The sequence below is a fragment of the Peromyscus californicus genome, unplaced genomic scaffold (genome assembly GCF_007827085.1).
Source record: "Peromyscus californicus insignis strain IS unplaced genomic scaffold, ASM782708v3 Scaffold_4__1_contigs__length_199733344, whole genome shotgun sequence".
NCBI classification, from domain to species: Eukaryota; Metazoa; Chordata; class Mammalia; order Rodentia; family Cricetidae; genus Peromyscus; species Peromyscus californicus.
Window position 1 is genome coordinate 192,199,006 of NW_026294562.1, and position 72,089 is coordinate 192,271,094.

Consider the following 72,089-nt stretch of genomic DNA (forward strand, 5'->3'; position numbering starts at 1 on the left):
ATGATTCTTTGTGCTGCCTTAGTTTTCTCCTGATGATTCTTGTGAATCATATTCAGTATCTTGCTTTACACAGCTAACCTCCTTATTGTGTTGCTTGCATACTTTGTCCCCTCTTCTGTTATATTCCCTGGGAATTGAACCAGGTCTATGGATTTCTTCTTCATGGCTGTGAAGTCATCTGTCACTCAATCTCTGTATGTGACTAGGTATGAATCCCTGAAATATCTGTTGCATATTGCATACAAAGTTACTTGGACAGAGGCTGAAATCAGGACCAGATTATGGTGTGAAAATAGGTAAAGACAATTTGTGAGTTTATTCCAGCAGCATGATATTATGAGTGTATTCTCCCCTATTGCCTGTCAGCCTCCCAGTCACAGGCTCTTGGCCAGGTTTCCAATATATTGCAAATATGTCCTTCTCTGCACCCGGCCAAAAATTCAAACAGAAAGAATTTCATTACACAGAAAACTGTCTTCCCACTATGACACCGCTTTAGGAAACCAAGGTAAGCAACTACCAAGCTGTGACTCATTAAACAGCTTTAGTGTTTAGTGGGGACCCTCACAGAGTCACCTGATGGACATCTATATTCTCAGCTCTGAGTTCAGTTAAACAGAGTGTTCTATATCCATCTATTTCTCTGTGTGCCTCCAAACCTTCCACAGAGAGACACAGGTTCTGACTGGCTCTTTTAAGTTTGTTCAATAGAGTTTGTGAATTTTCTCATATGCAGAAACTTTTCAGTAAAGAACAACAGAAAACAGAAGTCATTTATACTTCTGAGGGTCAATGAGAGGATACTGGATAAAGAGAAGACATAGTTGGACACCACAAGGCTGCTGACCACCCTGTTGCTGGTCTTTCCTGGCAGCTTTCAAGGTCCTGTGGTCAATCAGTGTCAGGACATACTGTGCCTGTCAGGTTGGTAGTGTGGCAGAGAGGGTCCACATTTGGGTGAGGTCATTGATAACTCTTCTCTCCCACAAATATACACAGTACCTTTTGGTACTTTGAATGCTCTCATCAGGGCATCTAAGACATTTCTTAGACACTATGCAGTTCTGGTGGTCTGCTGTCTTCTCACCATTATCTTTTTGATATGTAAATCACCACCTGATGGAGAGCATGGGTTTTATGGCTTATTTCAAAGATAATCAGATCTGAGCTTTCTCATAGAATATAATTATTGATGCTCAGTTTTATGTTACTTACAATTTGGAATAAGTTCCTGTCTTACCTCCATTAATGCCTTTAAATGGAGATTTTTCTCTTTTCTGAGTAACAGTTGACACTATGTTGAGTTATTTTTGAAAAGGATACCCATATCTCTGTTCTGAGGTGTCTGGACTCCTTCCATTTTTTCACGTTTAGTAAAATGTTAGATTTAGGATTGCAGCTTCTATAGCCCATTATGCTAAGATATGTTCTTCCTATTCCCTGAATTTTCAAATCTTTGATAATCAGCAAATATGTAAATTCCCTTCATGGCTTTTATGAATGTATTAACATAATAATTTTACTTTTCTCAAAACATAAAATTTGCTGTCTTACGTGGATATATCTGTACATGTTGAAACAGTCTTGTATACCTCATCTTTGGGGGTAAATATATATGATCATTCACACTTGTGTTTTCTGCAACCTCCAATTTAATTTCTCTTATTTGCACTAGTTCACATTCCCTTCAGGAGTTAGAATAACGCCTCCTCGTGCCCTTTCTTCAAAAGCATTTGTGGCCATTTCATTTTTGTTTGATTTTTTTTTTTTTTTTGTTTCTTTGTTTCTCATTTTTGAAATGGTGGGCTCATTATATAGCTGATGCGCATCAGAAATTTCCTAGGCAGACCAGATTAGAGGCAAGTAACAGAGTTAAACATTCCTCCGCAGGCGAAGGGGTGAGATTAAAGTGGTGCCAGCGACCATGCCCCACTAGGTTTTGGGGTTTGGTTTAATTTGATTTGATGTGTGTGGGTGCTCCAGCTGCATGTATGTCTGTGCCTGATGAAGGTAATCATGAAAAAAAGGGACAGTGGTAGGCGGGTTGGAGGAAGTACATAACCGGAAGCGGGTCATTGGGCGGGGCCGGGAGCACCCGCTCCGAGGATCCAGGCTGAAGGGACAGGGTTTGCCACCCGTTCCCCGTTAGACTCCCCGAGCTGCGTGGTCCGCACCTGGGTGCGGAGGACCCGGCGAATATTCGCCGGGTATTCGGGGACCTGAAACCTTCCCGGAGCCGCAGTCGCCGTGGGGGTGGGAGAGGGAAGGGCGGCCTGGGAAAGTCACCAGTCAGCAGCGCAGTGGCGGGAACCGCAGCCCGGCGGCCCTGGAACCTCCCAGGTCAGAGGAGCTGCGGGGCTGGGACACGGGAGGGGAGGGACCGGGGTGTGCCCGCGGAGGCTGCTCAGAAGGACACTGTCAGCTCCCGCTGGCTTGCCCTTGGTGGTGGCGGCGCCTCGGCCGGCCGCTTACGTCATCCCCTGCGGCCTGCTGCGGCCGTTTCCACGCACTATAATCTCGGTGCTTCCCTGTGGACCGAGAGCCACTTTCAAGTGTTTGTCCGTCTCAGTTCTCTCCCTTGCTCCTCGCTTGCTCTCTTAAGTGTTGTCTGTCTGTCTGCTTCTCTCATGTCCTCAGGCGGAGACCGACTTTCGCTCTCCCCTCTGGCACTAGGCCTGTTGCATGTGGCGTGTTCTCTTAGCAGCCCACCCTGGCCTGCCGCCAGAGGTACAGGGTTTTCAGCCGCTTTATCCTTACAGTCACAGACTTCAGTATTGTGTTGTTGATTTTTTCCCATTGTCGGGAAGTTTGAGATTAGGTGAGTCTTACCATAATGTTTTTCACTTATATTAGGGTTGCCAGACTATTCTGTCATAAAATAATTCTTAAAATAACCTAGTAGAGCATTTGCATTGTCTTGTTTGCAAACATGGTTCTCTTTACTACTATGGTAATGCCAAGGCTTATAGACTTTAAATTCATCCATGCTTTCTAACTCCCCTGTTTTACCACTTGCCTATTCAAGACATAAGGCCTTTGCCCCTGAGTCTAGGCATCCTCAAAGAGCTTTGTATATAATAATGACATGAGGAACCTGTGCAGATATGATTAAACAGAAAATATATTTAATCGAGTGCCACAGATATGGTTGTAAACATTTAGCAAACCTTTTACTTCCTATTCATTTTTCTTCTAAGATATGTGCAGTCTAGGATTTAAATACAGCATTCAGCAATGTGTCTTCATATGCCGTGTTTTCATGTTACATCTTCTGTCCAGGGAAGCTCAGTATGAGTGCTGTGAGATTATATCAGGACACAGTAATTTATAATTAGCACACTCATTATAGATTGTATCAAAATTTTAGAACGAATCATTTGAATAATTGTGAGTACTCACCTGTATCAGGAAAATGTCTCATTGGTTGAAGAAAAGCACTCTACCCATGCACACATAGCCAAACTGTCCTTTTTTATTCCCGAATTTTTGACATTCAGTGCTGTGACTGTGTACTTCTTGTGGGAGGAATGGGAATGCCTAGACCCTGCTCACAGGGACTTTGGTAGAGATCTTTTGGAGAAGTACAGCACTCTGGATTCTGAGGGTGAGAATAGTTTTCTTACAGTCGCTCTTGATATCCTCAGGTTCCTGAGAAAACTACTCTGCATGAATGTGAGCTGTGTGTGAATTAGTCTCACATCTCAGAGAGGAAAGTGAAATCCTCAGAGAAAGAGAGACACTTTTCCTGATATGTTCTTTCTCTGTCATGTTTATCTTATTGACAGGTGTTAGCATCTTTTATTTTTGTTCCATGAAAAGTTTTAGGTGACTTCTGAAGAATCTCTTTCTCTTGTGCAGGGCCCACATTGCTCAGTGAGTCCTGCTCACCTGTGAATCAGAACAAAGAACCCTGGATGGTGAAGAGAGAGGAGACAGTAGCAAAGGATCCAGGTATGCTAGAGGGTCTGAGGAAGGGGTGAAGGGATGAGGAAGGGTTCAAGTGACAGTAGAAACATGACAAGAAGTTGGTTTTGCCACATTCTATTTCATTATACGTGATTCTAGAGAATTCTGCTGAGAAAAAAAAAATCTCAGGATTATCCTATTGTAAGTGTTTGAATTATTAATAATTATTAATACTCAGAGGCAAATATAATTTTTTTGACTTTGCATGGGAGTGATGCTGCCTGTCTTTCATTCACATCGCTGGTTGTGGTTTTAAACCAATATTACGTGGTTTCATTACTATAATTTTAATATAGTATTCAGTTAGAATCATAGAATCCTCTTGGTTTGTCCTGTACACAGAGTTTTTGGAGCATCCTGTAGTTTCTTCAAGTTCTGTGTTTTTTAGGGTTACTTTCTCTATTTCCTAAAATAATACCTATAGGATTTTGATAAGATTTGCTTAAAATCTCTGTTAAGTATTACACTCCATCTACATTGTCTTCTCTTTCTTTACCCCTGTTGTCTTGTCTTCAACACTCCAAAGCTTGCATCACTACAATTTTTATATATTTTGAAATTGCCTCTGTGTTTGATCTTTCTCTCATAATTCTTTTTTTTTTTAATTGGTTTTTCGAGACGGTTTCTCTGTGTAACTTTGGTACCTGTCCTGGATCTCGCTCTGTAGACCAACCTGACCTCAAACTCTCAGAGATCTGCCTCCGGAGTGCTAGGATTAAAGGCGTGCACCACCACCACTCGGCTCTCTCATAATTTTTGAAGTCAGTGATTTTTCAGTTTTATAGATTTTAGGAAGATTTTATACATATATATGAATCCCTGTATTATCTTGGTACAAATTACTTAGAATCTTTCTAGAACATAAACATCCTCTGCAGTAAGTAGTTGTTCTTAGTATTTGATGAGTTATGAATTTCTGAAATAACTGTTGTCCATGGAAAACAAAGTTTCTTAGACCCAGGCTGAAAGTAACACCTGCCTATGATGTGATTAGAAACAATAAAAGGCAGTTTGAATATTTGTGCATGTAGGAGAATGTTAGTAGTCGATTCCCTCCTAGAGTCTGTGATCTTCACTGTCACCGGATTTTGACCAGGTTACCTGTGCCATGCATTTATTTCCTTCTGTGGAACTGGCTTCAGATGAAACCAGAAGGCCTCTGTTACCCACAGAATGGGCATTTTTTTAACCTGGCTGATTGGGATTATAGCACACAGGATCTAAATCTTGGTATGGCCATTGGTATCTCTGACACACACACACACACACACACACACACACACACACACACACACACACACACACACACACACACACACACCCCAGCCTGCATATCAGTTTTTGACACTATGAGTGTCAAAGATATTTGACATAGAGTCCAAGATATTTTTAGACACTCTGCATAGACTGCTGACTTCTTAATATTTTCTTGTTGATATGTTAAAAAAAAAAAAGTATTGTAGGTGGATTATGCAGCTTATGAAGAGGTCTTAACTTTCTCATGAGTATTTCCACTTTTAAATTTCACAATTCTGTTTCTTATGCAAGAGGTCCTCTTTCTTATCTACTGTCCTATATTATCACCTTTAAAATTTTCTGTGTCCGTGAACTGTGTACCCACTGATGTAATGTTTTGAGTGTGGTAAATATCCTTCTCTGTTCTGATTAGGGCAAAGTGATTCCCCTGTCCTTTTGTACATTTAAGATTGTATCTCATTGTCTTAAATATGCTGAAGTATATTCCTATTGTTCTTACATCCTTCAGACCTTTTATACTGAGCAAATGTGATGTTTTGTCACAGTACTTCCTTGGATATGTTGACATGATCATCTGTCTTTTCTCATTGAGTCTACATATTTGATGATTTACATTGATCAATTCATAGGTGTTGAAACATTCGTGCATTCTTGGCATTAAATCAGCCTGCATTCCATTTCCATATAATTTAGAGACAATTTGTGTGTCTATGTTGATTCTGTGATTTTTTTTTTGTGTGTGTGTGTATATTTGTTTTGGCTCATCTGCTTTGGGTATATGGTATCACCTACTTTGAGTGTTGAGGTAAAGCTGGCTTTGTATGATGACTTTCTAGCATTCCTTTCCTTTGTGTTTTATGCAAAGTTCTTCTTGTGGTATTATTATAAGGTTTTTCTAAAGGAAAAGAGAGCTATGTGCTGTATCCATCTAGTTCCCAGAAACTTAGTGGAAATTCTGACTGCTTCAGTCTCAAGACTGCTTAATGCCTTTTCTAGTTTTAGAACTGAGAAGGTTGAATTGTTCACTTGTTTTTAGGAAGTCATGCTTTTCTTCTTCAATTCCAATTTCTTGGTATGTGACCATCCACAGTCTTCTATAAGTAACTCTGATGTCATTGGGATACACTAGAAAATCCTTTTATTGTTTCTAGTTCTATTACTTGGGAATTCATTCTTTTAGTTTGATTTAGGTGAAAAATGCTTCATCAGTGCATTTGTCAATTCACAGAAACAAGTCTCTTTCCTCGACTCATATTATTGTCTGGTCTCTATGAATTTCTATACAACCTTTCTAATATATTTCTATATACTGTTTTAGATTGACTTGTTCTTATGCCTGTAAGTTCTCAGCCACATAATTTTGGGAAAATGTCTTTTACAACCAGCACCTATTGCTGCCAAAACTTTTTAATGTATCTTTGTTATCCCACTTCTCTGTCACTGTTTTTCATGAACTGACACTCACCCTGATACTCTTAAGAAAGTGTCGTTAGTTGTCCATTAATTCTGTCTCACTGTTCATTGATTTAAGTCTCCACAGTAACTAATTAAGGAACCATAAACTAAGTGCTAGAGGTGGCTCAGCAGTTAAGAGCACTTGTTGCTCTTGTAGTTTCCAGATTCAGTACCATGTGTGTGCATGTTGACTTAAATCAGTTTCCAAATGATCTATTGGCCTCTTACGGCCACTGCAGGCACTTCATGCACGAGGTGAACAGACCCACCCCCAGAAAAATACTCATGTACATAAAATTAAAATAAATCTTAAAGAGAAACAATAGATGATCTAGATTTATTACAAAAAGATTCAAGATAACAGGATGGGAAAGAACATGGAGGTGACATTGCTAATGTGAGAGTAAGTATATAGCCTGGATATGTGATTTCAGATGGTCAGACTGAAGAAATGATGTCAAGTCAGTAATACATGTTGTTTTAAATGTTTTGGAAGTTTCATTGATCAAATTAACTCCCTATCGCTCAGCTCTAATTGCCAGTTCCCATAATGTTTCCTCACATCTCCATATTCATATTTTTTAAAAAAGTACTGAGTCCTGGCAGTCTTGGCTGTATGAGCATGAGCCACATCTCTGAAGACAACTGACTCTACCTCTTCCAAGGCCAAGTGTTGCCTGTAATATCTCAGGTACTGATGTGATGATCCCTTTCACCCCTGCTGGGATTTGAGCTTTGTTAATCTTATGCAGGTTTTTTGCATCCAGGCACAACTTCCATGGAATCAGTTCTGCAATGACATTCATGTGACAGATATGGGAACCAGATCAACTGTGTCTGTGTTGTAATTTCCTTATAACCCTGAAAGCCATGATGACGTGAACAAACAGTTCATATCACAGCAGCAGGGAATCCGTGGGTGGCCTGGGGAAAGTCACCATTTAGCTAGGCAGTGGTGGCAACCACAGCAGACCTCCAGGCAACTTTGGACCTTCCCAGGTCAGAGGGGCTCCAATGCTTGGAAATAGGTAGAAACAGGACCAATGTTGTGATCAGATCTCTGCTGCTGGTCATTAAACCATGTAGTATGATTTTGGCTATGGTTATCGTAATCCTGTCAGTAAATTTTAGATCATGTGAACTTATCCTGATGTTTTCATTAACCTGATGATTGCTAGGATATTTATAAAAGCATGATCGGGTAGTGAATTTGCATTATATGCTGTCGGAAAACATGTTTCTCTTTGTTATTGTGGTAGTTACAAAACTGTAATTTAAATTTATTCATTCTTTCTAACTCTCCTGTTTTACCATTTGCCTGTTCAAGAGAGTGGCTTTTCCCCATGACATCCAGGCATTCCCAGAGAGGTTTTCAGATATTAGTCACATAAGGTGGCACGGCAGATTTTATTGAATCACGAAGTATATTTTAGAAAGCTTTATTGCTATGGTTGTAAACATTAACATTTACTGAACAAATTTTTCTCCAGTTAATTTTCCATCTGAGACTTAATGCAGGCTAGGATGTAAATACATCATTCAGAAACGTGTTTTCACATATGTGGTGCTCAATATTCCAGCTTAGAGTGTGGAAAAGTACAGTATGCATGCAAACCGTGAGAGGATATCAGGCTACACTGTTTTTACAGTTATAAGATTCAGTATAGGTTAGGAAAGACTTAGAAAGCATCTGTTAAATAATTCTTGTCACTCAATTGTGTGAGAAAAATTGACTCCAATTGTGTTTTGTTTCATTGTTTCAGGAAAGCACTCTTCCTATAACAAATGACCAAATTGGCTTGGTGTTGCTTGGGTTTAGCTTTATTTTCTTGAATAACGATATCACTCTGTTGCTATGTTGGGCTCAGATCTTACCATGTACACCAGTGTCTTCCCTCAAGGGAATCTGCCTACCTCTGAGTGCTGGGATTAACACAGTGCAGGAACACAGATGCCTCAAGCACTTACTTCTTTTGTTTTACATTTCCTTATTTGTTTGCTGTAAGTAGAGTTTTCCTGTCCCACCTGCCAGCTCCCAAACAACCACTCAGAGAGTCTAACTATTAATTATAAATTCTTGGCCAATAGCTCAGGCTTACCACCAAGTAGCTCTTACATTATAAATTAACCCATATTTCATATTTTTGCTCTGCCATGTGGCAATACCTTTATTAGCATGGAATGTTCATCTCCTATTCTCTCTGTGTCTGGTTCAAGACTCCTCTTCTTCTGTCCTTCTTTCCAGTATTCCTCTGCCCTGAAAACCCTGCCGAGCTATCGGCCAATCAGCTCTTTATTGACAATGAGAACAACACATTTTTTTTTAAAGATTATTTATTATGTATACAGTGTTTCGACTACATGCATGCCTGCAGGCCAGAAGAGGGTGCCAGATCTCATTAAGGATGGTTGTGAGCCACCATGTGGTTTCTGGGAACTGAACTCAGGACCTCTGGAAGAGCAGCCAGTGCTCTTAACTGCTGAGCCATCCCTCCAGCCCCAAGAACAAAACATCTTAACAGTGTACAGAGGGATTAATCCATAGCATTTCCCCCTTATTGTCTAATTAAAAGAGCAGGTTTTAACTTTAACATAGTAAAATCATATACAACAAAATAGTCACCAAGTAAGAATTATAATTATAACATCCAGTCCATTTGTATTTGGCAAAATTAGAGAAAATACTCTATTATCTATCTCATCTTTGTGAGTTTAAAGTTTTATGCCTACTTTACCTTTTATCACACCTAAGGAAAACTTTGTCTAATTTAGTCTTTAACTCCAGCAAAGACCCCAGAAGTGTGAAATGTTACCTAATGAAAGGGACATCTGGCTGCCTGGACAGTCATCCAGAGTTCTGTAACATTGGGACATCCATCTTTGGCCTATGGGCCTACTATGTCTGACAAATATTTTTGTAAAGCAGGGAATTTTCAAGGACTGTCCTACTTTGTTATCGAGGAGTATGGGGGTCCAGCCCCTGGATAGTTCCCTCCCAGGGTCTGGGAAGAATCTTCAACCAGCTGATAATTAATCTTTGAAGAAAAGAAATGAATCTATGTACACGAAACTCCTTGGTCCATACACTTTATTATTCTGTGATAGTTCTCTCTCTATAAGCTTATACTCTCATTTTTATCTCCTTTCTTGCCCAATTTCTCTTTACATTTATCTGTTGTCCCCTCTAGGTTCTATCTTAATTCCTTCATCTAGTTCTGCCCCTTCTAGGTTCTCATCCATCTAGTTTTTTCCCATATTAGCTCCTCTCCCATCTCCTTCTCTCTCATCTTGTTCTTCCTCATTTCATTCTTCCCCATCTGACTCTTCCTCATCTTCCATCTCATCCCTCTAGTACTCTCTTCTAGCCCTTCAAACTAGTTCTTCCCCATCTCAGTTTGTTCCTCGCAAGTTCTTACCCATCTAGTTCTTCCATTCTCTTTTCTCTTCTTGTGCCCTGGAAGTCCTGGTATATATACACGTACAAGCAGTAAATTCTTCGGCTGTGCAAATCCGGGCCTCCAGGGTCAAACGGAGGGGTGATAAGAATCACATAGAGGGGCAATAACCATTAACTATTTTTTGCAACCCCATGACCAATGGGAAAATGAATTTAACTAAAAGCTAAATTCAGAAGAGAGAGATCTTATGTGCTCAACTATAAGTCTTAAATGTGATTGGTAGAAAATGTTAAGAATCTATAAGTTTCTAGGTCAATGGGAGAATATAAAACTGACTTCTTTTTTCCTGTGGCTCCTATCTGTATAAGCTATCTGTCGTTTTTTCTGCAGGGTGGGGGAAAGTGTGCTCGGTCATTAGGCAACCTGTGTACAGCTGGATGCCTCTGGTGATAGTTAAAGGGAGATCTGGAATTGGAGTTAAGGTTTGGGAAAGGAGGAAGTAAAGCTTAATTGGCACATCCACCAGTCCTTCTCAAATGGGTAGCCTGGATGCTTAAGTCTGTTCTTAGAGAGAGTACAGAGGTATCTCTAATAAGATACTTTCCTCCATCTGGGGATGGACCTGGCTGGATGCTGCCAATGATGATAATTACAGGGAGGCTTGAACTGGGATTCTGGCTGAGCATAACTGTCAGCACAGAAAGTTATCTAACTATTCCTAGAATTGGTTAGGTAAGGAGTTAAAGGTCTATAAAGTTAGTAAGACTGTAAGAAAAGAGGGTCCGAGCTAAATTGTGTAAAACTAATCCTGAAGGTCCACCTGACCTAGGTGGTGTCTCCTTGTGGAATTTACCTTAAATCAGGAGACTTTCATGTGGACTGTTGTTACTGCTAGTCCTTGAAAGTGGCTAAGGGAGATATCTGATTCCAGAGAAAGCCTTTCCTGAGGCTGTTCTCCAAATACCTGGAATGTGTAAGTCCAGGGAGTGATAAGTGCACACTGTTAGCCCTTCTTAGGGAAAAGTCAGTTGGGAAAACTATGAAGGCACACATGATTTTCATAACAGAAGACAGCTGATATATAACAAGCCAAATAGTACCAAAAAGCTCCTTGGAATTTGGCTTCCTCTGGAGGAAATCCTTGATCCTTCCAGGTAGTGACTTTGCCATAACCCGCTGAGTTCTTATGATATATTCCTGTGGCCCGCAGCAGTTCTCATTTTTTCGTTTAGTTAAAAAAAAGTTTTCATTCTCTCTCTAGGACAGTGAATATGTAGATAAACTTAAATTTGCAGATGACTAAAAAATGATAAGTCATGACTAATTATTGATATTTAATCAATATTGTATCAATACTATATATATTTATAATCAGTAGTCTATATAGATGGCAGGCTGAGGATTAGTATAACCATCTAATAGGTATAGCTATATATAGTTAGACTATCTCTGTCTTAGAAAGGGAGCAGAGGAGTAACATAAAAAAATCTATCAATAGCCAGTATGGCATAATATGGTCAAAAGTGTCTGAATACTGTGATTGTGATTTATCAAAAGAAATGGTTAGTTTGGAACATTAACTGTATCTATTAATCTTTGGTTAATGGTATTAATTTGGTTAACCTGTATTTTGAGGAGGCATAGTTAAAGAGTTACCTGAGTCATGAGCACCTGTGGGACCAAGGCTGCAGCTGAAGCTACCTAATTTAAATTTGTAATCAATGCAATATTAATCTATTAGCTATGAGAAAACAGTAATAACCTGTGTCAAGGTATACCTAGCAAGACTTACATACAGAACAGTTGTCATAAGTACATGAGGAGAATATCTGATAGTACATACATTGCAGAAATTATACAATCGGTAATAGAACGTTTTTTAAGGGCAGTCCAGCCCCTGGGCTGGAGAGTTCAGTTCAGGAAAAAAAGGGTGTATGACAAAGGGGGCTGTATCTTTGGTTACTTCCTGCTGATATGGGGGCGAAGCTGGGAGTCTTGAAGGCTGGAATACAGTGGAAACCCAGGAAGCGCAGGCAGTTTCAGGCTCTGTGAGACACTCGATGTAGCAGAATTTTTTGTCTCATGGGCTGGAGGGCATGATGCAGGCCTGAGCCGGACAGCACATCCGTGTGGGCTGGAGGGTGGGATACATGCAGACCTGCAGCTAGACAGCATGCTTGTGGTCCAGAGGATGAAAACCTATAATTCTTTAAATGGTTAGAATTTCTGCTGGAAACAAATATATGTATTAATGGTAGAACATGCAACTGAGGAGTTTTAAAGATGAGTTTTAAAGAGGAAACTTTTTCTCTTAGGTGTACCTATGGAATATTAAATGCATGGTTAGCAGATGAGAGGAGGGGATACCAGGCCATAGAAAGGGAAGGCTCCTCCCCACCCAGAGAAGAAAAAGAAATTTTGTAAGTGGGAGATAAGAACTGTAGTTAGGTTGCATTTCTTCCAATTCTTCTTGGCTTGCGAGCGTTGGCAAATTTGATCTCCTGAAGCTTATAAGAACCTTCTTAATAGACAAAAATCTTAGACATGTTAGCAATATAACAGTGGTAAATTTTGTCAGAGCAAAATTATGAATCCTTGGAGTCTCAACAAAACATCAGGATAGCCAGTGAATTAAATCTGAAATGTGTCATTTATATATATCTCATAAATCTTTTGACAAAAATTAATAAAATACATTTGGAATGGAATTATTAGTTCTAATCATATTTCTATAAGTTTTGATATCATTGATGAACAGTTCATCAGAAAGATCTGGAATTGTATCAGTTTTTTCATAAAGTCAAAGCTCAATATTACGAACCTAGAGGTAAATAACAGCCTGTAGTCAGACTGTCAGCTCGGAGCGAGCGCCTTTGTCCTGTAGTGGTCTAGTCATGTGGTGTGACCAGGCAATCCAGGATACATAAAGGCGGGTCATGTCCTATGAAGACATGTATCCTCTTCCTGACATGAAAACATCAAAACCTTTTTAAATACCAGTGAGAAGATCATAGAGGCTTAGGTGTAACTTTGTGGCTTGTCCTGGGGGTAATATGGAATACCTGTAGTGGGAGATATGAAAAATTAAGCTGCATAAATGCAAAAATGAGCTGCATAAACACAATACCCTAAACAAAAGTAGGAACTTACAGACAATATAACAGAAATATCTTTAAATTTGCATTAATAAACTAAAATTCCTACCAATGTAAAATATTTTAAGATTAATAGTTGTTTAATGGGTTAAAGTAGATTCAATAATCTACTTTTTTGAATCACAGCACTTCTATATCATATCCCACCTTAAGAGATTTTTTTAATTTAACTTCTTTGTTTAGCTTTTTTCCCGAATATGACTAATAACTACTTGTAACCAACCCCCTTAAATGACAATAAACATTCACATCCCATCTTTTTGGAATGTAGGCATTGTTCTTAGATGACTTAATGCATTTTGGCGGTGTTGGTATCTTTGGGGGAACCTTGAGTAGTTTAAGAGAGATGGATGATTAGATCAGGTGGAAGGAAGAGGCATCTGATGAGGCAGACGCTAAAATTTGGAAACAAATATAGGTGGTCAAAGCCAACAGAAACAGATGATCTGTACACACCCTGAGAAAGACAAATCAGCAACTCAATCAGTTTGAAATGATGATACTTGGCATGGCTGAAGGTAAGTATGGCAACTTCTACCAATGCTACTTGAAGAGAGATAGTTTTGGAAGGGACTAGTGTTTGGAGACCCTTGTATGTTAAAGGGTGAGCTAGGGAGTGAGAAGGGAAGATAGTAATAAGAGACTGAAAAGTTAACTTCTTTGATTTGTGTTAAAGAAATTCATCTGCAGCCAGGGGTATATTATTGTATTTGAATACATGAAGGTGTAGCTTGAAAACTATACTAAACAAGCATTTTAATCCTTTCTTTTGTAAACTGACCCTCATGACCTGAAAACCCGGAGATAAATTCTGCTCTCTGGACATCAAAGCAGCCATATTGAATAGCATTAGTGGTGGTGTCTTGCAGCTGACAGTGGCAAAGAAAACAAACAAAAACAAACCAGTAAATATAACACAGAACACTCACAAACTCAAAGACAACCAGTCAGAAATAAAACATGCAGTGGCCACCATTATACATTCAACGGGGCCTGACTGATTTTCATCTTGGCTCCCATGTTTATAAGGAAACTTACAGATACATCCGAAAATAGACCCATCCACATACAGAAAACAGATAGACAAAACATTTCAAACAGCCAGAATTGGTCAGGCAGATGTGTTTCACCTTTTCCCCTGGATGAGAGTGAAAGGATATTGTAATTGCATGAGAGGGGAGTAATGTTTTCGGGTGTCCCATTCTTAGGAATCTGCCTGGGATGCCAGTACAGGAGAAGGTATGTTAGGTTGTCTGGTTTGGTGGAAAAGGAGGAGGATATCTGGCAAGCCTGGGATCAAGGAGATGGGGGTGGAAAAGAAATAGAGTTTGCTACTTTAGTTAAGTGGTTCCTTCCAAGCTAGGGGATAGAGCAGGTTGGTACCACTGGAAAGCAGTGGGTATGGGGAATACCCCAAATATACTGCTGGTAAGGCTATTCCCCTCTTCTAGCAATAGAGAAAAGATGAAAGGTGGGTCCCAAAAACTGTCAGGACCAAAAGTTTGACCCTGAAGGAAGGAGATGATTTGCACTGATGCTGTGGTGACTAGCTGAGACTCCCTATTGGTGATAACACTGGTTGGGTCAAGGGAGCCAGGGATCCCTCAGTCATCCGTGGCCAGACTCAAGAGGTCAGCTGGAGGGTAATCTGAGTATAAAGGACATGAGGACACTCATAAGACCACTGTCCCATGTGGTTATATATTGTGTATCAAATAAAGCTTGCCTGAGGATCAGAGGACGGATCAAGTCCCTAGATTAAACATAGAAGCCAGGCAGTGGTAGCACGTACCTTTAATCCTAGCACTGAGGAGGCAGATGTCTGTCTGGATCTTTGTGAGTTCAAAGCCACCTTGGACTACAAGAAATTGATTCAGTCTAGAAGAGAATCAGAGCCAGGCAGGGGTGGCATATTTCTTTAATCCCAGTACTTGAAAGTCACATTCCTTTAATCCCAGCACTAGGAAGGTTGAGATAGGAAATGAGATACCTGGGCGATGAAACGCATATGAGTGAGGAGACAGGACCTAGAGGCCTTATTGGCCGAGAAGGCCTTTCGGCTGAGGAGCTCTCTGTAAGTTTGAGGCCAGCCTGGTCTCCAGAGTGAGATCCATAACAGGCACCAAAACTACACAGAGAAACCCTGTCTTGAAAAACCAAAAAGGAAAAATCATGGATTTTTTTCTTTATTGAGTATGAAGTGTCCTTCCCAGTATTGTTTGATGAAATTTGGTTTTGAAGTCTATTATGTAAAGAGTTGGGCATGGTAGCACAAGCCCTTAATCCCAGTAGTCGGTTGGCAGAGGCAGGTAGATCTCTGTGAGTTCAAGGCCAGTCTGGTCTACAAAGTGAGTTCTGTGACAGCCAGTACTGTTACATGGAAAAACCCTGTCTCATTTTTTTAAAAAAAAAAAAAGTGAAGTCTATGTTGTAAGATACTAGAATGGCTACAGCAGCTTGTTTTTAGGTCCATTTCTTTGGAATATCTTTTTCATACATTTTACTCTGAGGTAATATTTATCTTTGATGGTGAGGTGTGTTTCCTGTGTGCAGTAGAAAGAGGGATTCTGTTTTTGCATCCATTCTTTTAGTCTATGGCTCTTTATTTGGGAATTGAGTCTATTTGTGTAAGGGGATGTTAATAACCAACATTTCCAACATTTATTAATTTCTGTCTTTTTTATTGGGGAATTGAGTATATTGATATTGGGAGATATTGTTGTTTATTTGGTTGTCATACATCTGTTTTTGTGTGTCTCTGTGTTTGTGTATTCTCCTTCTTTTGGTTGCTAGTGTGATATTTCCTGTGTTTCTCTGGGTGAAGGTAAACTCCTAGGGGCTGGATTTATGCATAGATACTGTTGAAATTTGACTTTATTATGGAATATCTTGAGTTCTTCATTGACGGTGATTGAAAGTTTTAGTGGGTATAGTAGTCTGAGCTGGAACCTCTGGTCTCTTAGAGTTTGCAGGACATCTGTGCAGGCCTGCCCTTCTAACTTTTAGAGTCTCCATTGAGAAGTCAAGTGTAATTCTAATTGATCTGCCTTTACATGTTTCTTGGCCTTTTTCCCTTGTAGTGTTTAGTAGTCTTTCTTCATTTCATATACTTAGTATTTTGATTATTATATGGTGACAGGCCTTTCTTTTTTTGTCAAATCTATTTAGTATTCTGAATACTTCTTGTCCCCTAATAGGCATGTCCTTATTTAGGTTAGGAAAACTTTATTCTTTGATTCTGTTGAAAATAGTTTCTGACCTTTTGTGCTTGGATTCTTCTTCAATTCCTGTTATTCTTCAGGTTGGTCTTTTCATAGTGTCCCAGAATTCCTGCATGTTTTGTGTCAGAAATGTTTTTAGATTCAACATTTTCTTTGACGAATATATCTATATCTTCTGTCATATCTTCAGTGCCTGAGATTCTTTCTTCCATCTCATATTCTGTTATTGATACTTGAGACTCTAGTTCCTTTTCACTTACTAGATATTTCATTTCCATAATTCTCTCACTTTGTGGGGGTTTTGTTTGTTTGTTTGTTTGTTTTCAATGCTTCTATTTTCATTTTCAGGTCTTGAACAGTTTTATTTGTTTCCTTCAACTGTTTGCTTTTTTTTTCTTTAAGTGATTTATTCATTTCCTCCATTTTTTTTTTATCTTTTCCTCAATTTTCTTAACAGATTTATTCATTTTCTGTTTAAGGGGCTCTACCATCTTCACATGGTTGGTTTTAAGGTCATTTTCTTGTGCTTCATCACTGTTGGATTATTCAGGGCTTGTTGTGGTAGGATAGCTGGGCTCTGGTGATGACACATTGCCTTGGCTGTTGTTGATTGTGTTCTTCTACTGGCATCTAGATATCTGGGTTTGGGGTAATTATAGTTCTAGGTGCAGGTTTCTGAGTTTGCATTGGTAGAGGGGTGCTGTGTTCTTTGTTTTGTGTTTCCTCTCTGGCGTTCTGGCTGAAGTGTCTTGTGGTTGAGTAGAGGGTCTTCCACTCAAGATGACTGATGGAATTCTGATGACTGGTATAGTTTCTGGTGGAGCAGTCGTTTTTCTACCCATGTTGGGGTCTGGAGTCATGGTGGCTAGTGTGACATTTGGTACAGCCAGTTGTATTCCATTGTAGTTGGCAGCCAGGATAATTGTGAAGGGGAGGTGTAGGGTTTTTGGAGGTAGGTGGGTTGGGGACCGAGGGGGGACACACCATAGGCAGGTAGCCTACCTGTAGTTCTTATGGCTAGCATGTCCTCTGGTCATGCACAGGGTTGTCATGGCCAGCATGGTCTCTTGTAGAGCAGCAGGCTTTCAGGGTAGTTTTTTGACTGTTTTTTGTCTTTTTTTTTTTTTTTTTTCCCATACCTAGCATTGTGGAACATTGGTTGTTTTTTGTTTTGTTTTTTTCAAGACAGAGTTTCTCGGTGTAGCCTTGACTGTCCTGGAACTCACTTTGTAGACCAGGTTGGCCTCGAACTCAGAACCCATCTGCCTCTGCCTCCTGTCCTGGGATTAAAGGTGTACACCACCAGTGCCCGGCTGTGTGGAACATTTTTAATATGTACTTACTGGACATTATTACTGTACTATCAGTAATCATAGAAACCAAGGAAAGCAACTACCAAGCTGTGATACAGGACACAGCTTTATTGTGAAGTCTGACACTCACATGATCAACCAATATATTTATAAAGTCTGAGCCATGAATAATGTTAAACAGAGTGTTTTATATCCTTCTGTCCCCTGCATGCTTCCAAACTCTCCCCACATTCCAGCATTCCAGAATGACATTGACTCTGACTGGATATCTTCAGTTTATTTGTTAAGTCTGCTGAATTATTTCATATGCAGAAAAATTTCACTAGTGAACAAGACATACCAGAAATAATTTAATGTCCTAAGGTTAAAGGGGCAGATAATAGTTACAGAGGAGATACAGTAGAACACCACAAGGGTGCTGGTTATTGCTAATCCTTCCAGGTAGCTCACATGGGCCCATGCTATATCAGTAGACAGATGTACCATGCCGGCCAGGTTGATTGTGTGGCACTAGGTGTCCACATCTCTGTAAGGGTTCTCACTTAGTCATAGTTAATACTGATGACGAACTTGAGACCTTCCTGAAAGAATATCAAGCCGGGCGGTGGTGGCGCACGCCTTTAATCCCAGCACTCGGGAGGCAGAGGCAGGCGGATCTCTGTGAGTTCGAGGCCAGCCTGGTCTACAGCGCGAGATCCAGGAAAGGCGCAAAGCTACACAGAGAAACCCTGTCTCGAAAAACCAAAAAAAAAAAAAAAAAAAAAGAATATCAAGACACAGCTCTGTGCATGCCAAGGAAGAAGTCTTCAAATGAGGTAGGATTTTAAAGGATCTGACATAATGAGTGATTTATTCTAATTGCATACCCTGCAGTGTTTCTCTTTATCCCATTTTCTTCCTTACAGCCATCAGCTAGAACTTTAATCACACAGGCATTCCAAATAAAGACATATGTGGCCTGAATTGTAATATTTATATTTTAAATTTATTTATTTTTATTGCATTGGTGTTTTCCTGCGTGTTTCTGTGTATGAGAGTGTTGGATCCCCTAGAATTGTAGTTGCAGAACAGCTATGAGCTAATATGTGGGTTCTAGGAACCTGGTTGCTTTGTAAGAGCTACCAGTGCTCTTAACCACTGAGCTATCTCTCCAGGCCTGAATTGTAATATTCTACCTATAAGTGCATTTGCATGGGTTCTGAGTGGTCACTATTCTTACACAAATGTTTGCAGGCAGTTATAAAATATTTCCACATTGAAAGGAATGATACATTTTACTTAAAGAAACAGTGTGAAGCCTTCTTAGACACTGATGGGAATGGCTATAACTCGATCTGATGACAAGTTTATAATATTGAGAAAAAAACATATTTGGTGGATAGAAAATGTACCTGTTCTCCAAGACCACATGACACATATGGTAAATAATGTACTGTATCTGCCAGGTAGAATGAAATGAAATGTGACCAAAGGGTCACATATCATATTTTAAGTGTTTTCTACTACCTAGAAATGCTGATGTGCAATGATATAAAATCTTAGAACACCTCAAACCTTTTATCAGGATGTGACTGATTTGGGGTTGTGACTGTGAGTTCATATTAGAGATGATTTTTTTTTTAAAAAAATCTGGAGAACCAACAGTCTTCCCCTGCCCTGTATCACCATGGAAGCATTTTTTTTTTCCTGAGCTATGAGCTTTGAGATGCTGTCATTAAAAACTATACTCTTCTATGACTAAGACAATTTCGAGTTGTTCATTTCTAATGATCTCTACCCTTAAGGTTGCATCATGGTTTTGGGGCTCTTCCTCCTATAAGCCTCATTCACAAGGGCAAGTATTTTTAACTAACCTTCTGAGACACAACCACTGCCAATCCTCTATTACCTATTATTTTCTCTATTCTTAACTCATTTAAAGCTCTTGTTCCTATCCCAAGGTTCTCTGTGTAGATGGTTTGGACTTCATGTATTTACAATAAGCAGCTCTTTTTGTAGTGTTAGCCCCTTGTGTGAAGAAAACCTAAATATTTACTGAACTTCCTTAGCTACTATGCAGTCTTCATGTAGTTTTCAGGCGTTTGGAGCTTTGTACTCCATGAAATCCCTTTTTCATTTTTCCTGGTTAATTTTTGTATTCCTGGAATCATTCATTCACTGTTTGAATGTATCTGAATCATTAAGTATTTAAATCAGGTTTTCCTCTATCTCTTTTAGTATTTAAAGTTTTTCAGGAATGTCCTTGAACTAGTTTGTGTTGATTGTTATGTATGGTGAGAGATATGGCTCTAATATCAGTTGTCTGCACATAGATAATCTTTTTTCCAAGCAGAGGATTTTCAAAAGACTCTCTTTTCCTGGACTTGTCTTTGATGTATTTGGCTTATATTATATCACTGTTCTATTCAATTTTCTACATACTTCATGGTAGGAACATTCTGTCTTTGTCCTTGTGCCTCTGTATCATGATATGGGGTCAGGTCCTGTGATACCACTAGAATATTCTTTCTTAAAGTTAATTTTTATATTTGTGATTTTCCTGTGACCATATCCATACTCTTGAAGAAAATTTCAGTATTTGCCTTATGGGATTACATCAATTCTGCTGATTGCTGTTAGAAATATAACCACATGCACCATTTGTAGGGAAAAGGGTCTGGATAAAGAAACCCACCCTGACCCTGGAGCCAAGAACTAGGGAAAGATGGCTCAGATAAGGCCAGTGAAAGAAACATAGTTTGGCTCAAATCAGAGCCATCTCTGCCCCTGGACAACTGACTTGTGAAATCAACCAATCATAGAGCAGAACAATATAATCCTGGCCCTGGGGCCCAGGACCAGAGAAAGAAACACGGCCTGGGTTTGGGACTTGAGCCAGAGAAATGAACACTTTATCCCCAAACCCAGAACCCAGAAACACAGTTTGGCCCTGATATCAGGACCATCTCTGTCCCTAGCCCACAAAACTGACCAATCCCTGGGCAGAAAAAAAAAATAACCAATCACTGGTTGACTCCACCCCCAAGACATCATCTGTAAACTGTTCTGCCTGGTCAGTTGTGAGCTGTTCTCTCCACCATGGTAGAGGCAGCTACTCTCTTGGACTCCTTCCCAAATCTCTTTCTCAGAAGAGTTTTGGGTGTGAAGACCTTCATTCATTGACTCAGAGAAGAACCTTGCTGAGACATCCCTTAGTGGACAGAGCAAGAGAGAGCTGAAAAAGTAACACTTTTCTCTGGAGCCGGAGGAGATTGCTACATTTCTGCAGTTTCTTAGGTGGGAGAAGCAGAGCTCTGATAGGAAGCCCCCTTAAGTGGGGGCTGAGCAAAGCTCAGCTCTAGTGGCTCTCCAGTAGAGGAGCAGGATAGCTATATCCTTCGAGGAGACCATACCCCATCACACCAGGTATATAGCCTGACTTTTCCCGAACAGTTAGGATACCCTTGCCTGCAGAGCTCCTGGCAGCTCCAGGCCTGACTTTCCCAAACCGTCAGGATACCCTTTCCTGCTGAAGCAGTTCCAGGCCTGACTTCCCCAGGCAGTCAGAAAAACTTCCCCTCCAGGGTTGGGCTACCTCTTCGCCGCTCCAGCTGGCAGAGCTGTCTTGAGCGACTTGAGGTGTCCGGAATATCTCACCCTCCAGGGTTGGGCTGCCTCATTGCAGCTCCAGCCACAGCCACCAGAGCTGTTCTGAGCAGCTCAAGGTGTTGCCCGACTCCAAGGTAGTCAGGACATCTTTCCCCAGAGTTGCAAAACTCACATTTTGGTGCCAGATCCTGGGACCAAACCCACAGAGTTGCAACAAATTCATTTACACCATTCCATTTATCAGTCAGTGTGCATGAAAGTCCATTTCTTTGTGAACTATTATGTAGATGTAATTCAGTATAGATGTAGCCAACGGTTTTATCAGACAAGAATCACAGAGCCGATTCAGAGAAGAAAGCCAAGAGGTCAGAGCCAAGAGCCTCACCCTTCCTGATTCAGGGATCCTCCTCAGCCCAGAGAGCTCTCCGAAAAGGAGCCCTACTTCCTGTGTGTCTGTCTCTATAGTCTCCTTGTTCTGGCTTCTGATTGGTTGTAAACCCAATCATGTGACTGCCTTGTCACTGCCTGTATGTACCGCCCTCCAGGTCCTTAAAGGCGTACGCCACCACTGCCACACACTTGCTATGGCTCTAATAGCTCTGACCCCAGGCAACTTTATTTATACCACCACACTATTATTTTTTGCTTATTTTTTTTCTGAGTGCCTTAAAAATTTCTTCATATAAGTGAATTCATGATTACATAGCATTATTCCTATATGTTTTGAAAGCTACCTGAATGGCTTAAAATTCTAAATTTATTTCCAAATTGTTATTATTAGTACATAGGAAAGGTAGTGATTTTCTTTTGTTAGTTTTGCACTTCTCAATAATACATAAAGCACTTATCCAGTCTAAGCCTTTCCCATGGAGACTATAGGGAGTTTTGTGTATAATCACATCATCATTAAATACAGTTTGGTACCTTTCTTTCCTACCTATTTCTCCTTAATTTGTTTCTGTTATTCAGACTTCTGTAGCTCACTCTTATGACCCTGGATTCAATAAGACTGGGGAATGTATGCTTCTTCCTCTCCTTATGGTTTTCCTGCTAATGCTGTTTATCTTTTCTCTGTACTTGTACTCTTGGTCTCAGTGTGACACACCTGCTGTTTACTGCGTTGATTCATGTTCCATTTCTTCCTTTTTTTTTAAGGGGTTTGTCACAAAATCTGTTCAAGTTTGTCGTATGACATTTCAGTATCTACTGGGATTCTCTCTTAGGGCTTTCATTATGTGTATTTCTTTTTTTAATATTCTTGTTGGTAAAATTACTAGTATTAATTTTCTTCCCTCTTGTTAGAAAGGGTAGTTTGCTGGTTGGAAATAGTTTAATACTCCCCAGCTCTCCTCTATCCATTTATTTTTTATATAAAATGCTTTATTTGCTGTATTGTCCTGGCCAATTTCACTCTGGTTTTTTTCTGTTTATACTTTGCTGCTATGAGCCGCAGAAAATGTAGTAGGAATTCAGCTGACTATGGCAAAGTTATAACGTAGAAGAGTAAAGAATTTTTCCAGAAGAAGCCCTGGGCTCACGGAGTATTGGTGTTATTTTGGCTTTTGAATATATCAGCTCTTTTCTGGTATGAATTTCATGTGTGTTATTATAGCTTCCCCAATTGATTCTTTTTCCTAAGAACTTCTAAACAGTGTGGAGTGATCAATCTTTGGGCATATACAATTAAGGTATTTGGATAACAGTCACATGGGCAAGGCTTCCTGCTTCCTGGATTTTTAGCATTAGAATCAGATGTCTGCCTTCTGCAGTTACCTCTTTTAGCAACCATCCAAGGCCAGGGCCAGCTCTGGACAAAAGCACTTTATAAGAGATACCTATCAAACATCCAAGGACAAATGACAGACAGTATAAGAATTCCTGACCACCTGCTAGTCTCCGGAATTAAGGTACATATCCATACAGAGACACCCCATAGGCTTGGTTGACATTAGGTACATAGCTTTGTTGTGCAAATTGGTCTCAGACTCTCACTTTTCTCACAGCCCAAGTGGCACCTCTAGACATCCCCTGGAACAATATACCAAGAATAAAAAGGGTCTTTACATATCAGGCGCATTCAAGCTATGACACAGGTAACCTAGCAACCAAGTACACTTGCCCTGCCAGACCAGAGAGTGGCAGAGGCAGAGGATTGGTGATTGTAGGGATATGCAGATGGTTGATGGAGAGAGGAAGGAAAGGAACGAAGATGAGAATAAGGTGGAAAGAACTTAGTTAGAACTATGAGAGGACAGGAGAAGGGACAGAGAGGAGCTAAGTATGAGAACAGAATTGAAGCTGTGTAGATAGAATTTTGTCTTTCAAGAATAAAATCAATGGACTAAAGATCTCAGTGTACTTAGATTCATTCCCTCAGATTAATTCCATTCACTGGTAGCCTCGCTTCAGGAATGCTGGGGAAAAGACTTGGAGGTTAGACCCTAGTAGTCTTCAATACTTATGATCTGCAATGTTTTTGAGTGGATGACCTTTGTTATTTCAGAAACTTCTTCATGTGTCTTTCCTTCTCCATGCAGTTTAGGAGCCAGTGTTTCTGGATGCAAAGATTAGGTTCATAATTACTTTCTTTCTCAACTCTAAATATGTCCTCCTGTGCTCATATGTCTATAGGAATGTTGAAAAACTTTCTAGTATCATTTTGATTTTGGGTTCTTTTTATGCAGTTTGGTATTGCTCATAACAGAATTGTATTAATTTTAGCTTTGTAGTTTTTACATGTTGATGTGAAATTTCAACAACAATTCCAGACATAGAAACTCGGAGAAGAGCAACAAGAAGAATGAATGCTTCTCTAGTAGATGCTTCCGAGGTCAGTGTCATGTTCTCATTTCTTTGAAATTTGGTTTTCTTCTGAAACTATTCAAGATTTTAATTCTCTGCCTCTGGTAATATTATCTGAAGTGTTTATTTTCTATGATTTATCTTCTTTTTCTTCTCTGATAGTCAAGAGTAAGTCAATAGATCTATCACCTACTTAGCATAGCCTATCTAATTATATTTTCATTCCATGTTTTACTTCAAGGGCATAAATTTCCATAGACTTAAGTCCTGCAATTCTTTAAGAGAATCTATTGCAAATGATCCTCAAAGAAACATATTGATGGCCAGTATCTACATAAGATGGACTTGTGTCCTTTTATATTAGTGTGGAAGGAAGTTCTCATGTTCCACATAGATTGTATTTTTGTGATGATTGGGTTTCCAGAAGCAGGCCTATGAATGTGGACATGCAAATGTATAAGCTTTTTCAGTGACATCATGGAGCAATTTAAGGAAAATTAGAAGAGATTCATGTCTTGAATCCCAATAGTAAATATATCCGCACTCTAAAGAGTACAGATATTGGACTGAATAAGTGTCTTGCTTTTGCCATAAAACTGATATGTGTATGAGCAAATGCAGATTGTAGTATAGTAGTATCTGTGACATCTAATATTACACAGTAATGACTTGAGTGTGGCCAATGGAAATCTATTCATCAGAGAACTCCTGATCATACCATTTTTCTCAGTTGTAAGTTGTCAATAAACCAATGATTATTTTCTCTTTCTCTTTTGATTTATTTTTCAGAAGGACATAAATAAGCACCAATGTCTCCAATTTATATTACATCTTGTGGAACATATTCGTAAGAATTTTCTGGAGAGAATTGAATTGGTGCTGTGCATAAGCCATCAATTTTGAAGCATAAACAAATGTCCCAATTAATCACTTTACTCATTTTGGAGGTGTAAGGCTCCCTCTACCCTGTTTTCCTCTCCCTGAAGCTATATATTACATAGGGAGAGATTCTGAAGAGTTGTGGTGATGGGCAGGTTTCCCTTTCTCTTTTTACAATTACATTTTATTAAAGTATATGAGTGTTCTTCTGCATGATTTTATGCACACAGCAAGATGCATTATGAACATTGATCCCTGAGCTTGGTATCAAAGCCTTGGTACTGGAGTCAGACAATGTAATGAGCAGCTATATGTGTAGAGAAAGTTAAATTAGATTTCTCTGCAGGAAGAGCAAGTGCTTTTACCTCTGAGCCATTTCTCTAATGCCAAGGTGTCCCATCCTGTTGTATATTTGAGACACAGATAGTATATAACTTGCATCTTCTATTTTTTTTTTGAGAAATGAAGGAAGAATTATAAATGACACTTAACTATAACCCAAAATCCTGTTAAATGACTGAGCTCAAATACTGAAGAAAAGAATAGAGTTGAAATGAAAAGATTTTTTTTCAGTTGAGTCAATCTCATGTGTAATAATATGTTCAAAATTAATGAAGAATTAGTGCATTCTCAGAAATCGTAATATATTTGTTTCAGAGAAAATGTTTCTACTTCATCTGAATGCATTGTCCCATATACCATTTAATTTCACGTATATTTCTATCTATTTTGTAGTGAAACACCATATGGTGTTCATGAAATTGTTATTATCTCTACTGTTGAGTTAACTTGTAGAAAAATTTACAAAATATTAATTCTGTCTATTGCTGATTTTTCTATTTACTTAATGGTTGTGAAAATAATTTCATAAAGTAACTGCACAAAGCATTTGAAACTGTTGTTTGGTACCTTTGCTGTATGTGCAGATGTTCCACTCACTATTCAAAGAAAACACTGATTTTAATTCATACATGAACTCTGCATTCCATACTCTTTATCTTTGTTTTAGAAAGGGTGCAGAACTGCATCCAGGTATCAGGATCTCAATTGAACATGTTAGAATATAGTATGGTGTGGCCCAGCTACAGATAGGATCAATCCAGTGTCCGTAGTTTAGCAAGGTCTGACATTTGTAGAATTTGGAAGCACAGTTCAGTTTTGCTCATTAAAACTTGACCATCTGGGGTTGACCCAGGGATCCTACTTGATATTAACACATACCTCACAAAGATAAGTTTCTGCATGTAGACCTCACAAGGGTTTTTATTCCCTAAAAGTTTGCTAACTATGAGCCTATTATGTCATCTTCCTTTCATAGAGATAGAAAGTACAATACAGACAATGACTATTTTAGCAAGTATTTTTTATTATAATTAAATGTCAGTGTTATTTTATGTATGTGGGTATACTTAACCTAAACATATGACTGTGTGCTATGTAAGTCTCCTGTCTGTAGTGTTCAGAAGCAAACATGGGTTCCCATGGAATTGGGGTTAAAATCTGTTGTACAGTGCTACAAGGATGCATTTTCAATGACTGTAAAAGTCATTTCATTATCTAAACACCAGGAACCATATTCAATTGCAGTGATTATGGCAAATCTTTTACATCTTAGAAAATGTCAGAAAATTCATGAAGGAGAGAGACCTTGAGAATGTTAGCAATATAGTAAGTCATTCACTACATTGTCTATGGAATAGCAGCAGTGATTAACATCTAACACATTTCTGCAGCCCTGCTAGAAAATTTTGCACAAATACCATGCCTCATCTATGTCACCGGAGTGTCTTTAATTCCTTAGGCTCTATTACTTAGGAATCCATTTTTGTCCAGCAGCACATAGTATATATTTAATTTCCCTTTGCAGACTCTGTTATCATTCAGGGATGTGACTGTGGACCTCTCGAAGGAAGAATGGGAATGCCTAGATTGTGCTCAGAGGGCATTGTACATAGATGTAATGTTGGAGAATTACAACAATCTAGTCTTTGTAGGTAAGAATGTTCTTCTCTAGAATTCCTGATACATCCTTTTTATTTACCTACTTTGTTTATATGTAATCTCTCAGAAATGTCTGGACACTCCCAGAAATAAGGAAATTCTGGTTATCCATATAACTTTTTCATGGTGCTTAGCTTACACTTATTTTCCCTAGAAGCATAATCAATGCTATATTCTATGTGATCTCTCCAGCCCCCCTCTCTAGTTTTTAAAGAAAATTTCAAAGTGCAAAGAAAATTGAATATCCAGATCATGGAACTATATTGCAGTACACACAATAATTGGAATATTTTGGCTTTACTATTGAATTAAACTATTGATCTATTTCTGATTTTTCAAGTTTAGAAGGTTTAAATAAATAAATAAAAAGCTGTGGCTAGTGAGCATAGTTTTTTGTTTGGTTTATTTGGATGATTTTAATCCTAGAAGTAGGGATGCTGGAGGAAGAGGGTATGTTGAGTTCCATTACAACCTGGGTTAAATAATGAGTTTGAGTTCCTAGCTGAGCATAGCTGCCCAGTTTGACTCAATCTCAAAAACCTGTGCAAGAAAATAATCAAACACTATTCGTATGTTGCTTCAGGGAGCTCCTAATTATTGCTTAACCTATTTTTCCTATCTTCTGCAAGGTACACAGTTTAGATAAGAACGTGAAGGCCACTGTTGGTCCTTGTGGTTTAATAATAGATCAGAGTGGAGGTTCTTCTGAGCATCCTTTTAATAAGACAGAAAAGACCTCTGGCGAGAGCTCTTATGTTTCAGAATTGTTAATTTTTATGTTATAGAAAATTTAAGGCAAATCAGTTATGAAATCTCTTATTCATGCATTAATTCATGTTTTCCCTAATTGTGCTAATTTTCCAGGGAACCACTGCATATGTTATAAATATGAGAATGTCTTGGATGAAAGATCAAAGCATACTGTTCATCAGCATGTGTGTACCCAAGCAAAGCCTTGTAATGAGCCTGGCAAAATTGTTTATGAATCCTCCCAATATACACCTTGTAATACTAGCGATAGCACAGGAATCTTCAACAAGTACATATTTGGTAACCACGGAGATTCCTCTGTTGAATCATTAAATGTAAACAGACATAAAAGTGGAGACTCTGCAGAAGAACCTTGCAAAGGTGTAGGCTGTTTAAACTGTTTAAATTTGTGTTTCATCATTAGTCAAAATCAAAGTGTCCAGGCAGAAAAGATAGAAAACAAAAATACAGAGCATGATAAATCTTCTGACTCTAAACATAAACTCATGCTGGGAAGAACCAATAGTGGAAAGAAACCACACCTAAGCCAAAAGTATGGAAAATGCTTCAAGATAGACTCAAGGCTTAGTAGTCATCATAGAGAAAATACTAAACAGAAACACAAAGTTCATTGCAAGTTCCATTATGGAGAAAAAACCAACAAATGTACAGAGTGTCCTAAGTGCTCTTACCATACGTCAGAATTTAAAAGACATTCCAGGGTGCATTCTGTTGAGCACACTTCCAAATATAGTGAATGTGACAAATCCTTTGTCAGTTCTTCAGATCTTAGAAAACATCAGAGATTTCATACAGGAGAGAAACCTCACAATTGTAGTGAATTTAACAAATCCTCTACCATTGCCTCACATACTAGAACTCATCAGAGAAATAGCAGAGATAATCCTTACAAATGTGGTGAATGCGACAAATCCTTTATCAACTGCTCAGTTCTTAAAAGACATCAGAGAATTCATACAGGAGTGAAACCTTACAAATGTAGCGATTGTGACAAATCCTTTATCAGTTGCTCAGATCTTAGAACTCATCAGAGAATTCATACAGGAGAGAAACCTTACAAATGTAGTGAATGTGACAAATCCTTTATCACTTGCTCAGTTCTAAGAAGACATCAGAGAATTCATACAGGAGAGACACCTTACAAATGTATTGAATGTGACAAATCCTTTATCAGTTGCTCAGATCTTAGAAGACATCAGAGAATTCATACCAGAGAGAAACCTTACAAATGTAGTGAGTGTGACAAATGCTTTACACAGCAAAGCCATCTCAGAAGTCATCAGAGAACTCATAGACGAGAAAAACCTTACAAATGTAGTAAATGTGACAAGTCTGTTATCAATTGCTCAGTTTTTAGAAGATGTAAAAGAAGTAATACTGGAGACAAACGTTTCAAATGTGGTGAATGCAACAAATCTTTTATCAGTTGCTCAGTTCTTAGAAGACATCAAAGAATTCATACAGGAGAGGCACCTTACAAATGTAGTGAGTGTGACAAATCCTTTATCACTTGCTCAGATCTTAGAAGACATCAGAGAATTCATACCAGAGAGAAACCTTATAAATGTAGTGAATGTGACAAATCCTTTACACAGAAAGGCCATCTCCGAAGTCATCTGAGAATCCATATACGAGAAAAACCTTACAAATGTAGTGAATGTGACAAATCCTTTATCAGTTGCTCAGTTCGTAGAAGATATCAGAGACGTCATACTGGAGACAAACCTTTCAAATGTGGTGAATGCGACAAATCTTTTATCAGCTGCTCAGTTCTTAGAAGACATCAGAGAATTCATACAGGGGAGAAACCTTACAAATGTAGTGAATGTGACAAAACTTTTATCACTTGCTCAGATCTTAGAACTCATCAGAGAATTCATACAGGAGAGAAACCTTTCAAATGTAGTAAATGTGACAAATCCTTTATCACTTCCTCAATTCTTAGAAGACATCAGAGAATTCATACAGGAGACAAACCTTACAAATGCAGTGAATGTGACAAATCCTTTATCACTTGCTCAGATCTTAGAAGACATCAGAAAATTCATGCAGGAGACAAACCTTATAAATGTAGTGAATGTGACAAATCCTTTAACCAGAAAAGCACTCTTATAACTCATCAGAGAATTCATACGGGAGAGAAATCCTAAAAATGTACTCATCTCTTAGATGACATTAGAGTATTCATACAGAAGAGCAACATTACAAACATAGTCAATGCAAGAAATCTTTGCCCACAAATCACCCTGAGAACATATCAAAGAATTCATACCAGAGAGAATCTTTACAATGTAATATATGAGGGAAAGCCTTTACTGCCTCTCACGTCTATGGAAAACCTCTGAAAAGTCATAATAGGGGAGAAAAGTTTCCATAGGAAATAATGTGGCATATTCATTCATATTCTGCCTTAGTAATACTTAAGGCTTCACACTACAGAATAATTGTGAGCATGAGAAATGTGAAAGCTTTTAAATAACTTTAAAATCTTAGAATACATCAAGAGTTTATACTGAGGGAAATTCTGAAAATGTTTTCTTTTTAAACTGTGAAACGTTCAATACTTCAATATGAATATAAAACACAGAAACCTGTAGAATGTACTGTTGTGTAGCAGTTTACTGGAGACTGAAGCGATCCCTCTTGGAAGGGAGCTGACTAAAGCATGAAATATACACCTCCAAATAGCTTCAAGAAATCTCTGAAACTGACAGGATTCAGTATGATTAACTCAAGAAACTCAGACAGATCATATAGCTTGAAGAGGGTTTGACAAAATGATCTATCGAGATATGATGCTCTTTTACTTGTAGATATGCCTGCAGGTGTTCAGTGTGCTCCAGGTGTCCTATATTCATATGCTGTATCCCATGCTTGTTTGGAGCTTCATGATAACAACTGTGTTTGAGTCCCCTGTGCTCCAGTAAGCAACTGCTTCCCTATATTCCTCGAAGTAACTGCAATAAATCTCATTGATTCAGCAAATTTGACTTGGTTTTCTTTTAGTTCCCTGTTGGTGAGTAGATGCATATGTATGTTGCATCTCCCCAGGAAAACTGTCTCATAAATCATGTGCTTAACTGTTCCTCCAAACTTGATGTACAATAGAAAATAGATATTAGAGAGAAAACATTTGAGTCAGTGAAGTAGATAAGACTGATTGTGCTCACTGTTTCAGGCTTACAGCCATAATAGTACTTGGTTAACTTTTTGAAAGTGCTCCACACAAATAGAATGTAGAGACTTTGGGAGCCTAAAAAAGGATGATCTCTTCCTTGAATTTCAGGAGGACTGAGGTAGAAGACTACAAGAGGAAAATACAGTTACAAACTGTATCTGGGAGAGACATCATCCAAACTGGGCTGTGTCCCTACATGGCTCTGAAGTTCCAAATAATTCAGCCAAATTCCAACCTTGACCCTCAAAACAAGGCTCCCCATGAGACCATAATACACATAATTGTGTTCTGTTGTACTGTACCTTAAAATTCCATCCTACAAACCACATGGAATGTATTTAATTTCAGTTCTTTTTGTTATATCATTTAAACAATGCTAATATTGTAGATATCCTTAAAAGTTCATCATGAACCATTATTCAATTAGGAGTTACAAAGGACTCATTTTCCACTTAATGACATGGGTCAGTCCATCTGTACATGTCATGAAACTGTGAATCTTAGAGTAACTGAATTGGACACAGTGTCCATGTTTATGTTTGCTTAGAAATCCCTAAAAACATGCTTGAAGATTATTTTGAAGTACTGAGAAATGCCTAAATATACAGTCTCACTCCAAAGCATTGTATTGATGTTAAAAATAGGAAAACCATTAATTTTCAACCTAAGACGAGAGTATGTTACAGTGAATGAAACCATGCAATTACATAAATTTTTCACAGATTTTAACACAAGAATAAAGTTATGTTCAACCCAAGAAAATATGGCTTATCATTTTGTACTATATCACTTGGAATGGGTACATTCTTTGAAGAACATGAAAAATTTGAATATAGAATATATGTTTCTTGCTCCTTTAAAGAGTCATCTATAAAAGCACTAAAATCGATATCTTTAAGAATTAAAAATCCTAAATCTACAAGATTTTTAGATATAATATTAGGCAATAAGCAAGAGGTATCATTAAAAATCTTAAGAGGAAAAATTTTATATAATTATATATAGAAACCAAATAATGTGTTAATGTACCCATCAGTTATCAGTTTGAAACAATTCACCTGCCTTTTGTCTAGGAGCACAGTGATTCTTATAGGCTATTTATCAGTAATGGATTATTTTGAGTTACCTCTTTAGCAACTTTATTATTTGATAAATTAATAGCCTGCTCTGTTTTAGATGTAACAATTTTGTAGAATTTAATTGAGAACTTTCAGAAAGCAACTTAAAGAACAGAGACAAATCTCAGATAAGAGTATTCCTAGTAATATGACCGCAAAATTTTAAATTTTGCTCTTACCATGGAAGTTAAGCACTTACTTAAACATAAATTAGATGATCAGGAAAAGATAACATCCTCCATGTAATATATGAATAATACCTCTGGAAATTCAAACACCATTGGCTTAGTGCTGTATACCCTGATTGCAATAGTCTCTGTACTATAATTTGTGCTTCTTTGAATTTTTTCTCCTCTGAATGGACCATTGATAAAGAGTTCTACTGTGAGGGAAAACCAAAAATATATTTCCCATAAAAAGACCTTTAACATTGAATTATTTCCACTGTGAGGAAAAAACAAACATTTAAACAAAAATCAAGCAACTTAAAAAAAAAAGTTCTGAGGCAGCCAAGCTAGCTCGTGATGGTGTTGGAGTTCCATAGGTCTTTCCTTGCAAGTCATTCTGCTCCACCAGAGCCTGGCAGCCCTCAACGTAGCTGATGTTTTCCTGGTCCTGCCAGGCACCCACAGATCTGTGTCTGTTTGGACCCAAGTAAACACACAGAGGCTTATATTAATGAAAACTGCTCTGCCATTAACTCAGGCTAACTATTGACTAGCTCTTACACTTTAATTAACCCGTAATTCTTATTTATGTTTAGCCATGTGGCTTGGTAACTTTTCTCAGTTCTGCCTTGACATCTTGCTTCCTCTGTGTCTGGCTGGCAACTCCTGACTCAGTCTTCCTGTTCCCAGAATTCTCTCTGCTTATCCTGCCTATACTATACTTCCTGCCTGGCTACTGGCCAATCAGCGTTTTGTTTATCAACCAAATCAGAGCAACACACATTCATAGCATACAGAAAGACAGCCCCAGCACCTGAAAGCTGCAGGCTGGAGGGCCTTGAGTTCTTGCAAGATTACCCATGTGGGTAAACACTCCAACATGGCACTGTGACCATTGGGAAGCTTGAGTGGCTGTAGTATACTTTGATTCATCCTACCAAGTGACCTGTCAAGATATGTGGCTGAAAAATTCCCTCTTTCCTTATTTTCTGAGAAATTGAAAACAATACATTACTGTACTCCAGCTTGTAAAATAATTAACATGGACTTTATCTCCCTTTTCTTGGGTTATGCATATTAAGTTATAGTTTCTGCTTTGAATATTTTCTTTAAATCTGAACAAATATTTTAATAATTTTACAAAATGCTTTATCTCAAAGTACTGCAAAGAATCCATATAATTTTTACTCTCATGTTTGCAGCCCCTTGGGTACGAGTTTCCACTAATTTTGATTTACAAAATACTTTTATTACCTTCTCTGAGGGTCGCATGTTCCATGTTGTAGCACCAGCTGTGGTGATTCCTCTGCAAGCTTTAGGGCGGGCAGGGAAATATGATCCATGAAGAGACATGAATGAAACTTGGCTCAGCCTGATTTTATTGTAATTGGTGAGGGACCAGGACTTCTAAAGTCTGGCCCAGATCATTTTGCATTAGTCATATTTAAGCACAGTACAAGATAAGGCAAAGCGTGTCTCTTGAGACAGCAAAGGATCACTGGGTTGTAAAACATCATTCCTAGCTTTCCAGGAAGAGCAGCTTCCCACCTCATTCCATTGAAGTGGTAAACTGTGTGTTTTAACTTTCCTTCTCCAGTTTAATCTGGGCAAGGCTCCATGTTCTCTACATCAGTTGTATGCACTTTATATTTTAAATAAAATGCCTTTTTTGGCTTTCCAAGACAGGGTTTCTCTGTGTCACAGTCCTGGATGTCTTGGAACTCATGTTGTAGACCAGGCAGGCCTTGACCTAACAGAGACCCACCTACCTCTGCCTCTTGAGTGCTGGGATTAAAAGTGTGCACCACTCTGCCCAGCAATAAAGTGTTCATTTTATTTTTCTGTATTTCTTATCTTTTCAGACAGTGTCTCTTTACGAAGCCCTCCCTTTGCTCTAACTCACTAGGTAGACTATGCTAACTTGGGTGCCTCTGCCTTCAGAGTACAGGGATTAAAAATCTGAGCCACCATGCCCGTTTTTTCCAGGTGTTTAGAAGGGTCTGCACTTGGCTGTGTTGTATGCTTTGTTCTAGCAAGGCAGAAGTCTTTTGCCCTGCCCCTTGGCATTGTTATAAAAAGCCATTTTGAAGAGACAGAAGGAACTGTTAGGTTTTGATCCAGGTCCTCCTGAAGCTATCCTGTGTCTCTGTCTCCTCTCCACTGTCTTTTTATCTAATAGTTTATTCCTCTCTCCTCCTCATAGGAACCTTTAAAAGATGGGAGCTGGCCTCCCACAGGTGGTGCCCTGAACAAGGACGTAGGTTCAGGGACCCCATGTTTTGAGTGAGCTTTGATTAGAAGAGAGCCTCAAGTTAAGCAAGAAAAATGCTCCATAAATATCAGTCTTTTCTAACTGTATGACTTAAATCATTTCTAGAATCCTCTTTTTTGTTTTATCTTTATCTACTGAGCACAGGTCTATGTTAATAATCCAGGGGCATTCTCAAGAATATCTTTCCTTTGAGCCTTTCCCACACTGCTTATCTATGCCTGCTCTCCATGGTGTAGAACAAAATGCACTGGATTGTGAAGAGATAAGAGACAGTACCAAAGGATCCAGATATATTGGAGGCATTGAGGCAAGGTTGGTGAGGGGTTCAAGTGACAGTGGAAACCAGACATGAAATCAGTTTTGCCATATTCTGTTTCATTAGAAATGATTCTGTGGAGTTCTGAGAATTGCAGGAGATATACTCTAAGAATTAATAGTAGGAAGAAATATCCTTTTGACTGCATAGGAATGAGGCTGTCCTTATTCCATTCATATCACTGGCCATGTCTTCATACCAATGTTGACTGGTTGCTGCTACTATGTTTCCAATGTAATATAAATTTTGAAAATTTGCTGCATTCAGGGTTTTATTCCAACATAGAATTTTGTCACATTTGGATTTTATTATAAGGTCTATCTCTTTTAGAATTAATTTTCCATGTCCGAAAATAGTGTCTGTAGGATTTTGATGAAAATTACATAGTATCTCCATATAATATTAAACTCCAACTACCTTGTCTTCCAATTGATATCTGCTGTTTCCTTCATGACAGTACTCATTATTTTTCATACTTATTTCTAATGTATCTTCATATCATGTATATTTTTGAGCTTCCTTTCAAGGGTTCCAATTTGTTTGTGTTTTTTCTCATTTTATATTATTTGTGGATTATTTTTGTTCTTTCTTCACAAAGTACACAGATGATTTTCATAGGAAATGCTTCAAATATTTACAGAACACAAGCTTCCTTTTACATTGTCTTCTTGGTTTGAATGAATATGTTCTAGCAATGTGTCAGTATTCTATGAGTGTGGGGGAGCTTTTCAGCTTCCAGTTCATCTCCCATTACTTTTTTTTTTTTTTTTTTTTTTTTTTTTTTTTGGTTTTTTGAGACAGGGTTTCTCTGTGTAGCTTTGCGCCTTTCCTGGTACTCGCTTTGGAGACCAGGCTGGCCTCGAACTCACAGAGATCCGCCTGGCTCTGCCTCCCGAGTGCTGGGATTAAAGGCGTGCGCCACCACCGCCCGGCTTCTCCCATTACTTTTGTCAATAAAATCTTTCATTGCAGAGGACTCTTTCTGACTTCTTTTTTCTTGTTCTTACACAAATAGTTTTTGTTTACAGTTTCATTTTAATTATAGACCAAGCAGTAATAACATATTATGAAGACATTCTAATTACTGAGCTATATTGAAAATTATAAATTTTGCCATCACATAGGCATTGGTTAGCTCAACTTCCAGCTTCTACAATCTTTTGCAGCCTCTTCTATAATGTCCCAGATGTCCCTCTGTGCAGTCAGCAGTTACTTGTTAGGTATATTGGACTAGTTAAGAGTCTCTGAAATAGTCTTGAAAATTGTAAATGAGCTTCTCTGACCTCAGGTGAAAGCAGCTCTTCTCTGTGCTGGGAAGAGTACCATGTAAAGACAGTTTGAGTATTTGTACATGTAACAAAATGTCACGAATGAATTCTCTCCTAGGGCCTTTGACCTTTCCATTCATAGGATTTTATCTAGGTTTCAAGTGGCATGCCTGTGTTTACTTAAGTGCAGCCAGCTGCAGTTCCAGCAAGAAAGCCAGTTACCCACAAAATAACTTGTCACTGTTACAGTGGTACACATACCTTGCTGGAAGATTTGTGTTGTAATATGCACGGTCAGCATCTGATGTAGCCATTGATGATTCTTCTGTCTCAGTAGCCTGCAGAGCCATTTTTCAAGTCAGAATGTCATGCTAGGGAGTCCATGTTACTTTGAGAAACTGAGAGTGAGTGGTCTGCTGACATTTTAGCATCTTGTTGTGATATGAAAAACTAAATGATATTGTATAGGGATTTTATATGTTCTTAATAGGGTCATCAGATCTGAGCTTTCTCCTGGGATATTTATATTTTCTTTTTTTTTTTTTTTTTGTTTGGAAAAATGTTCTTACTGAGGTGCCTTGGTTGCCATGGAATATGCTATGTATACCAGGCTGCTTCACCTCACTCAGCCTGCAACTGCCTTTTGAGTACTGGAACTAAAGATATATATATGGTGATACCTGCCATATATATATACATACACATATATATACATATACACACACATATATGTGTGTGTGTGTGTGTGTGTGTATATATATATATATATATATATATATATATATATATATGGTTTGCATTGTGGAATAATATTTGGGATAACAACGTTTTGACATTCCTGAATATGTCCATTAATCATTTTTTTCTTATTTTGGGCACAACCTGATGCATTTTGTTGAGTTAGTGTAGAGAGAGTTGGCACCATTGTTGTTATTCCGATTAGAATGAAATTGTTCCCATTTTCTAATTTTGTGAAGTGTTAGCTTTAGGATTGCAGCTCATTATCTTTATTATGCTGAGGTATTTTCCTTCTGTTTTCCTCTTTAGAGCATTTAAACTGGGAAAACTGTTATTTTCCCTCAGGCTTTTGAGGAATCTATTGGCATGTTCATGTTTCTTCTCTCATTGAGCCTGGATATGTAATGACATGTATTGATTTGTTTCTCTCTGTTGAAACAATTTTACATCTATTGCATGAAATTAACTTGAATTCTGTTTCTGTGTAATTTAGACAATATCTCTGTGTGTGTTTTCATCCTGGAAACTGGTCTTTGATTTTTCTTTGCATAGATAATTTCTCTTGTATTCTTCTATATAAAGTATGCTCTAATTATGATTTTCCATGATTATTTAGTAAATGACCTACGTTATTTCATAAGTTTCTTCAACTTTACTTCCTCTTCCATTAAATTTTGAGCCAATACCTCGCAGTGCAGTGATATGATTGGCAGTTATTTTCTTTCACCACTTTAAATATATCATTTCGTGTGTTCCTATCTGCTGGGATATTGATAAGACGTGCTCTTATTTTGTGTTTGGGTCTTTATATGAGGATCAGCATTGTTCCTAAACAGAATTGTATTCATTTTAAATTTTGTTTCTGATACCTTGGTTCTGGTATTTGTTTCTAAGACAGAAACTCAGAAAAGATGCAAGAGGGGAAAATGACTGCTTCTCTGGTAAATGCACACCAGCTCAGTGACATGTCCACATTTCTTTGAAAAATGTTGTATATGGAAACCATGCAAGCCTTTAATTCACACCTTCTGGAAGTGTCTTCTAAACAATTTCTATGATTTTCTGTTGCCTGTATCCTAAGTAGTCTTATAATAAAAAAATCTGGAGCCAGATATTGTGGCAAATGCTGAAAGATCAGAGAGACAAAGGAACAAGCCACAGCCACTTCTGACCTTGCCAACTCCATAAATCCTCTGACTCAGTGCCTCTGAGTTCTCAGCTGAAAGGGCCTCTATGTTTAATCTAGTGGCTGTCTCTGTCCTCTGATCTTCAGGCAAATTTTATTCGTTAACAAGTTAAAAAAATCGTATTTCTGTTTTTTGTCTAAAATAATAAAAGAATGTTATAACTAATATAAGAAAAAATATATTCAAGAAGTACAATAACTGTACACAATATATACATTCAAGAATTAAATTAACAATGTCCAGTTCATTAACATTTGACAAATTCATAAAAAATATTCCATTATTTATCCTATTTTGTTGAGTCCAAAATGTTGTACCTAATTCACTTTCTATCCTAACTTGTATTCCCAACCAAAAACTATCTTTTAATGTCTTTCAAACTTACACACTTTACTCCTCCTTAGTGAGTTTTTTTTCCTGAATTCATTAGCAAGCAAAATTATAACTATGAAGTCTTCAACTCCATTAGAGACCCAGGAAAGAAATAATATTAACTGAGTAAGCATGAAGTGCAAACAAGCAACTTCCAAAAAATGTGAGAAATGACAGAAACAGCTGGCTGCCTAGACAGCCATCCAAGTTTCCTCTGCAATGTTGGGATATCTATGGCCTACAGATCTAGCATATCTGACAGACTTCTCTGTGAAGCAGGATTTTCTGAAGGACCTTCCTAACTTGTCTTGACAAAGATCGGCAGTCCTTTCTTCTGTCCTGCTTGTCCATTTTGGACAGCATACTGGCAGAAGTCAAGGCAAGGGCATTTTCTTGCCCAGTGACTAACTTTTGCCACAAAGAAAGTAAACACCATATGGAGTTTCTTCAATGCTCATCATCCTCTCTGAAGTAGATTGGTGCTGCCAGGAGCAGACATGTCTCATTGTCATAAAAAAAGAACATGTTATTATAACATCTTAAATGCCATATTTTGCAGATCTCTGAAGTGTTTGAAGATGACCTGGATGACCAATCTAAAATTTATCTCCTTGACCTTGAAAACATACCTAACCTAACTAGTTTCATTGTAATGAGTGACTAACAACTAACCTGCATTTCTTTATTATCCTAAATAGTTGGTAATAATAATTTTCAAGGACTAGAAATTTACATTACATTGTTAAATGAACTCGATGGGTACAATACCTTGAACAAGATTAGAAATATATGTACAGTATTTTCTGACAAAATTACTCTAAACTTTGTATCAACATATGAAATTTGTATACAATATACAAAAATCCAATCCAGTGTAAAATATTTAAAACTGGTAGTTGCTTTTGAAAAGTATATTCAATAATGTACCTTTTTATATTATCATATCCATATTCTCTCCTTTTTTTCATAGTAGATTCATTAATCTACCTTTTATCTTATCATATCTGGGTCCCTTTTTTTCTTTTTCTTTTTTTTCAAACAAGAACCCTCAATCAAAGAGATGTCTTTGTTTAGCTTTTTTCCTGACCACTACCAATAACAAGTTGTAATCAACCACCAATACAGTGACAAATATCCATAACTCATTGAATGACAAAAAACCACCCACCTCACCTCTTGGGCATGTGGGTGTCATGGTCTTAAATTTACTTCCTGCTGTCTGATGTAAAGTCATCATTAGGGGATTCTGAAAAGAAAAATTTTGGGTTAATTGTCAAGTCCTGAGAGAGGTAACTATCATTTGTCTAGTCTCTGCATAATGGGAAAGTGCAGGGCTTGTCTCAAGTCCTGGCTAGAGTAGTCTTTGGACTTGGAGGCAGGATCATCTCAGCTAGCCACCTCTTAATTTGTCCTGAGCAGTTGTAGTTCAATGCTGAAATTTAGGTGGTGTTGTCATCTTAGTGGCATTATCAGTCCATGTGAAATCATTGTGGGGTCCCATAATCTTTTTTGGAGACTTCAAAGATCAAATTAGATCAGATTATTCCTTTTTTGTTAATATTTTCTGGGTAGTTCTTCCTTCTTTGGATGATTATTTGTCCAAAGATCTTTAAATTCTTCAAGATGGTTGTTTTTATTTTCCTGAAAAGACAAAAACAAAACCCTTCCCCACCCTAACTTTGAGGAGGTTCCAGATCTAATCTTTATCATATTTGCTTTTTGGTTTCTCCTGAAATTTTTGTTTTATTTTCCTAAACTGTTCTATCATACAGAGGAATATTTTTTAACAATAAGTATTAGGTTCTTTAATTGCTCTGGGAAGGAGTTTCCTCCATGATGACCAGAAAGATCTCAATAGAATTTGACATGGGGAACTGCTAAAGGCCCCTCAAGGCATTTAGTGATGGCAAAAGTTTATCTTGATTGTTCTGTGTTGATCTACATTTGTTAGTCCAATGTCTGCCTTTGCCACACCTTCTGCATAATCAAGAAGGGAGGGGAATTCTGTTGGAATTATTCCTTGAAAAAATATTATTTCTAGGAACACCTTGTTTACAGTCCCTTTTTAGGAGGTTACCTTGTTTACTGCAATTGAAACTTTTGACATTACTATTTTTCTTCAAGCCTCTGGGACTCATCTCTCATGTCTAAGCATTATCTTGGTCATGAGATTCAATATTGATTGTATCTTGGATCCATTTCTCCAAAGTTGCTGATCTTGCCTTTAATGGCCTAATTACCCTTTTGCATTGTGCATTGGCATTTTCAAAAACCAGAGATTCAGTTTTTGTCTAGCTTCTGAATTTGGTATCATTGTATTCATTGCTAAAGTCAATCTTTGTAAGAAATCAGTGAAAGTTTCTTTTGGGTCCTGTATAACTTTAGTAAATGACTCAATTTACTTTCCTACTTCTTCAGTTCTGTCCCAACCATACAAGGCTGCCATGCAGCATAAAGCTATGCTGTGGTCATCATATAAAGATTATCTTCACATAACAGTATAATCACCTTCTCCAATAAGTTGTTCTTGAGATATTTCAAGACCTCTAACCCTACTCCATTGTTCAGTGGTCTTAGCCTCATCCTTCCACCAGTTCCTCCATTGTAATTGGGGACCAGCCTCCAAAACTGCTGTAACCAAATCTCTCCAGTCTTGAGGGATAATTCTATTACAAGTTGACCACAAGTTTAACATCTGCTTCATAAATGATGAGTGGATGCCATATGAGACTATAGCTTCTTTGCATCTTCTCAAATCTAACATTTCCACGGGGTCCGATTAGCTCATACAGTCTTGGGGATATCTATCATTTAGTATTTCCTGTAGGGTTACTGGATAGATTAAGGTTGACTGTTTGAAAGCCTTAGGCTGTTTCTCTGTAGCCTTATAATGCAATGTTGAGATTGGTTCTCTAATTTCCTCTGTCTAGATCTGAATATCTCTATGATCTGTTCTAATAAGTTTTTCTAAGACTTTTACCTTGGCATTCATATTAACCAACTTTTTTAAATGATTTATATATTTATTATGTATACAGTATTCTGCCTGCATGTTTGCCTACCGGCCAGAAAAGGGTACCAGATCTCATTAAGGATGGTTGTGTGGTTTCTGGGAATTGAACTCAGGACCTCTGGAAGAGCAGCCAGTGCCCTTAACCACTGAGCCATTTCTCTAGCCCCCCTTAATCAACTTTTTAAATGATAAAGCATGATCAAACAAATAATACTTATAATTGACATTACATAAATCCCATATACATTAATTATCCTCTTATTTATTTGTTCCATTTTCAAACCATGCATCATGTAATTAATTAAACAGAGTCCTAACCCTTTCTGTTGTAATAATGTTTCCTATTTTTCAATGTGGAAAAAAACCTCTTAACTAATTCCTCCCTTTAAGAATTCCCAGTTGATTCCCCAAATCTTCTGACAATGATGATTCAGATGACAGTGAAGTGAGACAGCTACCTAGTATGAGAGCAGTCCAAGGAGGAGGTCCAGTGAAAGCCAGAGGGAAGAAACTAAAAAGTCAATGTCTACGTGGGAGAAATTTGAAAGTGGCTAATTCCAGTCTATTTGCAGCCTGAGCCTGAGCAGAGAGGCTGCAACAAAAACTTAGCCAGCAGGGTAGGGACTCCGGCCCTGATCAGGTGGAGACTCTAGCCATGTATAGCTCCAGCTTGTGCCAGTGGCTGCAAAGCAACAGGCAAGCAGCTTTATCGTGAATTTCTGTCCCACTTTGGGCACCAGATGTTGCTCAAATCCTAAATGTCTTATGACAAAAACCCAGAGGCAGATATTGAGGTAAATGCTGAAAGATCAGAGAGACAAAGAACAAGTCACAACCACTTCTTACTTTGCCAACTCCATGAATCCTCTGACTCAGTTCCTCCAACTCCTCAGCTGAAAGGGCCTCTCTGTTTAATCTAGTGGCTGGCTCTGTCCTCTGATCTTCAGGCAAATTTTATTTGTTAACAAGTAAATCAAAATGTCACCACAATTTTCTTCTTTCTAGTAGTCAAAATTAGTCTTTCATCTTATCTCCTATGTAGCACAGCCTTGTTTCACTGTATCATCCTTCCTTCAATTATTAGTGTGAAGGCAAATATTATTTATGAACCTAAGACCTGCAATTCTCAACATGTTTCAAAGGTGCATGATGATCAAAGAATATATTAATTCCTAGTTGGTACATAGGATGGACTGATGTCCCTATATAATTGTAAGAAAGGAAGCCCTAATTTACCCCCTATATTGCATTTCAGGGATAATCGGGTTTCCAGAACCAGGCTTATGTAAGTAGACATGGAAACACAAACTTTTTGCCAAAACCACTGATCAATTTATGGAGAAGTTGAATTAGGGTGTAGCTAGGAAGTGGTACTGACCACCTTTAATCCCAGCACTCAGGAGGCAGAGGCTGATAGCTCAGTTTGAGGCAGGACTTGTTTACAGAATGATTTCCAGGAGAGTGATGGCTACACAGACAAATCCTTTATCTAAAACAAAACAACAACAAAATAGTCTAGCTGTCTTAAATCTTAATACTATACTTTTCAGCTCCTTAGAGTATACAGGTGATGGAAGGTATACACAGCTTGCTTTTGTCTCAGGGAAGTTTCTGCTCACATCAGGCTCTTGATTCTTATGTTCTTTAGTAATTGAGCAAACCAAAGGTATCAATATTTTCTCTTGATGGAGGAGGGCCAAACCCATGATGGGTGGTGCCACCCCTGGGCTGGTGGTCCCGAGATCTATAAGAAAGCATCATGAGTAAGTCATGGGGAACAGGCCAGAATGTAGCACGTTCCATGGCCTCTGTATCAGCTCCTGTGTGGGAGTCTGTCAGAGTCCAGCTCCAACCTGTCGAAGGGTTCTTGGGTGGAAGAGAAAGGAATGAGTAAATATTAGGTAGAAAGATAGGTCTAGAAGAAAGAGATACAGGATAGCTTTGGGAGGGCCTTGGGTCAATACCCAGTTGCCTGATTCTTTATTCAAAAGGGCTTTTTTGTAATATGCCAAGAGGAGAGGCAAAAGATGTCTGCCTTGCCTTGCAAGGTCAAAGCATCATGTACAGCCAAGTGTGTACCCTTCCAAACACCTTGTAACCATGCCCGTGGTCAGATCATCACATCATGCAGCCCTGCTGGGTAAAGCAAGCTCAGACTCTCTGACCTCGATCAAGGCCTTAACAGAAAGCCTCTATGGGCACCCCCACTGCTGACTCCAATTACCTGCCCTGTTTGAGTTCCTATCCTGACCTCCTTCAATTATGATCAGGGGATAAAACTCCCCTTCTGGCCTTTGATGGCACAATGTACTGACATGGTGCACATACATGCATGATAACAAAACACTCATACATAAAATAAATGAATCTAAAAATAAAAGCAGAGAGGTGCATGTAGAAGAATTAAATTACTTATCAACCTCAAAGGCATGAAAGACCTTAACAAAAGAGCTGACACTCTTAACATGCTAAAGGTAAACATAGGGTGCTAGAGAGATGGCATGTGCTAAGGGCATGTGTTAAGACCATGTGTTGCACTTTCTGAAAAGTTACATTCAGTTCCATTTGTAAATCCAATCCCAGGGGATCTTATGCCCTCTTCTGATCTCTAAAGGCATCAGGTCTGTGTGAAGTGCATATAATAATACAGTCAAAACACCCATAAAATAAGAAAAACAACAATATAGGCATAGACAAAGACTTTCTTAGCAGGAATCCAGTTGTTTAGGAAATGAGGCCAACAACTGGCAATTAATACCTGATAAAATTAAAAGGCTTCTGCACAGGAAAAAACAAAGAAAGAGTTTAATCAATAAACATCCCACAGAATGGGTAAAACAATAAATTTGTATAGTATACAATTGACAGAGGACTAATGTCTAGAACATAAGGAACTCAGAAGACTGAACAATAAGAAATCAGAAAATGTGGCCACAAAGTGACCTAATGAACTAACACTTCTCATGAAATTCAAATGGCCAATACATGTGAAAAATATATTCAAGTTCCCCATTGGAAAACTGGTGTGTTTGATCTGGAATAAATTTGTGGTGTGCTGTGCTGTTTATAAATGATTATGTTAATTTTTATCAGTGGTTTCTGCATCAGGGAAACTGGGGGGAGACAGGAGACATAAACATTAGGTAGTTGAAGACTAGAACCTAACATCTGGGTACCCAACCATCTCAAGAGAGTTCTTATTTGCTTCATGGATGACTGAATCTTTGCTTATTTATTTTTATCACTATGATTATTGGTATATGGAAGTTTTGTCTGCACATTTGTCTGTGTGCTGCATGTGTTCTTGGAACCATCAGAGGCCAAAAGACTTATATCCCCTAAGCAGAGTAAGAAATATTTGTGTTCTGCCATGTGGATGTTGAGGATCAAACCTGGTCCTCCTAAAGAGCATTCGGTGATCTTAAACAATGAACCATTATTCTATCCCATGACTGTTTTCTTTATTTTTCTTTTTGTTTTTAAGACAGAATCTCTTGCTGTAACCCTGGCTACCTGAAACTCACCATGTAGTCCAGGTTGGCCTTGAACTTACAGGGATCTCCCCACTCATGCATTCTGAGTACTGGGATTGAAGGCATGTGTCACCATAACTAGACTGTGCTTGGTGATTTTTAGATAATTCCAATTCATAAAAAATTCTCTTGCCAAGAAGAAATTTGTCTTTATAGAGAAGACAGCTCTCCTTGTTATTCCTTAACCACAATTGTTGTTTTCATTCTGTACCCATTCATACAAACAGCCCTTGTCAATTATGGAGTATTCTGAGCACTCTTTTTAATTCTATATCTTTTTTCTTTTTTTCTTATTAATAAATTGTCTATTTGTATTACATACCAACCACAGATCCCCTCACCTCCCTCCCTCCATTCCCACCTCCTCCAAGGCAAGGCCTCCCATGGGGAGTCAGCAGAACCTGACACACTCAGTTTAGGCAGGTCCAAGCCCCTCTTCCTGCACCAAGGCTGTGTAGGTGTCCCACCATAGGCAGTGGGCACCAAAAAGCCTTCTCATGAACCAGAGATGGATCCTGATCCCACTGCCAGGGTCCCCTTAAGCAGATGTAGCTACACAACTGTCTTGCCTATGCAGAGGATCTAGTCCAGTCCCATGGAGTCTCCACAGCTATTGGTTCATAGTTCATGAATTCTCACTGGTTTGGTTTGGTTGTCTCTGTATGTTTCCCCATCATGATCTTGATGCCCCTTGCTCATAGAATCCCTCCTCTCTCTCTTCAACTGGACTCCCAGAGCTCGGTGTGGTGCTTGGCTGTGGATCTCTCCATCAGTTACTAGATGAAGGCTCTATGATGACAGCGTACTCACCAATCTGATTACCAGGGTAGACCAGTTCAGGCACCCTCTCCACTATTGCTAGTAGTCTAAGCTGGGGTTATACTTGTGGATTCCTGGGAACTTTCCTAGCACCCAGTTTTTCTCTATCCCAGTTGTGTCTCCCTCTATCAAGATATCTCTTTCATTACTCTCCCACTCCATCCCTGTTCCAGCTTGACCATCCCATTGCCTTATGTTCTCATTCCCTACCCTCCATTGCCCCCCTCACTCCCAGTTTACTCATGGAGATCTCATCTATCTCACCTTCCCAGGGCAATCCATGTATCTCTCTTAGGGTTCCCCTTGTTAGCCTCTCTGGAGCTATGGGTTGCAGTCTGGCCATCCCTTCCCTCACATCTAGTACCCACTTATGAGTGAGTACATACCATGTTTGTACTTCTGAGTCTGGGTTACCTCACTCAGGATGATATTTTCTAGTTCCATCCATTTGCCTGCAAATTTCATCATGTCATTGTTTTTTAGTGCTGAGTAGTACTCCATTGTGTATATGTGCCACATTTTCTTTATTCATTCTTCAATTGAGGGGCATATAGGTTGTTTCCAGGTTCGGGCCATTATGAATAATGCTGCTATGAACATAATTGAGCATGTGTCCTTGTGGTATGATTGAGCATTCCTTGGGTAAATGCCTAAGAGTGGGTTTCGAGGTAGATCGATTCTCAATTTTCTGAGAAACCGCCATGCTGATTTCCAAAGTGACTGTATAAGTTTGCACTCCCACCAATAGTGGAGGAGTGTTCTCCTTGCTCCACACCCTCTCCAGCATAAGGTGTCTTCAGTGTTTTTGATCATAGCCATTCTGACAGGTGTAAGATGGTATATCAATGTCATTTTGATTTGCATTTCCATGATGACTCAGTTGCTCACTGAGACAGAGTCTACCAGCAGTGATTGGACCAAGCAGTAAGTCTTTCTTCTCCTAGGTGATCACCCTCTAGGCTTTGTGCCCAGGGCCACAACCCTGTGCCCCCATGCCATCACCCATTGCAGCTCTAGTTTCAGGCCACAGGCAGGACTCCTGCAGGCAGGCCAGACTACCACCATCAGACACTAGACTCTGTAAACTACAAGCCCCACTCCCCCCAAAAGCCACCCACCATCTGAGACTGCAGCTGTTCCCTGAGACAGAGTCCACCAGTGCTGATTGAACCAAGGGGTGAGTCTTTGTTCCCCTAGCCATTTACCCCAGCCTCTAGGCTTTGGGCCCAGGGGCACAACCCCATGCCCTGATACCACCACCATTGCGGCCCATTTCAGGCCAGCAGGCAGGACTCTGTAAACTGCAAGGCCCCGGAAACTCACCCACCCTCTGAGATTGCAGCTGCTCCCTGAGACAGAGTCTGCCAGTGCTGATTGTACCAAGAGGTGAGTCTTTGCCCTCCTAGCAGATCACCCCAGCCTCTAGGCTTTGGGCCCAGGGGCATAACCCCTCAACCCATACCACTACCCAATGCAGCCCCAGTTTCAGACCAGCAGGCAGGACTCCTGCAGGCAGGCTGGACTACCACCATCCTCCACCGGACCTTGTAAACTACAACCCCCCAAACCCACCCAGCCTCTGAGACTGCAGTTGCTTTCTGAGACAGAGGCCACCTGCACCAATTGGACCAAGAGACCACAGCTACTTCATGAGAAATGGAGTCTACCAGTGCTGATTGGACTAAGAGCTCTGATTGAACTAAGAGCTCTGATAGGACCAAGAGCTCCAAATGCACCAAGAGAGGCTCCCTCTGACACAGCCCCTGCTTGCCCTGAGTGGAAGAAGAGATGGGTAGATGCCAATGCAAAAATACAGTCAACAACATAAAGACCAATATGGCACCACCAGAACCTAGTGGTTCTAATCAGCAAGACCTGAACACCCCAAGGCAGAAGAAGCAGAAGAAATTGACCTTAAAATGGCTTTAAGAAGATAATAGAGGTCTTTAAAGAGGAAATGAAAAATTCCCTTACAGAAATTGAGGAAAAGACAAACAAAAAATTGGAAGAAATCAATAAATCCCTTATGCCAAGAAAACCAAGAAAAAGCAATTAAACAGGTGAAGGAAACAGTTCAAGATTTGAAAACTAAAATAGAGACAATAAAAAAAGACACAAACTGGACTTCCTGTTGCCTGCAAGATGTAGGACCTCTGCAAGATGTAAGTACCTCTCCAGTTCCACATCTGTCTACACACTCCACCATGATGATCATGGACTGAACCTCTGAAACTGTGAGTCCCCACCACCATTAAATATTTCTTTGTAAAAGTTAAAAAAAAGACACAAACTGAGGGAATGCTGGAAATGAAAAATCTGAGTAAATGAACAGAAAACACTGATGCAAGCATAACCAACAGAATACAAGAGATGGAAGGGAGAGTCGCTAGTGTAGAGGATACAATAGAAGAAATAGATTTGTCAGTCAAAGAAAACACCAAAGCCAAAAAACTCATAACATGAAATGTCCAGGAAATCTCGGACACCATGAAAAGGCCAAACCTAGGGGTTGGGGATTTAGCTCAGTGGTAGAGTGCTTGCCTAGCAAGCACAAGGCCCTGGGTTCGGTCCTCAGCTCTGGAAAATTAAAAAAAAAAAAAGAAAGAATGAAAAGGCCAAACCTAAAAAGAATAGGGATAGAAGAAGGAGAAGAATACCAACTGAAAGCTCAGAAAATATATTCAACAAAATCATGGAAGAAGGAAATACCTATGACAATATAAGAAGCTTATAGAACACCAAATAGACTAGACCCACAAAAATGGTCCCCTTGCCACATAATAATTAAACCCTGAATCATACAGAATACAAAACCAGATTTAAACAATACCTACCCACAAATCCAGCCTTCCAGAAAGCACTAGGAGAAAAATTCCAACCCAAGAAAACACAGTCAATAGATAAACCCACAGCAATAAATCCCAAAGAAGGAAAATACACACACACAACCACCAAAAGATAACAGGAATTAACAATCACTGGTCATTAATATCCCTTAATATCAATGGACTTAATTCACCTATAAAAAGACACAGGCTAACAGAATGGATACGAAATCAGGATCCATCCTTCTGCTGCATATAAGAAACACACCTCAACTTCAAAGACAGACATCACCTCAGAGTAAAAGGCTTGGAAAAGACTTTCCAATCACAGTACTCAAGAAGCAAGCTGGTGTAACTATCCTAATATCTAACAAAATAGACTTCAAACTAAAATCAATTGAAAGAGAAGGACATTACAAACTCATCACAGGAAAGATCCACCAAGATGAAATTTCAATTCTGAACATTTATGCCCAAATACAAGGGCACTTACATATGTAAAAGTAACATTACTAAAGCTTTAGTCACACAACAAACTCCACACATTAATAGTGGGAGACTTCAACACCCCACTCTCACCAATGGATAGACCTGCCAGATTGAAACTTAACAGAGAAATAAGGGAACTAACAGATATTATGACTCAAATGGACTTAATTGATATCTACAGAACATTGCACCCTAATAAAAAAGAATATACCTTCTTCTCAGCACCTCATGGAACCTTCTCTAAAATTGACCACATACTTGGTCACAAAGCAAATCTCAACATATAAAAAAAATTGGAATAAGCTCCTGTATATTATCAGACCACCATGGTTTAAAGTTAGATTTCAACAACAACAAAAATTACAGAAAGCCTACAATCTCATGGAAACTGAATAATGTTTAACTGAATCACCAATGGGTCAAGGAAGAAATAAGAAAGAAATTAAACACTTCCTAGAATTCAATGAAACTGAATGTTCTAAAAACCCAAATTTATGCGACACTATGAAAGGAGTACTAAGAGGAAAATTCATAGCACTAAATGCCCACATAAAGAAGTTGGAGAAATCTCATACTAGTGACTTAATATCACACCTGAAAGCTCTAGAACAAAAAGAAGTAAACTCACCCAGGAAGAATAGATGCCAGGAAATAATCAAATTGAGAGGTGAAATCAATAAAATAGAAACAAAGAGAACAATAAAAAGAATCAAGGAAACAAAGAGTTGGTTCTTTGAGAAAATCAACAAGATAGACAAACTCTTATTAAAACTAACCAAAAGGCAGAGAGAGAGAGAGAGAGACAGAGAAAGAGAGAGAGAGAGAGAGAGAGAGAGAGAGAGAGAGAGAGAGAATCCAAATTAACAAAATCAGAAATGCAAGAGGGAGACATAACAACAGACAACAAGGAAATCCAGAGAATCATTATGCCATACTTCAAAAACCTGTACTCCACAAAATTGGAAAAATCTAAAAGAAATGGACAATTTTCTGGGTAGGTTCCACATACCAAAGTTAAATTAAGACCAGATAAACAATTTAAATAGACCAATAACCCCTAAGGAAATAGAATCAGTCATTAAAAGTCTCCCAACCAAAAAAAGCCCAGGACGAGATGGCTTCAATGCAGAATTCTACCAGATTTTCAAAGAAGAGCTAATACCAATATTCTTCAAATTGTTCCACACAAAATAAACTGAAGGAATGTTACCAAACTCCTTTTATGGCTACAGTTCCTCTGATTCCAAAACCACACAAAGATGCAACAAAGAAAGAGAATTACAGACCAATCTCCCTCATGAACATTGGTACAAAAATACTCAATAAAACATGGGCAAACCAAATCTAAGAACACATAAAGAAATTATCCACCATGATCAAGTAGGCTTTATCCCAGAGATGTAAGGATGGTTCAACATATGAAAATCTGTCAGTGTAATACACCATATAAATAAACTGAAAGAAAAAAAAACCACATGATCATTTCATTAGATGCTGAAAAGGCCTTTGACAAAATGCAACACCCCTTCATGAAAAAAGTCTTGGATAGATCAGGAATACAAGGAACATACCTAAACATAATAAAGACAATTTACAGCAAGCAAACAGCCAAGATCAAACTAAATGGAGAGAAACTCAAAACAATTCCACTAAAATCAGGAACAAGACAAGGTGTAGCTTGAGTTTTTCTGCCTGGCCCACAGTCACGACAAATCTCTCTCACCTGCCAGTCCCACAGCTGCTCAAACTCGACCAAGTAAACACAGAGACTTATATTGGTTACAAACTGTATGGCCATGGCAGGCTTCTTGCTAACTATTCTTACAGCTTAAATTAATCCATTTCTATAAATCTATACCTTGCCACATGGCTCGTGGCTTACTGGCATCTTCACATGCTGTTTGTCATGGCTTACCGGCATCTTCACGTGCTGTTTGTCATTGTGGCGGCTGGCAGTGTCTCTGACGCAGCTTTCCACTTCCCAGCTTTATTCTTTTCCTTGTCCTGCCTATATGTCCTGCCTGGCCACTGGCCAATCAGTGATTTATTTATTGACCAATCAGCAACACAGTTGACATATAGACCATCCCACAGCAACAAGGCTATCCACTCTCCTCATATTTATTCAATATAGTACTTGAAGTTCTAGCTAGAGCAATAAGACAACAAAAGGAGATCAATGGGGTACAAATTCGAAAGGCAGCAGTTAAACTTTCACTATTTGCAGATGACATGATAGTATACATAAGTGACCCCAAAAATTCGACCAGGGAACTCCAACAGCTGATAAACACTTTCAGTAATGTGGCAGGATACAAGATTAACTAAAAAAATCAGTAGCCCTCCTATATGCAAATGATAAACAAGCTGAGAAAGAAATCGGAGAAACATCACACTTTACAATAGCCACAAATTATATAAAATCCCTTGGGGTAACTCTAAGCAAGTGAAAGACATGTATGACAAGAACTTTAAGTCTCTGAAGAAAGAAATCAAAGAAGATACCAGATAATGGAAAGATCTCCCACGGTCATTGATAGGTAGGATTAACATAGTAAAAATGGCCATCTTACCAAAAGCAAGCTACAGGTTCAATGCAACCCCATAAAAATCCCAACACAATTCTTCACAGATCTGGAAAGAACAATACTCAAATTCATTTGGAAAAAAAAACAGCATAGCTGAAAGAATCTTATACCATAAAGCCACCTCTGGAGGCATCACCATCCCTGACCTCAAGCTCTACTATAGAGCTATAGTAATAAAACCAGCTTGGTATTGGCATAAAAACTGACATGTGGGGCCTGGAGACATAGCTCAGAGATTGAGAGCACTGGCTGTTCTTCCAGAGGTCCTGAGTTCAATTCCCAGCAACCACATGGTGGATCACAACTATCTACAAGGAGATCTGGCACCCTCTTTTGGCCTGCAGACATAGATGCAGGCAGAACACTGTATACATAATAAATAAATAAATAAATAAATAAATCTTTAAAAAAACTGACACGTGGACCAATGGAATCAAATTGAAGACCCTGACATTAACCCACACACCTATTAACACCTTATTTTTGACAAAGAAGCCAAAATTGTACAATGAAAAAAAAGCACCTTCAACAAACGGTGCTGGCATAACTGGCCGTCAACATGTAGAAGATTGCAAATAGATCCATATCTATCACCATGCACAAAACTCAAGTCCAAGTGGATCAAAGACCTCAACATAAATCCAGTTATACTGAACCTGATAAAAAAGAAAGTAGGAAGTAGTGTTGAACATATTGGCACAGGAGATCACTTCCTAAATATAACACCAGTAGCACAGACACTGAGAACAACAATTAATAACTGGAACCTCCTGAAACTCAGAAGCTTCTAGGCAAAATACACAGTAAATAAGACAAAACAACAACCTACAGAATGGGAAAAGATCTTCACCAACCCCACATCTGACACAGGGCTGATATCCAGAATATATAAAGAACTCAAGAAATTAGACATCAAAATGTCCAACAGTCCAATTAAGAAATGGGCTATAGAGCTAAACAAAGAATTCTCAAAAGAGGAAGCACAAATGGCTGAAAGACATTTAAGGAATTGTTCAACATGCCTAATCATCAGGGAAATGCAAATCAAAACGACTCTGAGATACCACCTTACACCAGTCAGAATGGCTATGATCAAAAACAATGAAGACACCTTATGCTGGAGAGGATGTAGAGCAAGGGGAACTCTCCTCCACTGTTGGTGGGAGTGCAAACTTATACAGTCACTTTGGAAATCAGTATGGCGGTTTCTCAGAAAATTGGGAATCAATCTTCCTCAAGACCTAGCTATACCACTCTTAGGCATATACCCAAGGAATGCTCAATCATACCACAAGGACACATGCTCAACAATGTTCATAGCAGCATTATTCATAATAGCCAGAACCTGGAAACAACCTATATGCCCCTCAATTGAAGAATGAATAAAGAAAATGTGGCACATATACACAATGGAGTACTACTCAGCACTAAAAAACAATGACATGATGAAATTTGCAGGCAAATGGATGGAACTAGAAAATATCATCCTGAGTGAGGTAACCCAGACTCAGAAGTACAAACATAGTATGTATTCACTCATAAGTGGATACTAGATGTAAAGCAAAGGATAACCAGACTACAAACTATAACTCCAGAGAAGCTAGCTAGCAAGGAAGACCCAAACTGGGGCACATCAGTTGCCCTGGGAAGGTGAGATAGATGAGATCTCCATGAGTAAACTGGGGATGAGTAGTAGGCAATGGAGGGTAGGGGATGGAGGATGAGAATATAATGGAATGGGATGGTTGAGCTGGAACAGGGTTGGAGTGGGAAACTAGTGAAATTGATACCATGATAGAGGGAGACATCATGGGGATTGAGAGAAAACCATTGCTAGTGAAGTTCTTGGGAACCCCCAAGGATGACCCCAATTTGGACTACTAGAAATAGTGGAGAGGATACCTGAACTAAACTGGCTTGCCGCAGAGATCAGATCGGTGAATACCCTAACTGTCATCACAGAGCTTTTCTCCAGTGACTGATGGAAGCAGATGCAGAGATCCACAGCCAGGCACCAGGCAGAGCTCCAGGAGTCCAGTCAGGGAGAGAGAAGAGGGATTCTATGAGCAAGTGCATCAAGATCATGATGGGGAAACCTGCAGAGATGACCAAACCAAAGTAGTAGGAACTCATGAAAGTTGGATCAATGGCTGTGGAGCCTGCATGGGACTGGGCTGGGCCCTCTGCATAGCAAGATAGTTGTGTAGCTTTATCTGCTTGGAGGGCCCCCTGGCAGTGAGATTAGAATCCATCCCTGGTGCATGAGCAGGCTTTTTGGAGTCCACTACCTATTATGGGACATCTCTTGCAGCCTTGAGGCAGGAGGAGGGCCTTGGACTTGCCTCTACTGGATATGCCTCCTCATGGGAGGCCTTGCCTTCTTGTGGGGGGGGAGTGGGTGGTGGTTTTGGAAGGGGTAGCTGGGGGTGAAATGAGAGAATAGGGGGATCTTTAATTGGTGTTTAAAATGAATGGAAATTTTTTTCTTCATAAAAAAGAAAAATAATACATAAATCTTTAAATCAAGGTCTTTCACTAAATCACAGTTCCTATGCTTTAAATTTTTGAAACGTTGTATATATGGATTTTATCCTAATAAATAAAAGAGATGTGTTTAATGTTCTTAGGTGGAGATTCAATAAAAATATTACCGACCAGATGGAAATCTCACACCCTATTTGAGCATATGAGAAAAAAAACTGAAATGCAACAATAACATTGCACCGTTTGGAAGAATACTGCAATGGTTTCCCTCAGCCTCTTTTTTTCCAGAGCATTTACACCTTATAGGATTGGCAAGATATTGTTACAATATTGTAATTGGAGATTCAGACATTATGGTGAATGTAGCAAAAGTATATGCCAATTATGTTGGAATGATAATTTATGATCATTGAAAGTTTGCTTAAAAACTTTGATTCAGGGCTGGAGAGATGGTTCAGAGGTTAGGAACACTAGCTGTTCTTCTAGAGGTCCTGAGTTCAATTCCCAGCAACCACACTGTGGCTCACAATCATCTGTAGTGAGATCTGTGTCCTCTTCTGGCCTGTAGGGATACATGCAGGCAGAACACTGTATACGTAATAAATAAATCTTTAGAAAAAAAGGGAAAAAAAAAGAAAAAAACTTTCATTCAGTACTTTCCCTTGGTGGAATCTTTGGGGTCGCTCAAGTATACTATCATGTCATCTGCAAATAGGGAAAGCTTGACTTCTTCCTTTCCAATTTGTATCCCCTTAATCTCCTTATGTTGTCTTATTGCTCTGGCTAGAACTTCAAGTACTATATTGAATAAGTATGGGGAGAGCAGACAGCCTTGCCTCGTTCCTGATTTTAGTGGAATTGTTTTGAGTTTCTGTCCATTTAATTTGATGTTGGCTGTTGGCTTGCTGTAAATTGCCTTTATTATGTTTAGGTATGTTCCCTGTATTCCTGATCACTCCAAGACCTTTATCATGAAGGGGTGTTGGATTTTGTCAAATGCCTATTCTGTGTCTAGTGAGATGATCATGTGGTTTTTTTCCCTTGCTTCAAATCCCAGTGTGACCCAGGGATAAATTTTGGTGTGAGACATCATTAAGGAGTAATACTTGAATCTTGTGTTATCTAAAATATGAATAATATAATAGAGAACCAAAAGAGATGAACTTCAAATAAATAATAGAGAACCAAAAAGATAAACTTCAATTATATGTTTGGTTAGTGAGCTTTCTTTTCCTTGAGAATGTTATTGTAAATTTACTTAAAGAAAAGAAGACCATTTGGGACCACTCATCCAGAGTCTTTAGCTCAAAATCAGATGGTTTCATTGATATGGCATGAAGAGATAGCATGTAGTATATTGGAGGCTGCATAAGACAGAATGGAAATCTGCTACAAAAGTATTTTATCCTCTAAACTGCTGTATAAGCTAATTACTCTGAAATCATGGTTAGATCCTCGTGATTCTGTGCCCAGAAAATATCCAAGGCTCTACATAAAAAGTTTACCCTTTACTAGAAAAACACCAAAACCACAAAACCTCATAAGTGACCACAGAGGCCTGCTTTTCTCTACATGGTATGGGATGCTTTTTCTAAAGTCCCACATACCAGGATGTAGCTTTACTTCAGAGCGAATTCTTGCCTGATACCAGGGAAGGTAAGTGTTCTAATACAGTCGGAGCCCAGAATTGCCATATCTCAACTTCTCAGCTTCTCCTTATGCACATTCTATGGTGTTGGCCCATGTGTTACACAGAGAGAACTAGCAACTGACGGAAATACCAGGAACTGAAATAGGATATCTACAATCAGCTCAGGGATAGTCAGGAATGGTTTCATTCAATGGAACCTAGTTTAGGGATGATTTTGGACACTCAAATCAGTCTATGGAGAACTTATTAAGGTAAACAATGTTTAGATGATTCTAAAATGTATTTCAACCTACTTAGAGAAGAATTCAGCAGTTATTTTTTCTTTCAGTATTTTTGTTTTAAAGGGACATCATGAAAATCATCATCTTATAAGATAATAATTTTGAATATTCTTTTTTCTTAGAAAAATCAGACAATGACACACATCACTACATGGTGTGGTACTTTTTTGGCCCATCACCAGAACCATATTTGTGACAATGTAATATAATGAAAATACCTCTTACATTATATAAAAACTGTAGCTTTGCTGGCCCTCACAGCCCAAGTTGATAATATGTCATAAGGTTACTTAAAACTAAAGACTGCTATCCTACCGTGTACTCAGCTTGTTTATTTCACCTGCTTTGAAGGAACAAATGTAACAATACATCTTACTTGCCTTGGACTTCCCATGTAATTGATTTTTACAACCTAAGCTAATACACAGGTGTAATCTTCAGTTGTGTACTTTTCCATGACTGTGATGTAGAAAATGCATGTGTGACCTTTGATAAAAGCAACAAATATAGAGAATGAAAGCAACCTTCTAAAATGAATATGTCATTATGGATATTGTTTGGTAAACAGTGATGATTGTAACACTGCTTGCTATCTGGATCAGCTGGAGCCAGTGACTTACTCCCTTGTAAAACTGTTAAAAGATTTCTATAAAGTATCCTGCTCCTTCCCTAATGTGATGCTTTCTATATTGTTCAACAAATACACAGCAAAGTCCTTTGTTATGCATAGACAGACACAGACATCCACACAGAGCTGAGAGACACACGTAGAGATTTACAAGATACCTTTTAGTAGGCACCCATTCAAACTCATGCAAGAGACAGGATGAAGACAGGGTGAATGAAGTGGAGAATTCACATTTAGACTGGTTCTTTACTAAATGACTCCAAGTAGAAATTCTTTCATTTCTTTAACCTGTGGTTATGCCTGCAAGTGTAGAGTTTTTTCTGAGTGCCCTATGTCCATAGTTACATCCCATGTGGTGTTGGAGTTTCATGATGGCAATTATCTTTGAGTCCTTTTTGTCCATTTTTTATTTTTCTAGCTTCTTTCTTTTTACTCAAGATATATCAACTCCTAAGGTCTTGTCAGGTTGTCTGTAATATTTGTTTAGCTTCTTGGACTTTGTTCACTGTGTTAAGCTTTAGCTATTTGGAAAAACTTAGCGATTTTAAAAATGTAATGTTCTCTAGTGGTGCACTAAAAAAGGATAAGTAGAATTGACAGTCTCTTTATGGACAGTATCTATGATGAAAAGATTTACTTTGACACTAGAAAAGCCTCAATTCAAAATCATTATTTTTAAGACTAAACCTAACAGGGATGGAATATCAACTCTTAGTCTTATGAAAGCTACTAATTTATTGTAAACTGTTAAGGATAATTAAAACAGACAAGTTAATGGTTAGTTTCCTTATAAGTGAACAAATTCTTCAGTGTGTTCAGAACTATACTTGTAGCCATGCTAAGTACTAATACAATAATTACAGGAACAAGCTTCATCTAGTTTTCTGTATGTTTTCATAGTTGAGCCAAAAACATGTTAAAAGATAATGGTCCTCAGACCATTTAGATATCTACAGAATATGGCATTTAAAAAGTGTAATAAAAAGCTTTTTGTGACATAGTCATGCTAGCCCCTGGAAGCACCCTTAATCTCCTCCAAAGATGGGCACAGAAGAACCTCCACCTGAAGTGTTTACCAAAGAACCTCTACCTGGAGCTTGCTTTAAATGTGGCAAAGCTGGCGACTAGGCAAAATTCTGCACTTCAACTCAACTGCCGCCATGGCCTTGTACCAACTGTGGACAAGCAGGATGATGGGGAATTGTTTGCCCTATTATGCCTAGAAAAGGTAGGTCAGTCCTCCCCCAACTTCTCACTCTACAGGAAGCTCTGTCAAATCTTCTGAGCCTGACACCTGAAGACTGCTGCCCTGGAAACTTTGCCCCAAGAAACACAGAGGAACCTAGGGTGGTGGCCAAGATAGTTGTTGAGCCTCAATCATACTCTGCATATTCAGGTGAAATTCATCCTTCTCAGTTCTCAGTGTTGATGACTACCCAAGTGATAGCTATGCCAGCTTAACATCAGCAATCAAGGCTTTAGCTGTCTCTTTCAGTTGCTTCAGCTGCACTCTCAGCTCTCTTCCTGTGTAAAATTCAGGCTGCATTCATTCTTCTTGTTCTTCTTCTCTGAGTTTCTGTGTCTAGAACAAAGACTGGAATTCTTCTTGAAATTTCACATCAAGGTGTCAAAAAATACAAAGCTAGAATTAATACAATTCTGTTATGAATAATACCAACCACATAAAAGACCCCAAAATCAAAATGATAACAGAAATCCTGTCAACACTCCTACAAAAAGAAAATCATGGAAGGATATATTTACAGTGGAGAAAGAATATGACTATGAACCTAATCTTTGGCTCCTAAAATTCATGGAGAAGGAAGGGTACATGAAGAAGTTCATGAAATAACAAAGGTTATCCACTCAAGCAGCACTGCAGATCATAATTAGAGGCAAAGTACACATAGAAAAACAGATTGGAATTAGCCACAACAACACACAGCAAATAAAGCATTTTACATAAAAAAATAGATTAATAGAGGAGAACTGGGGAGTATTAGACTATGTCCAACACACAAAACCAGCAAACTACCACTTCTAACTAGAAGGAAATAAATTAATACTAGTAATTGTACCAACAAGAATACTAAAAAAATTCACATAATAATAAAAGCCCTTGATAAGAAAATCCCAGTAGAAATTGAAATATCAAAAGGCAAACTTCAACAGATTTTGTGATAAACTCCTAACAGAAACTGAAAGAAATGGAACACAGCTCAACACAGTAAAGGGCAGATAACAAAAGTAAAGTGTATAAAAAAGACAAACAGCATTTGCAGAAAAACTTTAAGAGGAAGATGCGTACACTCCCCAGTCTTTTTTTTTTTTTTTTTTTTTTTTTTTTTTTTTTTTTTTTTTGGTTTTTTTCGAGACAGGGTTTCTCTGTGTAGCTTTGCGCCTCTCCTGGAACTCACTTGGTAGCCCAGGCTGGCCTCGAACTCACAGAGATCCGCCTGGCTCTGCCTCCCGAGTGCTGGGATTAAAGGCGTGCGCCACCACCGCCCGGCCACTCCCCAGTCTTATTGAATCCAAAGCCATAAGAGTGAGCTACAGAAATTTGAATAACATAAACAAATTAAGAAGAAATAGGTAAGAGAGAAAGGCACCAAACTCCTTTTTAATGATGTGATCAGACACAAAATTCCTCACAGTCATCATGGGAAAATCTTAGATTTGATAAGTGCTTTACATATTATTAAAAAGTACAAAACTAACACTAAAAAATTACTACTTTTCCTATATATTAATAATGACAATTTAAAAAGTAATTTAGAATTTTAAGCCATTAAGGCTGCTTTCAGACAATCTAGGAATAATGCTAATTAATGAAGAATTCACTTATATGAAGAAAATTTAAAGGCACTCAGAAAAAAATAATAGTTCAAAAAAATGTACTTCCATGCACACTGACTGATAAATGAAATGGTGTATGTGGCTATGTTACTAACAACAATCGGCAGAATTGATGCAATCCCTTAAGGAAAATACTGAAATTTTCCTCAAAAGTAGATATGGAAATGGTCACATGGACACAGAAAAATCACAAATATAAAAATTAACACAGCTGGCCATGGTGATGCATGCCTTTAATCCCAGCACTCAGGAGGCAGAGGCAGGCGGATCTGTTAGTTCAAGGCCAGCCTGTTCTACAAAGCAAGTTCCAGGACAGCCATAGTTGTTACACAGAGAAACCTTGTTTTGAAAAAAAAATTAACCCTAAGAAAGAGTACTCTTGGTGGTATCACAGGACCTGACCCCATATCATGATACAGAGGCACAATGACAAAGACAGCATGGTCCTATAAGTGATGAAACATGTAGAAAATTGAACAGAACAGATATCCCACAAAGAAAGACAAAGCAGAAAGGTAACATAAGCCAAATACATCAAAGACAAACCAAGAAAAGGGAGACTCCCTTGAACATTCTGTGCAGGGAAAATGATTATCCATATATAGACAACTGATATCAAAACCATATCTCTCATGCTACATAAAAATCAAAACAAACTGTATTAAGACCCTCCTGGAAAACTTTAAATGTTAAAAAGTATAGAGAAAAAGCTGGTTAAATACTTAATGACTCAGAAATATTCAAACACAGTGAATGAGTCCAAGAATGCAAAAATTAACTAGGAAAAATGACAAAGGGATTTCATGGAGTACAAAGCTCCACACGTTTGAAAACTACATTAAGACTGAGTGGTAGCTAAGAAAGTTCAATAAATATTTAGGTTTTTTTCACACAAGGGGTTAATACTACACCAAGAGCTGCTTAATGTAAATATATGAAGTCCAGACTGTCTACACAGAGTACCTTGGATAAAAACGAGAGCTATAATGAGTTAAAAATAAAGAAAATAATGGGTATTGGAGGATTGGCAGTGGCTGTGTCTTAGAAGGCAAGTGACAATACTTGCCCTAGGGAATGAGGCTTATAGAAGGAAGAGCCCCAAAACCAATATGCATCCTTGAGGGCAGAGATCATTACAAATGAACAACTCAGAATTGTCTTGGTCATATAGCATCTTCAAGGGAAGAGTACAGTGTTCAATGACAGCATAACACGCCCAAAGCTCAGGAAAAGGACTGCTTCCATGCCGATACAGTATAGTGGAAGATTGTTGGCTTCCCAAATAAATATAGAAAATCATCTGTAATATAAACTCATAGTCACAATCTCAGATGCAAAACCATAAGAGTAAACTAGAGAAATTTGAATAGCAAAAACAAATTAAGAAGAAATAGGTAGGAAAGAAAGGCACAAAACTCCTTTTTAATGATGTGATCAGACACACCGGATTGAGTCCAATGGAGACGGCACTAACGGGTTCAATTTTCAGTAGTATCTTAAAGCTGACTCCTTTATCCTTGCTATCAAGACGCCATCTAAGTCCCCATATCTTTCCCGAGGTCCAGCCTGCATTGGACTTACCCTGCGCGGTAAAGGTGATATTGAGGGGCAGCGACAACCCAGGGGCCTGGGGCTTCCACGTCGCTGAAGAATAGCAGGGGCAGTCAGAGGGCTTTAAGTAGCCCCTGGTGACTGTAATAAGGTCCCAGGAGGAGGATGGGTGCCAGTAAGCTGCACCGGTGGTCTCACAGCCCCATTGAGCGCAAAAGAATTCCTCATAGCCCCCGCATCAGGCTGCCACAGCCCGACTTCTACCATCTTTGGGGCAAACGTAAAAATTGGATTGGGCCAACCGGCACCGAGCGGTGGGGCTAACACACCCGGGGGCGGTCATGGTGGCAGGATTTGTACCATGGAATGTTCCACAAGGGCTTGTCCAAGTAACGGGGCCCCTGTTGGATCCAGGGAAGGTTTTGCAGTCAGAATAATTATTTATCTTGGTCCCGTTCAGGGCACTCAACTCTATGGTGGGGATATCCCAAGAGTCGAGCCCTGCAGCCAGCTGGCAGAAATCGGGGGTAAGAGATGGCCACCATGAAAAGGGGGCATGATTGGCAGCTGTCTGCCAGACCGTTTCCCCAGTTTGTGAGATGACCTGCCAAGTGAGTTTCTTAATAGCGTGGGGACTGGCCCGGGCCATAGAGATGGCAGGCAAAATTAAAAGAAAAGGAATAGCATAGAGACGGGTTTTCCGGATACCAGGATGCGCCGGAAGAGCGATGAGGGCACTCATGGTTCTTTTCCTTCCTCGGGCCGGGGGGGCACCTGCAAAAGAAAGAATCCATGTCTCAGGGCTAATTCCTGGACCCAAAATTATTATTTACTGCTGTGGGGCATTTCCTGCAGAGTAGGGTTTAATTAGCCTTGCTGGTAACCAGCGGGCCCCATTTTCCTTGGAGTCATAGATGCATGCGGGCCCTTTTCCCCGATTAATACTGGGTCCGGGCCACCCCATTCTCCAGTGATGGGATCTTTCCAAAGGACCTGGGTGTGTCCCTGGCTGGTCTCTGGGTGCCAGTGCCGTTCGGCTGCAGATTTTCCTGAGCCATCCAAAGTTAAGAAGTTTAACACAAAGAGGGCATGGGCAAGTAACATCTTTTGGTTTCCCTTGATAGGGAACAAGGTTTCCTGTGAGCTGAGTTTATTAATGGTATTTTTTAGGGTTTGGTGAGCCCGTTCCACAATGCCTTGTCCCTGGGGGTTATAGGGTATTCCAGTGACATGCTTTATCCCTAATTTCAAGCAGAATTATTTAAATCTATTGCTGGTGTACCCCAGGCCATTATCAGTTTTTATGCATTTTGGCTGTCCCAGCACAGTGAAGACATGTAGCATGTGATTGATGACATCCTTAGTGGCCTCCCCACTGTGAGCAGAGGCGCTGATAAACCCGCTGAAGGTATCGATGGTGACATGTACATATTTTAATTTTCCAAAGGAAGTGACATGGGTGACATCCATCTGCCAAATCTGTCCTGGAACAAGCCCCCTAGGATTTACCCCATAATGGGGCTTGGGCAAAAATATCAGGCAATTTTTACAGCTTTTGACAATTTCCCTAGCCTGTTCTCTAGTGAGTGAGTACCTTTGTCTCAAGGTCTGGGCATTAAGGTGGTGTAATCGGTGGGCCTCGTGGGTGGCCGCGATCTGGTCTTGTTCTAGAAGCAAAATCAGGGGGGTCCGTGTAGCGGCGTCCGCAAGTTCGTTCCCCAGTGCTAGGGGTCCGGGCAGGCCAGTGTGGGCACGAATGTGGCCAATAAAAAAGGGGAGCGACCTCTGACGGATCAGCTTTTGTATCTTTGAGAACATTTTGAAGGTTGGAGTGTGGGGCTGGATCACTGGCACCATTTCTAAAACTTGCAAAGCTCCCACCACATATCGGCTGTCTGAATATAAGTTAAGGGGACGTGCCTCAAATGCTTCAAACACTGCCAGGGTGGTGCAAAGCTTCACCAATTGGGCTGACTTAAAGGGTGTTTTCATGACTCTTTTTTGCTGGTTATAGACATAGGCAGCCTGGCCATTCTTTGACCCACCTATAAACACCGTGCAGGCATTGGAGATTGGCTTTAGCTTCGTATTTTTAAGAAAAAGAAAAGGGGTAAAGGAAAAATACTGTAACAACTTATCACTAGGCATCTGGGTATCGAATTTTCCTGTATAGGAGCAAGCAAGCGTAGCCCATTCCGGGTGATGGGTGGACAGCCATTCCAGGTTTTCTTTATCATATGGGATAATGGTAACATCAGGCTCCCTCCCAAAATATCTAGTGGAGGTTCTTATCCCCAACATCACCAATTGGCACACTAACAGGGGATATAAAGGAAGGACTTTCCTTTTAGCAACCGGGAGGTGTACCCAAAGCAAGGGTACAGACTCTTGCCACAACAGGCCAGTAGGGGCAAACTTGGTGGAGAAGATCACTAAATGCAGGGGTAAGGCAGGAGAGAAAAACCCAATGTGTTGCCAGGTGATGGCTAATTCTACTTTATCAAGTACCCTTTCTGCCTCCGCTGTGAGGTGTCGGGGAGAGAGGGGGTCGGGATCTCCTTTAAGGATATCTTCGAGAGGACGTATGTCCCCTTTTGTCATTTTGAGGTAAGGCCGTAGCCATTGGATGTCCCCCAAAAGCTTTTGAAAATCATTGAGGCAGAGCAGGGCATCTCTTCTGATCTGAATCTTTTGAGTATAGAGAAGCTCAGGGTGAAGTTCAAACCCCAGGAACAGAAAAGGAAATTGTATTTGAATTTTTTCTGGGGCGATATGAAACCCTCTATCTTGTAAGGCCCGTACCAAGTTTTGCGCTACTAGATGTGTCCTTTCCACTGTCTCAGCAGCGATCAATAAATCATCCATATAGTGGATAATATAGACCTCAGGAAACTGTATTCTAATTGGGTCAAAGGACTGGGCCACATATTTCTGACAAAGAGTGGGTGAATTGGCCATTCCTTGGGGCAGAACCTTCCACTGAAAGCGTGGATTTGGTCCAATCTGATTAGGAATAGGAATAGAAAAAGCAAATCTTTTACAATCAGCAGTATGAAGGGGAATAGAAAAAAAGCAATCTTTAATATCAATAACTATTTTGGCATATCCTCTGGGGATGGCTACAGGCGAGGGTAGCCCTGGTTGCAGCGCCCCCATGGGCATCATGGTTTTGTTAACTTCTCTAAGATCCTGTAATAATCTCCATTTACCAGTCCTTTTTTTAATGACAAAGATAGGAGTATTCCATGGGGAGGTGGAGGGTTCGAGGTGCCCTTGGTCTAACTGTTCCTGCACTAACTGAAGGGCAGCCTGGACCTTCTCTTGAGGCAAGGACCACTGGTCTATCCACACCAGGTCATCTGACTTCCATGTTATTTTGTCGGCATGGCGTGCAGGGAGAGCAGTGGTCTTTAGGAAAAAAGGTCCGTAGAACCCGCGCCTAGTCCTCTCTTATCCAATTTTGGCTTGGCCATAATAGGTTGCGTGGGTCCTTGCTCACGCCTCCCCAGACCTTTTCCTGGTAAGAAGCCTGTTTTTAACATCATTTGGGTCACTTTGTCATTGGGACTCATCATGATGACCCCCATCTGAGTCATAATGTCACAGCCCCACAGATTGACTGGCAGTCCCTCAACTACAAAAGGTTTCACGGTCCCTGAATTCCCCTCAGGATCCTTCCATTGTAATATTTTTGAACTTTGAAGGGTATTTTGTGTCTGTCCTATCCCTTTCAAATGGGTGGCTGTGGGCTCCAAAGGCCACGTGGCGGGCCAGTTTCCTCTCGAGATAACAGTAGCATCAGCACCAGAATCCAGAAAGCCAAGGAAGGGTTTCCCATCTAAGAAAAGTTTTGGAGTGGGTTGGCTTTCAATCAGTTGCTGCACCCAGAATACATCAGAGGAGTCAGGATGGGAGGAGCCACGGGAGTGATTTTTATATTGAAATTTCCCTGTTAATGGGAGTGGTAGGGCCTGAGCTATTCGTTGACCCATGGGGATAGTGACTGGGCCTCGAGAGGCTGAAGCCAGGAATTTTATTTCTCCATGGTAGTCACCATCGACTATGGAAGGGGTGATTGTGAGCCCCTGTATCGAACTGGAAGCTCGGCCGATAACAAGGAAGAACATGCCGGGTGGGGGAGGACCAAAAACCCCAGTTTCTATCACTACTGTTCCTTCTTCTGGAGTTACAATCCGGGTGGCGGAGGAACAGAGGTCCAGTCCTGCGCTGCCTGGGGTGGCTCTAGATAGGCTTGAGCAAGGTGGGCTAGACTGACCTGGGGACGTGTAGTCCCCTGTTGCTGACAGCTGGTAAACGAGTTGTTGGTCCCCGACTGGAGCGGGGATGACCGCTGCAGAGTAGGGCCCCAGAACAGGGCCCTCAGCCTGTTTCCCGGGACCGCAGTCAAGGGTTGGCCAGCACTATCATATCTGGAGCGACAGTCTCTTACCCAGTGTCGTCCCTGCTTGCACCAGGGGCATAATCCTGGGACTGGATCATGGGGATCAGGGCTGGGGGAAGGAGTCCCAGGATTGGAGCCAGTGGGACAATTACGAGCGAAGTGCCCTGGAGCTCCACATCTAAAACAATTTCTAGTTCCCCCTGATCTACCAGCCATGGACTCAAGAACCGCACCTATGCAAGACTAATGGACTTTGAAATCTTGTGTTCAAAGGAGTCTACTTCACTACACAGCTTGATCATACCATTAAGATCCATTGTTTTAGTTTTGCCTCTTAAGGCGGCCCTGCAGGCTGCATTGGCATTTTCCAAGGCCAGTTATTTGACCATGATGTTTTCGGCACCATCCTCCCCCAAGATCCGCTCAGTGGCCTCTAGTAATCTGGCCACAAATTGAGCGTAAGGCTCATTGGCTCCCTGTATTATCTTAGACAGTGAAGTGCTGGCCGACCCCATGGAGGGGACGGCCCGCCAGGCTGCTAGAGCTGCCTGGGAGGTTTGTGCCAAGAGTCCAGCTGGCAAACCCCTTTGTTTATTTTCCGCGGCAAAATTGCCTCACCCTGTCAATTTATCTATGGACCAGGAAGCCATCTGCGGGCTTCGTTTGTTTAAAGCAGCCTGTGTTTCAGCTCTTGTCTATAAATTCAGCCTTCCAGGTCAAAAACTGACTGTGAGTCAAGACTGATTGGACAATTTTATTCCATTCATGGGGGAGGAGACTGCCTCCTTGTCCAAGTCCTTCCAGGACAGAAATTGTAAACGGGGCATTAATACCATAATTTTTAACAGCCGAATGTAAATCCTTCAAATGTTTAAGTTTTAATTTTTTAAAAATATGAGAGACCTGAGAGCCGCGACCATTGCGTTCCCCTGGTTCGTTCCCTGGTTCCTCCCCGCCACTGGACAGTCCATCCAGGGGGCCTTCGGCTTCCTCCTCAGAACCTGAGGCCGCATTGTCAACTTCTCTATCGTCCTCTTCCATGTCCCCACACCCATGGTATTGGGACGAGTCTAGCTGCCCCTCTGCTTCCTCCATTCCTTCTGTCTGTTCTATCTCCCCTGTTTCCCGAGGCCGACCAGCCGATCGGGCCATCACAGGGAAGGAGAGGGACACTGCGAGCGCCCGCCTTTGTATGCTCTGTTTCTTTGCGCCTATTTTAGGGGTTAAGTATGTTTCAGTGAGATCGGCCTGCAAGGTTTGGATCTGCTGGGTGAGTTCCTTAAGTTCCTTTTTTAATGAGAGGACCTCCTTCAGGCTATCGATTTGGCCTAAGGGGGATTCCTTAGTGGCAAGCAAATCCTGGAGCCCGGGTAATAGGGAAGGGGAGCCTAATGGGGCAGAAGGGGCAAATTCTGGCAGGGAAGGAGCATAGGGGGGTGGGAAGTGCCATCGTAAAACATTTGGTCTCCCAGCAGCCGGGAGGCGCCTCGCAAGGGTTGTTGGAGCCTAAGACCTAGGTGGATCATAATTCTCCCTGTCATAGTGGGCTGCCTCCTCCTCTAAGCTGGCCTCTGAGGCGGGGTCCAGCCAATCATCACCCCTATCTCTGTGGATAACAGGATACAGAGACCTAACTGGGGGAGGAGGTCTGATTAAAGGGGGGTCCAAGTCCTTTTCTAACACGGGCTCATCTATTAAAGAAGGAGTACGGGAGCCAGCCTCCCCTGTTGCCTTGTTGACGAGACCACTTTTACTTTCACTTTTGCCATCGGTTCTGCCCTGTCTGTCCATGTTGACTACGGCGCTAATTTCCTTATTCTCTTGACCTGCCTTATTTGAAGTTATTTCACCCTTTTTTTCTTCTGGATAGGATACATCATTTAATACGTCCTCTGCGAGTGCCAGTAAATGTGACACCCTGTCATCCTTTTCTGAATCTTTTAGGATATCTCTTATTACTCCATAGAAACTAAAAAATGCGTCTGGGATGTTTTCACCATCTTTAAGCATGTTATTGATATCCTTTCCAACTTTGTTCCATGTCAGGGGATGGATGCCTGGGCCATTGATGACCAACCAAGGACATTTCTCCTCCACGAAACAAAAAAATTTTATTAAGTCTTTCTTTTTTACTCTTATTCCCCTCTCCCTAAGATTGTCCTTCATTTCCTTTATGAAGAGAGCTTCTTTAGAGAGAAACTTGCCCATGGTTATGGGACGACAAGTCTTACCTCAAGGTCGCCCGCGGTGCACGCACGAGTGATGCTGTCTGGGCGCCTCTACCCGAATTTGTCTGGACCTCTATCTCGGCTGTCGTCTGGTGGGTCGCCATGCCTCGAGCCCCATGTGTGGGCGCCACTTGACCCATCCCACGGGCCAGGTTATTCGAGGGTCTCGAGGAGGGTCCACCTGTAAACCAAAGGGGGGAGAGGGAAAGGAGACCAGGCGCATAAAGAAAGACAGAGTCAATCTGAGTCGCATCAAGGTCTCGTTTATTGACTGGGTATTGAGGCTTATAAGCAGGGCTTCAGGCAGGGAGGGGGAGCAGGGGAAGCAGGGAGAGAAGAATGGAAAATTCGTAAGGGAGGGTGAGGTCACTTTGGTCCCAGGCCCCTGCAGCTGGCTGATTAGCACGTACTCCAGGAAGTTGTACAGCCCGAGGTTAGGTCAGGAACTTCCTGCTTTTGTAAGGTTTGATAAAGCAAGGAAGGTCACACAAAGTTCAAGACACAGCTGTCCAGAGTCGGTCCCCAACAATGGAATGCATGGTGATCACTGCTGCTTGACAAAGTTTCAACATTTTTACACCTTTTTACTTTCATTTTCGATATTCTCAACTATGTGTTATGGGAGTTTCCTAGTGTGACTTCCTTTGTAAAAATTTCTGTGGGCTTAGGAGAAGCATAAAAATGTATGCACTGGCAGTCTATATAAAGAAAATAATTCTTTGAAAAACTCTCTGCCATCATGGATCCATTTGGTGTTGTGAATCAGCACACAGAAATTTCCATGTGCTTGCCTGATTACACCAAAAATAGAAAGTTAAAGATTCACTAACTAGGGGTGGTGGTGGCGGCGGCGGCGGGCGGCGGCGGTGCACGCCTTTAATCCCAGCACTTGGGAGGCAGAGGCAGGTGGATCTTTGTGAGTTTGAGGCCAGCCTGGTCTACAGAGCGAGATCCAGGACAGGCACCAAAACAACACAGAGAAACCCTGTCTCAAAAAAAAAAAAAAAAAAAAGATTCACTAACTAGGCACACCTGACCTCAAGGATGAAAAGCATAAAATCCAGATCGAGAGCCTGAGGCCATTAAAGGCGAGAGTTCAGTTAATAAGTATAGAGTGTTCTGTTGGAACCTCCAGCTGGCCCCTGCATGATAAGGAAAGCCACATTCCTGCCTGTCTCTCCAAACCCCATCAACAAAACAATCTCCCAAACAAAAAGGCCCAGGGCCAAATGGCTCTAGCACAGAATTCAATTAAAGAGGAAAGGTGCCAAAGTGCCTCGTATATTTGATACTGTCTCATTTCTCTCCACCTTGCAGGTATCTAGTTCTTCATCAAAAGTGAGAGGTTCTGCCATATCAATGAAACCACAAGCAAGAAAGAGATTTTTCAGAAAGATCCTGGATTTCAATGAGAGTATTGTGCTAAGTAGATAAAGATAAAAAATGTAAAGCATTCTACAAATGACTCCCAAGATCGTATGCAGTATCAGAACACTCAAAATACTTAGGGATCATTTTCAGTTAGCATAACTTGAGTCCTACTACTTCCAATCACAGCTCAATTAAAACACAAGGGTGAAAATGGAACTAACTGATTGTGATGTCAGTGTTCTACTCTACTGTGTTTCTGAATTTATTGTAGAACTATAATGAAAGACTAGCACTGTATAAAAGGACAAACATGAAGAATATAGTATCATGCATAGCAGTTTTTTTAAGCCCCTTAGGGTCTGCAAGTGGCCAGGCCCCACCCCTGAAGACCTGAAACCGCAAAGCTCTTTACACAGAACACTCTAACTGCCTTAAAGTCCAGACAGAGCCCCTCCAGATACAGGCAGTCAAGTTCCTCCTACAGAGTAAAAGCCCAAGCTCTGGTCTTGAAAACCCACCAATCCTCTCCGTGGAAATCTCTCCATGGAAAGATCTGCCCCTCAAAAATGTTATATAAATCCTGTTTTCTGCTCAGTTTCTGGTACTTCTTGCCTGAGCGGAGATAGACATCCTCCTGGGTTTTTCCCTCCAAATAAATAAATAAGTAAATCTCTTGTGAGGTTTGTTGTGTGGTATGATTATAGTATTCTTTGGTTTCCAACTGCAAGAAAACCTTTCACTTCAGAGCTTTTACACTTGCCTTGGGGAATCCTTCCCCCATCAAAGTTGTGACATTTCTAATTCAGGAAACCTTTGCACTTAGCGTTGTAAAACTGCCATTTGGGAAGCCTTTCACCTCACAGCTATAGCACATTGATGCTCTGATTGGCATAAATACTCCTGGTGCCTGCCCTCCCCCTCAGGGTCTAAGCTGGACTGGGACCCTAGCCCTCCTCTTAGGTCCACCTGCTACAGAATCACCTTCACATTCTGTCTCAAGGATTGCTTGGCAACCCAGCTACCAGAGACAATTCAGCATGTTTCTTCTTTGGCTGGTGTAAATGCTTTCCTGAGTCCAATGAAGTGACTGTTGTGCCAATATACATACATATCAATGCCAGTAGCCATGTCAGAGCAGCAGGTGGCAATTGAAATTCAAGGTGTCAGTCCACCAGGAGGAATACTCTCTGATGGATCAATCTTGTTAAAACAAGGCCATGATTCAGACTCCAGAATGTCTTTTGCTTCTGATACCTTTACAGGTTTGCTACTATAATAATTTTTTGGTATCTGACATGGTATATATTGGATGTGTGTGTTTATCTCATGAACAAATGTCTAATTTCCTGGGCAATTATATCTGTGGATTGTCAAGAAGATTGTGGTGATATATTGTGTACCCTAATAAACTTATTTGAGGATCAGAGGACAGAGGCAGCCACTAGATTAGACATAGAGACCAGGCAGTGGTGTCACACATCTTTAATCCTAGCACCAGGGAAGTAGAGATCTGTCTGAATCTTTGTAAGTTCAAGGCCACACTGGGCTCCATGAGATTGAGCCAGTACAGGAAAGAAAGAGAGCCAGGCAGTGGTGGCACACACCTTTAATCCAAGGAATTGAGATCTCACGCCTTTGCTTGGGAAGCACACATGCTTTTAATCCCAGGAAGTAATATGGCAGGGCAGAGAAAGGTATATAAGGTGTAAGGAAACAGGAACTCACTCTCCTTAGACTGAGGATTTCGTAGAGGTAAGAAGTGGCTGGCTGTTCCGCTTCTCTGATCTTTCGGCTTCCACCCCAATATCTGGCTCAGGGTTTTTTATTAATAGGAATATTTAGCATTCAAAAACAGAAGATGATTCCTCTTTAAGCTGTATCTCCTAATTGATACAGAGCTTTGATGAATAAAAAAATTAAGATATGTTTTATAGCTAAGGCCTATGAGTTCCACTTAGGAGCTGCTTTAGATAAAAAGTAGGATTTATGATTTAGGAAAACATTTGAGTCCAGGAGCCAGGCTGGCTCACATTCCTTTAATCTTAAATCTGAGAAATGCAGTTACAGGTTTCATGTTCATCATGAGCTGATACAAAGCTTCAAAATAGCTTTAGATTAGACCAGATGCCTTGTTAATGGTTTTTAAAATAAACATTTCCAGTAAAACAATATGTAGTTCACAAGGACATAGCTGAGCTGTCTGGCCAGGTCATAAATAAAAAACAGCCCAATTATTGCTAGCTGGCAAATGATTAATTCCTTGTGCACATCCCTTACCTCAATTTGCTGATGTGGGTATATACCTTGAAGATTCAAAATTCAGCTGGCTGACTGTTTCTGACTAGTCAGGGCTACAGAAAATAATTTGACTCCATAGCCCCAATAAGGACAACAGATTTCTTTTGACAGTCAGGAGTCACACTCAGGACAAAAAGTAAATTTTAAGATTTAAGCATCATAGCGCCACAGTATCATGAAAAGTGCTGAGTGAGCTGATACTAAAACATTTATGGTAGCTCAGAAATGCTGACCTATGCCTGAACAAGAGAATCTATGACACTTATAGCATCTTCTTGTCAGAAATTCGACACTCTCCAGGGCACCTCTGAGATCCAAAGCAAATCCAAAATTTAGGACATCTAATTGTAGGGTGTTAGTTCAAAATGTTTACATAGTCATGGGTTAGTATGAATGGCCTTTCCCTGTCTGGGACATGTCTTTTTTTTTTTTTTAATCTATAATCATTCACTTGAGAAATGCAATGTACCCCTTTGTGACTCCTGTATTGCCTGAAAGATTCGGTCGGGGTATTTAAGCAGTAAAAGAAGAGGGAACAAGGAAGAACAGCATGGTGAGATCAATATGGCAGGTAAAGAAAGGAACCATCAAAAGAGTGAGTGTCTTCATTCCCTAACCCCTCATATAGAAAATGTTTAGCTTATGCCAAC

At 39.8% G+C, this 72,089-nt stretch overlaps 1 protein-coding gene across 1 annotated transcript; it reads left to right on the plus strand.

The window, feature by feature from the left end:
* The first annotated feature begins 2,393 nt into the window (after positions 1-2,393).
* LOC128124470 (zinc finger protein 420-like) lies at positions 2,394-30,791 on the plus strand. Its single transcript, XM_052760782.1, has 5 exons — positions 2,394-2,818; positions 3,859-3,951; positions 24,122-24,183; positions 26,902-27,028; positions 27,900-30,791. The coding sequence occupies exons 1-5, from the start codon at positions 2,683-2,685 to the stop codon at positions 29,954-29,956; spliced, it is 2,475 nt and encodes an 824-aa protein (XP_052616742.1). The 5' UTR covers positions 2,394-2,682; the 3' UTR covers positions 29,957-30,791.
* Positions 30,792-72,089: the final 41,298 nt, after the last annotated feature.

Coding starts and splice junctions, on each gene's coding strand:
- LOC128124470 (XM_052760782.1), top strand. CDS start 2,683: ATGTGGCGTGTTCTCTTAGCAGCCCACCCTGGCCTGCCGCCAGAGGTA. Junction 24,184..26,901: donor CTCTAGTAGATGCTTCCGAG/GTCAGTGTCATG, acceptor TTCCCTTTGCAG/ACTCTGTTATCATTCAGGGA. Junction 27,029..27,899: donor CAACAATCTAGTCTTTGTAG/GTAAGAATGTTC, acceptor CTAATTTTCCAG/GGAACCACTGCATATGTTAT.